Source organism: Patella vulgata, chromosome 6, assembly GCF_932274485.2.
Source record: "Patella vulgata chromosome 6, xgPatVulg1.2, whole genome shotgun sequence".
NCBI lineage: Eukaryota > Metazoa > Mollusca > Gastropoda > Patellidae > Patella > Patella vulgata.
Genome location: NC_065884.2, coordinates 64,539,949 through 64,612,037, shown reverse-complemented (window position 1 = coordinate 64,612,037; position 72,089 = coordinate 64,539,949). Strand labels below are relative to the sequence as shown.

Sequence of the window (72,089 nt, the reverse complement as noted above, 5' to 3'; positions counted from 1 at the left end):
GAATCCAATAAATATCGCAGCCTAGCGATGGCATCGAGAGTTGATTATGGTGTGGATAAGTTAATTAATGTCTAATTAATAGGCAGATTTAGCTCTTGCATAATATTTAATTAAATGGGTGTTCGATCCCTGCATTGGCCGAGAAAGTTCATCCAGATATTCAGGGATGCAGGATAGATGTCTAGTCTTTTGGATTGGACGAAAAACCGAGGCCCCGTGTACACATTGGCGTACACGTAAAAGATCCCTTGACAGTTGGAATTTGATATAAGAGTAGGCCGTAGTGCCGATGTCCGGGCAAAATGTCCCTCATAGCACATTGTATGGTGTATGCCCGTCTTCATTAATCCAATTCGGAGCAGAACAGTAGGACGTTAAATCCCAATTCATTTCATTTCATTTTATTAAATGTTAAATAATCAATTTGTGTAAAATAAGATAGACATAGATAACGATCAAAGGCTTTAAATTTGACTGTTTAAAGGGAGGAATGTCATCACAGTGTCATATGACTCTCTTTTGTTTCATCACGCGGTGACAGGTTAAAAGTTAAAAGTTAGCTGTCCATCAAACTGTGACATGTATTTTGTGACTTTAAAGCGAATCTAACGTATTCATCATGGTTCCCATTTTATTTCATCTTATCAAAATTATTACGCAAGAATTAAATATATATTATAATTAATATACAACTGCGAAGTGACGTCGTTAACGCTATCTTGGAATTGTGAAGTGTTATAAAAAAAAGATTCCGCCAATTGAAGACCGACAATCTATGTACAGTTGTCCAAAGAACTAAAATGTAAAGTTTCATGTATATCTTACTCGAATTGACAGCGCATTTGACGATATGTCTGATTACGAACGAATCGATATGAAACGAATTAAATATAGTGACGTCGTAACAGCCATCTTGGAATTGTGACGTGTTATTAAAAAAAATCCGCCAATTGAAGACGTCAATCTATGCACAGTTGTCCAAATAACTAGAATGTAAAGTTTCATCTATATCTGACAGCGAACTGACAGCGCATTTGACGATATGTCTGATTACGAACGAATCGATATGAAACGAATTAAATATACGACTGAGAAGTGACGTCGTAACAGCCATCTTGGAATCGTGACGTGTTAAAAAAAATCCGTCAATTGCAGACCGTCAATCGATGCGCAGTTGTCCAAAGCACTAAAATGTAAAGTTTCATGTAAACCCTACTCGAATTGACAGCGCATTTGGCGATTTGCTTGATTACGAACGATTCGATATGAAACGAAATAAATTGAAATCACGATTAGGCATATGAAGACATTCATACGCCATAGAGTACGCTAAATTTGTCCCGCACAGCACAGCAACACTATGATGTACCCGTATGGTACATCAGCACTATGGTCTACTCTTATTTCGAATTGGGGTTAGTAGGGAAAATGTTTGGGTAAGAGGTAAGTCATCTTAACCTTGACCTAGAAATCTCAATAAATTTGATTTTTCGTATGGGCATGACCTCTCCTGGCCCCACGTCCCCCACCCCCAACCTGCAAGGTCCCCTTCTCACTCAGTCTGAAAATAAACAATACCAGCTTCGTAAAAGAATTCTGGACAGTTGGAATTCGATGAAGAGTAGACCGATAAGCCACTACCCGGGCAAAATTACCTAAAATTACCTGAAACATAATGTTCTTAACCTTCACTAATTAGTAGGATCCACGGTGGTCAAGTGGGTAAGACGCTAGCTCGCTAGTCTGGAGGTCGGGTGTTCGATCCCTGCATTGGCCGAGAAAGTTCATCCAGATTTTCCGGCGTGGTTTCCCCTTGTCAGTGATGCAGGGCGGAGGGCCTGACAAGGACAGCTGTCTAGTCCTTCGGATGGGACGAAAAACCGAAGCCCCGTGTACATATTGGCGTGCACGTAAAAGATCCCTTGGCAGTTGGAATTCGATATAAGCGTAGGCCGTAGTGCCGCTGCTCGGGCAAAATTTCCCTCATAGCACACTGTATGGCGTATGCCCGTCTTCGTTAGCCCAGTTTAGGAGCAGAACAGTAGGACGTTAAACTCCATTTCATTTCATTTCATTTCAATACTTCCTGTAATGTTTATATGTGCATGTGCTGTGCTATGCAATGCGTGGTGGTGGTGGGGGGGGGGTCTGGCTGAATAGTTAACATTTCATTTCAGCAATTACCCTTTTCATTTAAATTCATATCTCCTTCGGTACAAACCGTCCTTAACCACCTATAAATAGCAATTACATATTTGACGTTTTGATTGGGTATTTTAACAACAATGATAGATTGTACATAACCCAACAAACGAAATCTTTAACAAAAATATTTTGAGAAAAAAATTCCCAGCAAGTGTAGCAAGTTAAACACAATTATCTACAAACAAAAACTGCCTGGGAAAATACAGTTTCATGCAATTAGAAATCGATCAGTACAAATTAACAGGGATTAAAATTTGAAATATTTACGATTTATCAAAATTATTTTTTTAAATTTGTATAATTATAGCTTTTAAAAACAGATATGACATTGTTTGTTTGTAATCAGCAGACATCATTTATCATGTCTTTCTATTTTAGTCTTTTTACGTAATATGTCATAAACTTTTTGTCTGCTTATATATCAGTTGGAAAAAAAAAAACGCCTCCAGAAATACAGCGTCTTTGTACTTCTAGCAATATTATTTATGGTAGCCGCGGTGGCTTGGTGACTACGGCGCTAGCTCGCTAACTGGGATAGCGTTAAATCTATTTGATAAGGCCAACTCCAAGTTTGGTCAAATGTCACGAAATGTAAACAGGGCTAATCCTAACCCTGAACCTAGCCCTAATGCTGAGCTGGCCTTAACAAATAGATTAAGCCGTCGTACACGAGTTCCTTGCAGTTTCCAGGCGTGGTTTCCCCTTGCCAAGGCGAGAGACAGCGTCTAGTCTTCCGGACCAAAATCTAAGGCACCGTGTACCCGGCGTGTACGTAAAAGAATCGTTGGCAGTTGGAATTGGGTGAAGAGTAAGCGGCGGAAACGCCCTCTGTCCGGGCAAAATGTTTTTCTCATAGCATACTTCATGACGTGTCCCCGTCGTCATTAGCCCAGTTGGTGCTAAAAGGTAGGGCGCGAGCACTATTTTATTTTCTTCACGTCAGCTTGTTTTGTGACAGGTGACCGTGAAAGTCATTATAACACTAATCTATTATAAATATATATGTTATTAAATATCACTACTGATTCATCATCACCTGCCTCAGGTATAAATAATTCACCATCATGTATCATCTTAAAAACTTATATTATATTATATACGCTCCAATATATGGCAGAATTAAATTCACGACGGGAAACGAAATGGGATTAAATGTCCTATTGTTCTGCTCCGACTGGGTTAATGAAGACGGGCATATGCCATACAACGTACTATGATGGAAATTTTGCCCGGGAAGCAGCGCTACAGCCTACTCTTTAAAGGTACATGCCAATGTGTACACGCGACCTCGGATATTCGTCCCATACGCACGACTATACACGATGTCCCTTTTCAGGCCCCTGTCCAGCACCACTGACAAGGGGGAACCACACCGGAAAACCCAGATTATTGGTTAAATGGCGTTTTATTTTCTAATGTTAGATATGATAGGTTTACGACTCGTCATCCCAATACGTAGGTCATTTCAGACTAACACACGATTACTTGTTTTATATGGTCAAGTGTGTAATGCATGGTTAGAGAATTGTCTCCGGTGTTTAGCCTTACTAAATTAATCGAATTCCAATTGTTAAAGGTTCAATGTGTACACGTGTGTACCTCGGCTTTTTAGCTTTTTGTGCTTGAGTCTAACCCTTTGTCCAGTGCAGTTAATGCATAAAAAAATGAGAAGTCCTACCTTGGCTTGTAATTGTCTCTTGACTGTCGTTGTCTTCTTCTGATGAACCCCCAGTGGTAACTGGTGGAAAACCTGCTTCAGTAGATTCTTGGGATTCGCCTGGTACTCGTGAAGCAGTCGGTGTTGAGGATTCAAAATACTGTTGATGACTATCAACACCTGTTGTTGGTGTGTGGACATGAATGGTTTGGGGATTGTCTGGTTGCATCGGAGTCTGTGGGTTGAAGGGTTGTTGGTAGGGTTTCTGAGTTGCAGTTGTTGGCACTGCTGCTGGTACTGCCGGAGCGTGGTATAGAATCTCATTACTGGCATCCGAATTTGGATTCTCTTCAGAACTACTTGCACTACTGCTATCACCACCAAAGTTATACAACTGGGATTGTGCAGTATTCGTTGTTGTAGTCGTAGGCTCAGTTGTTGTAGTTGTTGTTGGTTCCGTTGTAGTTGTTGTGGTCGTTGTTGGTTCTGTAGTTGTAGTTGTTGTTGGTTCCCTTGTAGTTGTTGTGGTCGTTGTTGATACTGTAGTTGTAGTTGTTGTTGGTTCCGCTGTAGTTCTTGTAGTTGTCGGCTCCGTTGTTGTAGTTGTTGTTGGTTTCGTTGTAGTGGTTGTTGTTGGTTCTGTTGTAGTTGTTGTGGTCGTTGTTGGTTCAGTTGTAGTTGTCGTGGTCGTTGTTGGTTCTGTTGTAGTTGTCGTGGTCGTTGTCGGTTCTGTTGTAGTTGTCGTGGTCGTTGTAGGTTCTGTTGTAGTTGTTGTGGTCGTTGTTGGTCCATTATCTTTAATGAATGAATGGATAAATGAGTTTATCGCCCTACTCGTCTGCACCACCCGGGATAATGAAGGCGGTAATTAAATGATTGAATTAATTGTAATGTTAAGCTTTGTGGTTCTGTGATCATAGTTCGTTCAACATATTTCTATTATGGAATTATGGATGAGAGAGAGAAGGGGGTTAGAGAGATGAGGGATGGGTTGAACGTTCACTCGACACAAACTAGGTCATTTCAGGACTAACATATGGCCATTTCTATAATTCGCTTGAACGTATGAGGCTTTAGCTGTAGGACCAACCCGAAGGACAGGCACCACTTGACGCAATGACAGACCTTATGATCTAACATACACGCGTTAAACCATTTGGCCACCCTACCCCCCTAACATAAAAGAAATCAAGATATATATACCTTCGCTGCTGGCTGATTCCTCCTCTTCTTCTTCTTCTTCCTCCTCCTCTTCCGCTGATTCATTCGAAGCTGCAGGTTCTTGGGGAGCAGATTCGCCCTGTGGTGCGTCTGTAGACCTAGAGGGGTGGTTTGAGCTTGGGTTGTTGGTAGCATAATTTGCCCAGTCCGATATAGGGATTTCTTCGTGAGGTGGATTTGTACTTGGGTTGTTGTGCATGTAGTGAGCCCAATCAGAAACGGGGATGGCTGCTTGTTGGGGATGTGTTGACTGGGGTGTGCCCGGGTAGTTGTTTATGTACTTAGCCCAGTCAGAAACTGGGACAGTCTCTCGAGACCCTTGTGCTTCTTCGGATGAACTGGATTCACTAGATAGATTCGGAGCTTCTGCGAGAGATGCCGGTTGAGCATGATTAAGCTGGGAATAACTTTCTGGGTTTCCAAATACAATTCCTGTAGCAACATTTGCACTTGGAGCAGGACCAGGAGCATAATATCCATTTTTGTCAATATGATACCCTGTACCCGAAACGGGTATTTGTTTTAGGTGCTGTCCTGTTAAGTTGACATTTTGTTGGGGGGTCAGTGAATGCGCACCGTGAGACACATGTGCCGCCGGGGAATTAACAAAAGTGTTTATTATAGACGGAAGCTCAGCAGAAGAAGCATCAGCTTGGTCTTGATTTAGCCAACTCTGTTGATGAAACGAGTCCGGGATCTCCAGTGAGCTCGCTAAGTTGTCTACGTTAGGCTGGTAGTGGGGTGAACCGTAGGACGGATAATTATACTCGTACCCGTAATCTCCCATGTATTCATGGCTGTCTCCTCCACCATACCCTGCAAATAAAAGAAGAAATCGTGGTAGTATATGCAAGAATATAATGTGTGCGCCAATAGACAGTACCCCAGATCCTAATTTTCATTCTTCAACTTCCATAACGTGGGATCTGGTGAGCACGACACTTTCTCCTGACGAGGATGTCACTGACCTGGTTTCCTCTTGCAAGTAGTACGGAGAAGGGGACTGACAAAAAAAATGTGTTTAGTCGTATGGATCGGACGAAAACTGAAGCTTCACTCATGCACTGATGTACACGTAAAAGGACCATTGCCACTCGGGCAGTTGGTATTCTAAGAACAGTAAACCGAAACGCCACTGTCCGATCAAATTTCCTCCATAGCACATTGCATGGTTAATATCCACCTCCATTATCCCGGTTGATCCATAAAAGTAGGACGCCAAACCCTATTTCATTTCACTTCTATAGATTGTAGTGAATTTACTTTAAAGAGAATCTCACAAAAAATGTATTGGTTCAAGAATTATTCAAATCGGGCGACCCCTGACCTAAGTGAATTTTTTCTTCATTTCAAGGTACCACTAACATCGAAGTAAAGATATTATCCGACGGGTTTTTACTTTATATTTTATTTGCTGGTTTCTGGTGATCGTCTGAAATTGTTATCTAAATCGGTGTGATCTATATTGAATTAAATTTTCAATACTTTTTGGGTTGGTTTCTGTAATTGTTTTTCAATTGAAGTAGTCAACCGCATCGCTCATTCCATGGTATAGTGATTAAATAGAAGAAAGGTATATATATATATATATATATATATTGTATTAAGGTATTTCACCTGAGGGGTAATTAGTTTGTTATGTTATATACACTGTACAGGTAATAGCCATACATCATATATATTCTAACGTGACTTTACTACATTACTCTCACCGCGCTAGCACATAGGGGCGTGTACAGGAATTTGAATATCGTCAAGTTGTTCGTAACGTCTGGGGGAATACCCGATGCTTGTTTAAAGTTACAATTTCATATTTTCTAAGAAAGTCAAAACATAATTATTTCTATGTCTTTTGCTCAATAGGTTGTCAACTCACTATTATACGATCATAGGTGTCATTCTCACACTTAAAACTCATTTACACCGGAACTAATAACACAATTACCTCCCAATTACCTCCCTTGTTTTCTATTCTCCACCATTGAGTAGTTATCTTCAAACGTTTGAATTTAAAGATGAAAATGATATTTTTGCCAATTTATCAACTGGCAATAGTGAATTATAGGATTAATAGGATTATTCTTTAACAAGTTAGACTGTTTATAGATACCATCTATTTTAAGGCTTTATTTTCAAAATATAACTTAAAAATATGAAATTGCAACTTTAAAATTCCTTCTCATTTAGTTTTATACATGTATAGCATTATACAGGAGTGAGGCGAAAATTGTGGCAATGCTTCGCGCGTCCGTTTGTTCCACACTTGAGGATCAACACTGTGGAATTGGTCACCGTTACTAATTTAGAAAAAAAAGAAACTTACCGTAATCAGCATACACTCCTCCAAAATCACAGGATATATACCGAAATGTTGTTACCAATACACATAATAATCCTAATATCTTATACACATTATTAAAAAACATGGCTCCTGAAAAAAAAAAAATAGAATACGCTTAGTTTTAATGCCTCGATGAGTTGACTTTCTCCAATTTCAAATTAACATGTGGTTTAAACATGGGGGGTTGGATGGCCGAATGGTTAGCGTGTGCGCGTTGTATCATAATGTGTGTCATTAAGTCATCTGACATTGTTTTAATTCCCCGGTTTTACGTGACAAAGTAGGGTCGCCTGGCCAACCTCGTGGATTTTCCCCGTGTCCTCCAGTTTCACCCCTACGCGCAAGCGAATTATTGAAATAAAATTGAACCATTATGTTAGTTCCGAAATGACCTAGTATGTGTCAAGTGTGCCCTATTCAAAAAAAATTAAAAAAATAAAAAATATTTAAAAGTACCATCGGTCAAATATGATGAATAAAATGTACCCAATTTTTCTTTTGGTTTTGTAAAAAAAGAGGAAATTCTGAATTTTAGATAGTTTCTGTTGTAATATGACGCCATGGCTGAATAAACAGAAATCATATTTGAAAAAATAATTTTAAGCAGTGATATTAAATTTCAAATTTTTATATTCAAAGTACTTTTGATATGCACATTACAGCTTAATAAATGTACCTTGTATTTTAAGTGACTATAAATGAAATGGGGTTTAACGTTCTGGATTTCTGTACCAACCGGGTTACGGCAGACGGGTATACACCATACAGTGTGTTTGGGGGACATTTTGCCCTGGCAGCGGCGTATGGTCTACTCTGTCAGGGGATCGTTAACACGCTAACAGGATATAGGTGTTTTCCTTGTTATGACCGTCGCCCTGCACAACTGACATACGGGGACCACGTCAGAAAATCCAGATGAAAACCTCGTGGAACATTCTTGACCAACACCGGGATCGAATCTGGGATTTAAATTGAAAATTAAATCTACCTCACAAGTGGGTTAAATTGAAAATTAAATCTACCTCACAAGGGTTAAATTCAAAATTAAATCTACCTCACAAGGGTTAAATTCAAACTTAAATCTACCTCACAGGGGTTAGATTCTGAATTAAATCTACCTCACAAGGGTAAAATTCAACATTAAATCTACCTCACAAGGGTTAAGTTCTAAATTAAATCTAACTCACAAGGCTTAAATTCAAAATTAAATCTACCTCACAGGGGTTAAATTCTAAATTAAATCTACCTCACAATGGTTAAATTCAAAATTAAATCTAACTCACAAGGGTTAAATTCAAAATAGGAGCTAAATAGATCCAGATATTCATTAATAATAAAAACCATAAGCCTACCTGAATTAATTTGTCAAAACTCTTTAAAACATTATTTTCAAATTTACAATGAGAATATAATATCGTATTTCCTTTAAAACAGTTCAAACACAACAGATTCGAAATATAGTTTTAGTTAGTTGCCAGTCCCCTATCGAAAACTAAACACACACACAGAGGAATAGAATACCGTATATCCTTTAAAACAGTTCAAACAGATTCGAAATATAAATTTAGTTAGTTGCCAGTCCCCGATCTAAAACTTTAACACGCACAGAGAGGAATAGAATACCGTATATCCTTTAAAACAGTTCAAACACAACAGATTCGAAATATAATTTTAGTAAGATGCCAGTCCTCGATCTAAAATTACTAACACACACACACACAGAGAAATATTGTCCTTTTTCGACTAATTATTTTCAGATACTAAATAAATATATGTGAGGAATTTACCTTGATGGTCAGCCTTTTACAAAATCTTTTTTTTCGACGGATATCGAACCTTTGCCAGTGGGGTCGAGTTATCAGAGGTCAAAGTGTGTGACCTTTCTGAAGGGTTAAACTATATATTTCCTTCTAGCTACACGATAGGTATCCTCATCAATTCGTCATCTGAATCAATCTGTCATGAACGACCATTGTTTTAAAATTTTAAACATCACTGAAACCATCGGAGGAACGCTTTGAAGATTTTTTTTGGTCTAGTTTTGCTTAATATATAAAGCTTGCATGATTAATGGCTACGAGTTTATTAATTACTGGGTGGTCTTCGGGTAAAGACAGGGCGAAAGGTATAGGACATCGAGTCCAAGATCACAGGTTTGTCAACTATGCAAAACGTGGGATCGATTCCACTTAACGTTCCCCCTCTCTGAATATGCCATGGGGGACGAAAGGTGTAGGACGGCGAGGCTAAAATTACAGGTTTGTCAACTATGCAAAACGTGGGTTCGATCCCACCCAACGTTCCCCCTCTCTCAATATGCCACAGGTTTGTCAACTATGCAAAACGTGTGTTCGATCTCCCTCTCTCAGTATGCCACGTATATGGTATTTGATGAAAGGCGGGGGCAAAAGCTGTAGGACGTCGAATCTAGTATCATAATCATAGGTTTATCAACTATACAAAACGTGAGTTCGATCCCCTCCTAGCATTTCCCATATCTCGTGCCCCCTCTCTTAATTTGTCATTCAAATAAAATGTTATAAGATTGCGCGCATAATTATTTTTGGCGGAAAAAGAAAAAAAAATAATAATAATATAATTCAGTTGATATCGCGCCTAAAATCCAGTGTGTAGGGCGTCTAAAATCCAGTGGGTAGTTCGTCTAAAATCCAGTGGGTAGTGCGTTTAAAATCCAGTGGGTAGTGCGTCTAAATCTAAAATCCTATTGGTAGTGCGTCTAACAAGGAAAACGTTAAAACAACTTTCACATTAATAACACTATTATTATATTTTTCAGCACTATAATATATTATTGCTTATCTTTTAAAATGTTTAATCAATCTATTTTAATCAATTACAAATATTCCCTGGACAGCATCGGTCTTTGTCTTAAAGCCACTGATCATGATTTGGGAGATTTGGAAACTACAATATTATGAAAGTTGAAAGATAATAGGAACATCAGTCTAAAAATGGTTTAATTCCGTGTTCATAAGGATATGATGAACTGAATAATTTGCATTATTCAGCATCCTGTGCAAAAGTTAGATTAAACGGGCCTCTTCTTAAACCGATTGAATCACATCCAGATTATCTACCGTGAATATTTTGTGAGGCTTGGGGTGGCCTGGTAGTCTAGAGTGTTGCGGTCCGAACTCTATACTAGCTGGCCGGTCACCTCTGGCTTGTGGTCCCTGGTGTTATCGTATGTGGCTTTTAGATAGCGGCGCCTTCTCAACCCTGTGAGTTAACTCCGAACTCCGGTTGCCGTGGAAAGATCCATGCGCGTGCGCTAATATAATAAAAAAAAATAAGACAATTTGTCTGCGATATCACCCTCGATGGAAGTGGATGTTAAACACTAATAGAAGAAGAAGGAGGATATTTTGTTCTTAATTAGATAATCAATGAAAGGAGGCTGGGGGACCGAGTAGGCTTACGTGCTAGCGTGGGTTAAGCCGTGATAAGCCGGCTTTAAATTACATATTACTCTCCCTTTTTTCAGCTTTAAAAAGGTAACATCCTATATTGACATCCATTGGCTGACTTTTAATTCCGGTTTTCAACCCGATTCTTAATCTCATAGTGTCATGAATCGAATGTCACCTTTTCCCGAACATTTTCATGAATCAAACGTCATCTTTTCTTAAACGTTATCCTGATACGAACGTTATCTTTCCCCGAATGGAACCATGAATCGAACATTATCATGAACTTTACCCTGAATCGAACATTATCATGAACGTTATCCTGAATCGAACGTTATCCTGAATTGAATGTTATCTTTTCCTAAACGTCATTATATAAATTGAACTTTATCCTTATTCAACTATAATAAAAATAACCCTCATAAATTATGTACGAAGATTCTAATGAAAGCTTCGAATTAACACGCTGTTATTTTGAATTCGACGTTATCCTAGTCCATCTAATAAAGATTGTACGGGCACACACGTAAAAGACGTTTTTCACATTTTTTCCGCTTTCGTGTCATATGTTCACTATAGTATTATTCCAGAATAAAGGCAACGTGCGCGCGCAGTAAAGGATGCTTAGATTTAATCCATAATAGTAATGAATCCCGATTTAGAAACTCGTAACTAAAATGGTTCCATTTCTAAAAGAAGAGATTTGTGATCTATCCAGACATTTCGGCTTCTAAAATCCAGTTACAAACTATTGTCGATGCAACGTATGTCGTATATAAGACCCCCCGACACCACTTCTCATTCGGTGATTTCACATAGTTCTAACATTCTCGCGCTGCACTTTTGTATTGCCTCTTCTACTGCCACTAACAACATCTGGTTATAACTATTGCGGGTGTCGTGTACTATACCACCCTATACCACTTCTCATTCGATGATTTCACATAGCTTTAACATTCTCGCGCTGCACTTTTGTGTTGTCTCTTCTACTGCCGCGAACCATACCTGATCACCGCCAGAAAACTTAGCGTAATATACCTCCATGTATATTCTATTCGACGCTAATCGTATTGTTGGCCTGTAAGCCGTCATTTCCTCCATGTCATGCCATGTTATGACGTAACGTATGACGAAATCGTCTGACATTTTTGACAACAGTTTGTCCATCGACAATAATTTAGTCCCTATCATTTAGACGAATAATCTACATTGAAGACTATGGGGTTCTGGATGACCGAGACTAAGTATGAGATGACGGATGTCAAGACATTTGGTTATGAAATTAATAATGTTTATTATAATATGAAAATAAATGGTAATTGTTGATTTAAAATGATATAGGCGACACTTGGATTATGGTGACCAGACTGTTTAATTCAAAGATAATCCTAAGTGACATTTTTGACACTAAATATTTTCCCATAAATTGAAATGAAATCGGGTACTCGACACAAATAGGTCATTTCGGGACTAACAAATGGTTCAATTTTATTGCAATAATTCGCTTGCGCGTAGGGGTATTTAGCAGTGGAAGGAAACCGGAGGACCCGGAGAAAACCCACGAGGTTGGACAGGCGACCCAAATCCTTGTCACGTACAACCGGGGTTTCGAAACCACGCCAGTTGGCTCAATGACAGACTTTATGATAAAGCACGCACGAGCTAACCATTCGGCCATCCACCCCCTCATCGAGAGAGAGAGAGGGGGGAGGGGGTGACATCCACTTAAACCAAATTAGATCTTTTCGAGACTTACATATTATGGTTCAGTTTTATTTAAATAATTCGCTTACGGAACCGGAGAAAACCCACGAGGTCGGACAGGTAACCATACTCACACACAAGCGGTGAATCGAACCAACGCGCATGATCTAACGCGCATGTGTTAAACCATTCGGCCAACCGAAGTTTGAGACTAAAAAACTGTATTTTACGTTACTGAATTTTATCTTTATATTAAAATACTATTAAAATACATTTTACAAATCTCATATGACAAATGTCTAATTTGTAAAACAAATATTGATTTTACGATACAAATGTTAATTTTAGTGTACAAATGTCGAAATACGACAAAAAATGAAAACAAATAAGATTTAAGGATTAGGAGTTAAGAACTACGAATTAAGAACAGTGAATAAAGAGCTGTTTGGTCTTCCATACATTAATCAGAGGTCCCGTGTTTGATCCCAATGTTAGCAGAGAAAGTTCATTTGGATTTTCCGGTGTGGCCTCCCCTTGTCAGTGGTGTAGGCCAGTGGGACTAAAAACCGAGGTTCCAAGTACAGATTTGCGTGCACGTAAAAGAACCATTGCGAGTTAAAATTCTTTGGAGTTGGGAGATGTCTGCGCATCGATGTCAAAATGGGGTCCTATTGTACCGGGACAGTTTTTATTTGCAAATTATTGGAACTAGTTTCGCAAACGGCCCAACAGCTGGCTGAACTGCCTACGGCCCTTCTGAGCGTTGATCTGCCTCTGATTATTTTTTAAATAATTGTCAACCTACTTATTCTGTATATAAAAGGGTATATAAATACTTAATAGCGCCTTTTAAAGACATTGACGAGGACAGTTATAATAATGATGATGAGGATAATTGCAATGTCACAATATTAATAGAACACAATTTTTATGGGAAACAATCACTGGTTTATTCTAAAAGCACGACGTTTCGACAAGTATCCTCTTATCGTTATCAATGTTTTCCATTTGTTGTTGATTGTCTAATTAACTACCCTACTTATCCTATGTCTAATTTGTTTAATCCCTTATCTTTATTGTTATTGTTATTTTATCTTATTATATGGTTTCACCATGTCCACTCTTATATATTCATCTGAAGTTTATGAAATGTCATTATGCTTGATAATGATAAGAGGATACTTGTCGAAACGTCGTGCTTTTAGAATAAACCAGTGATTGTTTCCCATAAAAATTGTGTTCTATTAATGTGTTTTCCAATCGCTAAATGCCACTTAAAGATAATGTCACAATATGTCAGTTTGTTTTTTCCACGCAAACATGCATGATTGATGTCTACTTCTTTCGTTTTTGATCTACGATACGATTAAAAATTGTAACTGGAAATGGGGTTTAACGTCCACTCGACACAAACTAGGTCATTTCGGGACTACCATATGGTTTAATTTTATTTCAATAAAAGGAAACCGGAAGACCCGAAGAAAACCCACGGGGTGGGACAGGCGATCCTATTCCTTGTCACGTACAACCGGAGACTCAAAATCACGCCAGTTGACTCAATGACAGACCTTATGATACAGCGCGCACATACTAACCATTCGCCCCCGCCCCCAATCTACACTACGATCAAACACTGTAACTGGAATATATTTACTTACAGAAAATGGACTGACAGCTAGTCTGGATAATTTGCCGATGGTTTTTATTTGTATGTATAATGAAGGATGGGCAGCCTTTGTGTTTTCTTAAATAATATTTTATTTAATATACATAATATATGTGTTTGTATTACTTTGACACCTCGCCCACTCCCCACCCCCGGACAAAAACACAATATACCATTTGTCATTTGAGAAGTTTACATAATAATATTATGCTTACTCTATCTGGAACACCTCATACCATTTCTAGTTCGAGCTGTTCATACAGTATGCTTACTCTATCTAGAACATCTCATACCACTTCTAGTTCGAGCTACTCATACAATATGTTTTCTCTATGTAGAACACCCCATACCATTTCTAGTTCGAGCTGTTGATACAATATGCTTACTCTATCTAGAACACCTCATACCATTTCTAGTTCGAGCTGTTGACACAATATGCTTACTCTATCTAGAACACCTCATACCATTTCTAGTTAGAGCTACTCATACAGTATGCTTTCTCTTTCTAGAACACCTGTACTACTTTTCGTCCGATTAGTAGTTCACATAAGTTACAAATTACCTACGGTGTTGAGAAAAATGACTTGGAAATTAATGCCTCAAAGGGTATTTTTACAGAATAAAGCAAAAATTGTTGAAATATTAATGTATTGTTGTAAAAGCAGTACTTTAGGTAAAAACTCCGTGCTATAAAGTACGGCTGTCAATCAGTGTACATCATATATTTGACAGCCATGTGTCAAATAGTGCGTCAAATTAATAAAAATGTTTCAATGTCATTGAGTAATTGACCCGGAAATACACAATATTGTACTTTGCATGAATATATTGAACCCAGCCCACATCCCACCCCAACACATCCGTACAACAGATATTGAATCGCGGAGTCTACAGCAGATGAGTCCATGGATCTACCAAGGACAAGATCTTACCTAATTTCAAATTGGCTCGTTCACGAAAAAATCCTCTGAGCTCTCATTCTAACACTTGAAGTATATTGAAAAAATCCGTACAGTGCGACTATGCAACAAAGCAAAAAGCTGTCCGGATTCCTTATCTCTAATAAATACGTAAAATTAATATGTAGGATCTGATCAAAGACTGCAATTTAAGAGAGGGGCATAACTTTGTCAATTATAAATAAAGTGCAAGTATGCAGAAATAAACATTTTCCCCATCTTAAACATACATTATGCAAGAGCTAAATCTGCCAATTGCAGGTCTTTCTTTAGACCTGAAACTGAAATATTATCTAATTAGACATTAATTAACTTATCCAGAACATAATCAACTCTCGATGTCGTATTTGCAATGTCGAAAACTGTTGATGATAATGAGTTAAAGATTTGCCTCCTGTAATGTAAGTTTTGTTTAATTTGGAAAAAATGGACCTTTATTTCGTGGTTTATTATTGTTTACATATTTTTGGGGGCACCAAAATCTTTTAAGTGCTTAGGTCTAAATATCTTAATCGGGCTAGGAGAACAGATCACGTTTGTCAAGTACAGTCCAAACTTTCAGGTTGCTGTCATTCCGTATGTAAGCTCATCCATGATTATTTATTTCGTCGGTAAGGGATGGTTGTGTGTATGGAATAACTTTATTTGACGCCCGCGTTCACCCATAAATGCTTGATAATGATGTCGCTCAGTAATGAACACTAATTATGACCTGTGGAGGTCATATTAAACGAATTATGACTGTGAAATTACAAGGAGTTAAATGGGAAAATCGTGTATTGTATATGAAATAAATAATATGTCATAGTTTGGTTCACTGATTTATTTGCATAAACAGTCGTTTACACAGTTTGTTTTACATAAAAAATTGTGTTCTGTTACATAATTTGTGGGGGGTTGGATGGCTGAATGGTTAGCGCTGTATCATGAAGTCTGTCATTGAATCAACTGGCGTAGTTTCGAATCCCCGGTTGTACGTGACAAGGAGTAGGGTCGCCTGTCCAACCTCGTGGGTTTTCTCCGGGTCCTCCTGTTTCCTCCCACTGCTAAAGACCCCTAAGCGCAAGCGAATTATTGAAATAAAATTAAACCATATGTTACTCCCGAAATGACCTAGTTTGGGTCGAGTGGACGTTAAACCCCATTTCTCTCTCTCTACAGAATTTGTATTTGTAAGGTGGTCTATGGTCTATGGTCTAGATCTTTAGTGAAATGAAATGTAATTTTGTAAGGTGGTCTATGGTCTAGCTCTTTAGTGAAATGAAATGAAATGGGGTTTAACGTCCTATTGTTCTGCTCCAGTTGGGTCATTCAAGACAGGTACGCCATGCAGTGTAGTATGAGGGAACTTTTGCCCAGACAGCGGCGCTGCGGCTATCGAATTCTAACTGGTGTGTAACGTCCATTCAACACAAACTAGGTCATTTCGGGACTAACATATGGTTCAATTTTATTTCAATCAAAGGGTTCTTTAGCAGTGGGTGGAAACCTGAGAACCCGGAGAAAACCCACGAGGTTCGACAGGCGACCCTACTCCTTGTTACGTACAACCGAGGAATCTAAACCACGCCAGTTGACTGAATGACAGACCTTATGATGCAGTGCGCACGCACTAACAATTCGGCCTTGCAACTTGTTTTTGGTATCCCATCCAAACGACTAAAAGAGCCAGCTAGACTTTTCATTTCAAAATTATATGCCACTCCTGTACTGTTTTTGTTTTAGCAATCAATCTCTCGATAAATCCAACGACAATCATCTCCTGTCATAGTTTAACATTTAAATCAATTTCTTCATAAATCCGGCCTGGCTTCCCTTTATCAATAGGGCGTGACCTAGACAGCTGTCTAGTCGTTCGGATGGGACCCAAAAACCGAGGTCCTGTGTACACATTGGCAGTTGGAATTCGATATAAGAGTAGGCCGTAGCGCCGCTGTCATAACACAGTGTATGGCGTATGCCCGTCGTCATTAGACCAGGTTAGGAGCAGAACAGTAGGACGTTAAACTCCATTTCATTTCATTTCAAAAATCACATTTTTTTTATATTTAATATTTTATAGGCTATATATTTTTATCAGTTTGTTGACGTAGGAAAGTCGTTATGTGTAGGATAAAGCACGATACTGAGGTTATGCTGGGGAAAGAAAGACTGAAGAAAATAACACGAGAAAAAAGAAAAACCGAGGCCAACAGGCCGAGGTATTTCTTTCGAGGGTTTTTTTTCTGGTTCAATTTTATTTCAATAATTCGCATGCGCGTAGGGGTCTTTCGATTCCCAGTTGTAGGGTCGCCTGTTCAACCTCATAGGTTTCTCCGGGTCTTCCGGTTTCTTCCCACTGCTAAAGACCCCTACGAGCAAGCGAATTATTGAAATAAAATTGAACGATATGTTAGTCCCGAAATGACCTAGGTTGTGTCGATTGGACGTTAAACCCCATTTCTCTCCCCGCTGTATAATATTATCGCGTATACTGAATTGTATATTGTACAACATTAAACAATTTTTTTATTTAATTGAAAAAGTAATGGAGCGCTGCACCCCTCTACCCCATCGCGGGTTTCTTTACGCCCTCAGTACACTAATGATAATATTTTGGGACCACGATAGCTCAGTGAATAAGTCGCCGATTGACCAACTGGGTTCGATCCTGGTATTGGCCGAGGACGGAGAGACAGGCAAGTCTCTAGTCGTTCGGATGGAACGAAAACCCTAGGCCCCATTGCCGTGCACGTAAAACGACCCTTGACAGATGGAATTCGAAAAACGAGTAGGTCGCAACGTGGGGTCACGGTGGCTACGTGGGTAAGACGCTGGCTCGCTAACCTGGAAGTCTCGTGTTCGTTCCTGCATTGGCCGAGAAAGTTCATCGGGATTTTCCGGCGTGGTTTCCACTTGTCAGTGTGGAGGACGTAATGCCTGGCAAGGACAGCTGTCTAGTCGTTCGGATGGGACGAAAAACCGAGGCCCCGTGTATACATTGGCGTGCACGTAAAAGATACCTTGGCAGTGGGAATTCGATATAAGAGTAGGCCATAGTACCGCTGCCCGGGCAAAATTTCCCTCATAGCACACTGTATGGCGTATGCCCGTCTTCATTAGCACAGTATAGAAGCAGAACAGTAGGACGTTAAACCCCATTTCATTTGTAAATTGGGTTGTTAAACCCCCATTTAATTTCATTTCTCTCTCTAAAAAAATTCAGGTTATACGAGCGTATTTTTCAGGTACGGCTATTGTATTAGATTTTTATCAATTTTCCTCATAAAGTTACAAAAGAAATTTGTCTTACCTGTAATAATGTCAATAAAGTTTAAACTCTACCTGTATAATAATATCTCGGATTGTGTATTGTTTTAGACAGGTGGAGCAGACGAATTAAAATACGAAGGTATTACAATACCTGTATATATTTATACTTTCGTGTTTAACCGGCCCTACATACAACACGTCACGTGATCTCATTATTCATTTTACTCCTATGCAAACTTCGTTTCGTTTAACAAAATATTAGCGCACCATCTTTAATGTGGGCGTGTCACATATACGTCAATCTTCGTCTAATATATTGATATAGACAGTATTATTATTTTTTTCATTTGTTCCTTCCTCTTTGTCATAATTTGTTTTTTGGGGTTTTTTATTAGCATTTGAAATTTTAATTCCGTTCGTTCCATACTTTTATTGGGTTCTCTCAAACTTTTATGACTGGGTCAGGAATGGATGAAATGAAATGGGGTTTAACGTCGTACTTTTCTTCACCGGTCAAGGTGGGATGGAGAGAGAGAGGGAGAGAGAGAGAGAGAGAGAGAGAGGTGTAAACGTATCAATCTTCTTGGTCTTGCAAGAAGTCCGTAGGCGGGTCTGGCTACTTCCGTTAAGAATGTCTCGGGACTCTTGGGATAATAATTAATAACAGAAGATCGTTTACGTGCTCTTAAAAAGTACACACGAGCTCTACGAACTTTCTCGGCCAAAACAGGGATCAAATCGGAGACATATATGCTGGTTTGCGAGTCAATATCTTACCCACTCAGCCACTTCAATCTGTAGATTATGATATATACTAGTAACGGATGTCTGATAATTCACGGGGGATTGGTTGGCCGAATGGTTTAACGCGTGTGCGTTAGATCAGAAGGTCTGTCGTTGAGTCATGCGGCGTCGTTTTGATTCAACGTTTGTGCTTGACAAGGAGTAGGATCGCCTCTCTAACCACGTGGGTTTTGTCCCGATCGACCGGTTTTCTCCCAATTCTAAAGACCCGTACGAATTATTTTTAGTCTCGAAATGACCTAGTTTGTGTCGAGTGGACGTTAAACTCTCTCTCTCTCTCTCTCTCTCTTTCTCTCTCTCTCCCTTATGATAAATCACAGGGGTGTTTGTCTGAAATTTTGTTTTTGGGGCGACAGCATCGAGTACGATGGACATGAAACGTGTCGGGGGGTTGGGTGGCTGAATGGTTAGCACGTGCGTGCTGTATCATAAAGTCTGTCATTGAGTCAACTGTTGAGGTTACGATTCCCCGGTTGTACGTAACAAGGAATAGGGTCGCCTGTCCAACCTCCGGGTTCCCCGGTTTCCTCCCACTGCTAAAGACCCCTACGCGCAAGCAAATTATGGAAATAAAATTGAACCATATGTTTCCCGAAATGACCTAGTTTGTGTCGAGTGGACGTTAAACTCTGTATGAAATTCATACAGAGTCTTCACTATTTTATCACTGATAATTTTGAGAAATAATATTGGTGACTATTTCTTATCTAGTTAGTTGCGTAGTTTTAGAGGGAGCAAATATATTAGCCAAGCAGGAACTGTTTAAATTTCTAAATTAATATACATATTCATTACCTAGTGTGATTAAACCGACTGGGGTAATGAAGCCAAGCAGGAACTGTTTAAAATTCTAAATTAAACATGCATTATGCAAGAGCTAAATCTGTCTATTGCAGGTCTTTCTTTAGGCCTGAAATGTTATTTAAATTATTAATTAGACATTAATTAACTTATCCAGACCATAATCAACTCTAGATGGCATCGCTAGCCTGCGATCTTCAGTGGATTGTGAGCAGATTTAAACGATTAAATGGATAATCGAGACTATGCTGTTTATCGTACTGACTTTAGTAATGATGACCGAGGCTAGGCAGAAATTTCATACGCTTAGTTTTCGGTTCATAGTGGATCAATTTGAATGTAATTTTCAGCAAATTGCCTTTACGTTATCTAGTTTCTAACTATTAGAGTGAGAACTGCCAACTCGTTATTGAATCTCCCATAATGTATCTTTAATATACATATTCATTACCTAGTATTCATTACTTTACAGCATGTCACAGATGCAGAGTGCTGTGACGGACATTTTACCCCGACAGCTGCACTACGGCCTACTCTTTTTTCGAATTTAAAGTCTGAAGAACGCTTATATGCGCACCACGCGGCGAACAGAGAGAGAGAGAGAGAGAGAGAGAGAGAGAGTTTAACCTCCACTCAACACAAACTAGGTCATTTCGGGACGAACACTTGGTTCAATTTTATTTCAATAATTCGCTTGCGCATAGGGGTCTTTAGTGTGCGAGGAAACCGGAGGACCCAGAGAAAACCCACGAGGTTAGACAGGCACCCGGCGAACGACTAGACACTGTCCTTGCCAGGTCCCCCGTTGGTAAATCACAACACAAGGAGCGAACCCGTGAGTCTGCGTCCTACTCATTGAGACACCGCGGCTCCCCGATTAATGAGTACGCCACATAATTCTGCCTTGTATTCACTTAATGTCGCTCTAAATAATCCACTCTTCGATTTTCATGTAATTTTGTGAACGTTGTTTGACTGTCATGTATTGTTTTTCTTGTCTATTTATCATTAAGCAGGTTTCCCGATTCTCACATTCCACATATTTTCCGCCGCACCCGTGGACAAAGTCCGCATGTTCACAAGACGATGCAGCCAGCAACAAATATTTTAACTCTATCTATTTGTTGAGCTGTCAACATTTTAATTATTAATTGTTTCCCATAAAGACATCACGTTTTAAACGAAGATTTTGGGGGCCTGTGGTTATGATTGTGTGTGTTGCCATTTGACATGAAGCAATATGATTGGCTAGTCGTAATTGACACTCCCACAAAACGTCATCGTTTGTGTGGCTCTGGTATTGATGACGAATTCAATGACAGAAAGAATTAAGCTGTTTTAGCACAAAACATGTCAGTTTTAGCGTGAATAGCCGTCACAGTTTTATGGCCTGTGTAACTAATTTATATTTTTATTACGGATAGGTCTTTTTATTAATGAAACATCATAATAAATTGCTATGCTGCACGAAAAACATATCTTGTTAAAGTTTTGCGTCAACAGTTTGTCATTAAATTAATTCATTTTGAGACACAATTAGGATCTTTTAGATGTTTGCAAAGAAGGAAGTGAAATGAAATGAAATGGGGTTTAACGTCCTATTGTTCTGCCCCGACTGGGCTAATGAAGACGAGCATACGCTATACAGTGTGCTATGGGGGAATTTTTGCCTTATATCGAATTCCAACTGCCAAGGGATCTTTTACGTGCAAGCCGATGTATACACGAGATCTTGGTTTTTTCTTCCATCCAAACGACTAGGAAAGAAGGATGTATGTTCAAAACCAATGTTGTTACAATATATAGACACCATTTAAGCCGACTTCTTTTCCCCTTAATCCGCCTACCCCCACCCTGAACCCTTGTTTTATTTTTCGGGTACTGTAATATTTTCATTTCCCACTCCGAAACAAATTAATGTTCGCGAAATTAATTTTAGATAATTTCCGGGGTTCCACAAGGACCATTGCCAGGCCCGCGTACTAAAGGCAGTACGTATTGATTTTTATTTTAATTTAAAAGCCCCATGAATGATCCTAATTTTTTATATTTTAGACATTTTAGAATTAAAATATAACATTCACTATTGATCTGTAGGGTATATTTATTGGTTTGTTTCTAATCTAGGGGGGGGGGGGGGTGGATGACTGAATGGTTAGCGTGCGCGCGCTGTATCATAAAGTCTGTCATTGAGTCGACTGGCGTGGTTTCGAATCCCCGGTTGTACGTGACAAGGAGTAGGGCCGCCTGTCCAACCTCGTGGGTTTTCTCCAGGTCCTCCGGTTTCCTCCCACTGCTAAAGACCCCTAGACTCAAGCGAATTATTGAAATATAATTAAACAATATGTTAGTCTCGAAATGACCTAGTTTGTGTCGAGTGGACGTTAAACCCCATTTCTCTCTCTCATTAACCCAGTTTGGAGCAAAACAGTAGGACGTTAAATCCCATTTCCTTTCCTTTCCTTTAAAGTTGCACCATTGCGTTCACATCACTTAGTCCACGAGGCCTACGTGAAACGTCAAATATCGCCATCCTGAAAATAACTTTAAAACACTCATAATTAATGGATTTCATATATTTTATCCTGTTTTGTTTATTTAAAAAATATTTTATTATGTCGAGGGGTCAAAACAGTGGGACATTTAAATTAATTGTTAGTCACGACGACATCTCCGTATTTTATAGAAGATGCGTAATAATTGTCACTCTTCGTCGATTGAGATAATAGGGACCTTTCGCATCGGTACGAAAACGAAAACGTCATCGATTCGTGTGTATTTGTGACGTCAGCCACGAGTGGAACCACGTCGGGAAACCCGATGAACTTTCTTTGCCAACTAGGGATCGAACAAGGGACCTCAAGGTTAGCGAGCCAACGTCCTAAACACTGATAGGTTGGTAGCTTTTAATGATATGCAATTCCAATTACAGAGATTATTCACTATACTATTAATAGATAATACAGTCAGCCATCGGATGAATATATCAGACGGCGAGATGATAGACATTAATATTTTTTTTAGAAAGAAGGAAAATATATCAAGGACATTTGAATATGACAGAAAATTACATGCGACATAAAAACCTTCCACAGAACTTTGCTAAAGAAAAACAAATGTTGAAGAAATTTAGAAAGTTCAAATCAAATGCGTTTTCGGAATGTCAATCGGGAGTTCTGGGGTGGGTATACTATTCATAAACAGAACTAGATTTGTTGATTGTTTACAAGTTTGGCAGTAACTCCTGCGCAATGGAAATAATGTCTTTATTATGTCCTCCCTAAGGTGTATACATTGTACAACAATGTTAGTACATGTCATTGCGGTATATGTGATCTTTGAGCTAAGTTAAATATTGTACCGCTCTAAGGTGTATAAAAGGGGAGCCACGGTGGCTAAGTGAGTAAGGCGCTGGCTCGCTAGTCTGGAGGTTGCGGCTTCGATCCCCGTGTTGGCCCAGAAAGTTTATCGGGATTTTCCGGCCTGACTTCCCTTTATCAATAGGGCGTGACCTAGACAGCTGTCTAGTCGTTCGGATGGGACCCAAAAACCGAGGTCCTGTGTACACATTGGCAGTCGGAATTCGATATAAGAGTAGGCCGTAGCGCCGCTGTCCCGCTGTCATAGCACACTGTATGGCGTATGCCCGTCTTCATTAGACCAGTCGGAACAGAACAGTAGAACGTTTAACCCCATTTCATTCCATTTCTATATAAGGAGCAAGATGGCTACTGTTTGGGTGGTAGTCTAATTTATTCTGTGTGAATACACCACAATCAGAGGATGTTATTATTATTCTAACTATTGTAGAGAGCACCTAACTACTCCCCGACACGCACCGCCCACTCGATTGAGAGTCTTCTCAAGCTATTGTTCAACGTTTGGTTAAATTTAGTGATGTTGTGTGGGAGTAATATATACGTTAAAGTGTTGATTAAAAAGTCTATTTTTGGATGTTTTATGTTGTTGGGATGCTTACAAATTATGATTATTACAAATTTGTCTAACTATTAATAAACTTTTTTATGGGTGCGTAATCGTGGTACTCATCCTATTGTCTGTCAATCTTTGACACAGTAAGCCAATAATGACATGTATAGGATTTGAATAGCATATCCAAGATTATAATCATCAAATGGACTGTTCACCGTGTACAAAATATACGATAAACAGTGGTAACAGATGTCCGGAAGAGTAGGCTTACCCTGCCTGGCGCCACGTCCGCCATAGCTGCATCCAAACCATTAGACGAAATCTCGGTAAAATAGCATAATTGGCCCATCCGTATGCAAAATGCACGTGATAAACAGTGTTAACAGATGTAGTATACAGACAGAAAGGTAGTATATGCGTCAATTAAATATATCTTGAATCTGAATATACTTGGACCCCCTCAAAATTTTCATAGTCGGCCCTAACTCCTATTTATTTACAACAATTATTAGGATTAGTTAAGATTCTATCTGTATAAAACCAGTACATATCCCAATATGGTTTACATTGCTAAAATAAAACACAAAGAGAATCATCCTGGAAACATGTGTGAAGTGAAAAGTAACTGTGTTCTATAAAATTGTGTCTGTCAGTAATATTTTGTTATTTTTTTGTCTGCCACTTATCAGAGTGAATCGCATGTAGGACCCAAAAACATTATCGCCTAAACCAAATATTTATCGCCCGCTCAGCCAGCCATGTTGGCGGTGTCTGGGCCAATCAGCAAACGAGTTGTGTAGACAGCATGGCCACATGGTGTTTGTTTATATTTTTTACGGGTTTTAAAAAAGGGTTAGGTTTAAGAATTTGGGGGAGAGGTTAAGTCTTCACATAAGCACTGACCTAGGATGATGAAAAATTAGTTCGTGATATTTCCTAGTTTTATTAAAAATACATACAATACATTATATTTATATACAAAGGCGATTTCACTGTTTATTGGTGTTGGTGGCTCTGATGGTCTTCCTTGGGTGGTGCTTCTGGTATTCTGGTATTATTGTTTCTGAAGAAAAAAGAAAATAAATTTGAGGCTCTCGGGAGAGAGCCACATTAGTGTGTTTCTTACTACGGATTGGATTTTTTAAATTTGAGATTATTAAGTGACATAACGTCATCGACAAAGGCATGCCCCTCGCCCTAATGCTGTCGTGCGATGCTTTACTATAAGATTGTCCCCATTGAGTCCACGATCTGGTAGGTGCAGAAATGTTGGGATACGTTTCGATACGATCAAAACGATTCCTACGACTGACCACAATATATTAAAGACCTGGGGCCTGTTTCACGAAATTTTAACTAAGATAAATTCCAAATTTTAGTAATTTGATTGGATAATATTAGATTGATTTTAGTGCTTAGCCACTCAAAATTGAAGTATCTACTAAAATTGGATTTTATCTTTAGTTAAAATTTCGAGAAACAGGGCCCTGATAGATTACTTCACGATTAAAACCACGATTTCAATCGTAGCGCGGATCGTGATGGTTGGAATCTAGCTTTAGTTCTTTCAAGTCCCAATAAATATTTCAAGTCGAGTCGGAAGTCGGGCCATTGATGCGACGCAGGTTGAACTCGAGTCCGAGTTCCCCCTCGAGTTCCCACCTCTGCCGCCCGGTTAGTGAGCCAGCGCCTTTCATATCAAGCCACCATAGCTCCAGATTCCGCGCGAATCTAGATAATTCGAAGCCTCTATTTAATGTGATAGGTTGTTACTCACACTGATCAGCAGTGAATATTCGCTAGGCCGCGACAATCACCGATAAGGATGACATCGATGCCACTTAATGAGTCACAAATATTAACTTTTTTTCCTCCGACAAATTAAATGTATTAGAAACATAAATAAAGACGTTTGACGTATTTGTAGGTAAAAATTATTTCCATTTTCTATTTAGTGTAAATGGGTATTAAAATGAGTAAAAGGTTCCATTCCGCCCGAACCAGTAAGGTCTTACGTAAACAATGCACGCGCCACTGAGCCAATGATTGACGCCGCGTGATGAAAAGTCACGTGTTGGAGGTAGTCATCTTTGACAGAGATATTAAAAGACTTTCGTTATTCTCTGTGAAACAGATTGACTATCACTGTGTCATGATGACAGGCTTTTATGCAGTTTGCATGGCTACTCAGACACAAAATGATACATAGCAATTGTGGTAGAAGAAAAAATAACACAGAATACATGTTATTAATAAATATAGGGTTTTTAAAGGGGAAGACCAACGATTTTCAACAAGGTTTCCATAAATCTTAAATATATATTGATAAATAATCCCCTCTGTAACACAAGCAAAAAAGTTTTTGTAAGCGAGAAATTAATTTTTATTAAACCGGAAGTGACATAGTTGGTTCAACACGCTGACTGGGCTCTATAGTAAGAATACAGATTTGGCAAAAGTTTACCGCTGTATTGTGTTCACGCGTCGTCCTTTGGCCAAATATCTGATCAAATAGGTTGTTTATTAGGATATTATAAACACGAATTTATGTTTTTTTTAAACGTTTAGTACACAAAGTCGTCGCGTAAGTTCACTCATACTGAACAGTACGATGTGCCTCAATTCACGCCACATGGCTAATTGTTTACATCACGTGTATTATTTATCAATACATATTTAAGATTTATTGAAACCTTGTTGAAAATCGTTGGTCTTCCCCTTTAATTTAATTGTTACGCAGCTGTGGTTATTGTTATATATTTTGTTATCTCACTTTTGATGACGCATCACGGCCATCCGGTAATTTTACTTTCAGAAGCAAATTAACTCTTATACAAATCATCCCTGAAACAGACAGACATATATAAATAAACTCTTATACAAATCATCTTTAAAACATACACAGATATAAATATAACATTATTATTAATATCCTACAATCTGGGGGAAGATTTAAATATAACACTTTAATTGGCTTGTTTGTATAAAATAAAGGTGTGTTGTCTTTACTGGTTAACTGTGACTCGAACGCCCACCAATAATAATAGGGTTAGCATCTACAAGAGACAATGACAGCATGATATCCAAATTCCAGTATAGAAAAATTTCCATGAAAAATACGACCACATTTTGTAAGAGATGGACAGAGAACAAGCTAAAAAAAATATCGATGTTTTGTACAATCAGTGACCATAATCCAAAACGTTAAAGTCAAAACAAAGTCAAAGTTCAATGTTTATTAAAATAACCGGTGGGCTCAATCCCATAATATGAAACACATTGAAATTCTAACATTCAACCGATATACATACTAAATGTAATTACAGTTTACCGAAAGGGTTTAGATGTCCGTATCTAACCGCACATTAACAAATTCATTTAACTCACTGAATTCACTGTTTTTCAAGTTGTTTGGGATCACATCAACAAACAAATACCGAAGAAACCGTCCACGCTTGGAAATGACAACCAGCCATAATTTATACCGGGAACTACCAAACTGAAGCGCGGATTAAGACCGCCAGTAAGAATTTCTGAAAACCAGTGAAGCCGAAAGTAGACACCAAACTGTACCCTTATACATTTTACAAATAACAATATTAAACATAACTAAAGGGGTATGGTAGCTACACCCAGATCTTTGGGATATAAACATATATTTTAAGTGTCATCATAATTGAATACAAATTGTGACCTCTAGAATGTCCACAAGCTAAAAACATGATTTTTCGTATACGGTCCGATACATGCCAATATCGACAGGAATCGAGATCTTTGGGATATGAACCTATATTTTAAGTTTCGTCAAAATCGAATAAAATATGGACGGACGGACAGACGGATGGATGGGTGGACAGGGGCGACGACAATATATGTCCACATGGAAATGTGGGCGTATAAAAGAGATCAAGAGTGCGATAAAGTAATTGATGAAGTGAATATCTGTATTGGGTCACACCTCTCACTGATAAAGCATCAATTTTTATACAGTATTAGTATTTCTATCCAAAAACCTATCACGAATAGCCCAGGTTGGGTAAATTTAAAACGACAATGAAAACAGAATCCAATATGGCGATTTTTGTTCTTTTGGATATCCCTTGAAAAATAAAGTTTTCAGGGTTCAAAAATTAAATTCCGATAAGATTGTCAGAGATAGAACTATAAAAACGAAACGAAATTGGATCTGTGTTTTAATCAGATTGGACATATTATCACAGAAAACATCAATTACAGTCATTTTTCCAAAAAATTTCGTGCCGGTAAGAAGAGAATCTCATTGGACCCCCATGGAGTGGTTACGCGTCGCGAGGCCAGGTCCAGGGACCTTGGGCCCCGGTCCGTCCGTGGTATCATCTAGACCGATAGTAACCACAGGTTCATTTCTGTCTGCTATTCATTTCACAAGTTCTTGTGATTGCCACAACAATACCATTTTCCATCAGCAATTGACACTAGACAAACAAACAGACAGAAATGAACCTGTGGTTAATGTCGGTCCTAATGATACCCCAGGGGCGGAGTGATCCGTGATCCGTGAGGGGTTCCCATTCTATTAGTAAGTGCAGGGGGACTGCACCACACATAATTTACACAAAAAACAACTACATGGACAAGACACAATACGCAGATATCACAAACAAACGAACAATTCAAATAAAGTGAATGGATCCGGGGGCTAGCCGTAAGCGTCCACTGGAATATAACCCAGAGAAACCATTCTGTAATCCCAGCATGAGTCATGATCGGCTATATGTTACAAGAAATATGAATGCAAGCTATTGTAGTAAAATTTAACTATACAAGTAACCACATCGGTGAAATGTATAAAGAAAACAGGTAGTCTTAAACTAAATGCTCTAAGTCAAATTAAGAAACGTTTTAGTAATCAATAGAACCGAGTCATGGGGCTCCGGTGAGGTTCTCTCCGAACAGGCGCAAAATTTCTTTAGAAACATTGGCTGTAAATTGTGCTTTATAGAGTATATTTTGGTGTTTCTAGCTTCTGCACATATTTAACTTTTGGCAACTATAGCAATTCATCAAACACGACGTAAAGTCATGATTAAAAGGAGACCCAAAACTACGCAAGAACATTAACTAGTTTTGGGACCCCTGAAATTACCATACTCCTGTTCAGCCCATCCCTAAAAAGGGAGGGAAAGATAGGATGTTAAAAGCGAATTGTGTAAATAAAATTAAACCATATGTTAGTCCCGAAATGACCTTGTTTGTGTCGAGTGGACGTTAAACCCCATTTCTCTCTCTCTCTCTCCTTCTCTCTCTCTCTCTCATACAAAATATGTAGAAGAGAGTTCATCAGGATTTTTCGGCCTGGTTCCCCTTGTGGTGATGGACTGACGGATTGGACAAAGAACCGATATTTCCCATCTTGATCTAACACTTAGAATTTGGCAACGTTATCGAAATGAAATAAAATGAAATGATGTTTAATGTCCTCTGTTCTGCTCCGAACTAAGCTAATGAAGACGGGCATACGCCATGCAGTGTTCTATGAGGGAAATTATGCCTGAACAGCGGCACTACGCCCTACTCTTAAAATATCGAATTCCAACTGTCAAGGGATCTTTTACGTGCACGCCAAAGTGTAAACTAGACCTCGTTTTTTCCTCCCATTCGAACGACTAGATGGCTGCCCTTGTCAGGCCCTTCGTCCTGCATCACTGACAAGAGGGAACCCCTGCCGGAAAATCTGGATGTACTTTCTCGGCCAATGCCGGGATCGAACACCCGACCTCCATGCTAGCAAGTCAACGGCTTACCCACTTAGCCACCTGTTGTACGTGACAAGGAGTAGGGTTTCCTGTCCATCCTCGTTGTTTTTCCCCGGGTCCTCAGCACCAACATAGGTCATTTTGGGACTATTTCAATAATTCGCTTGAGTGTATTGGTCTTTCATTGGGGTCGGAGGTCGGGACAGAGAGGAGCCCCACGGTAACCATCGTCACGTTCAAGCTTAGGGGACTGAAACGCCGCAACTGAACTCAATGACATACTTTATGATCTAAATCGCACGCGCCATTCGTCCCCCCGCCCCCCTGACCCCAACCTAATTTTCTAGAGCTGCTGGTATTTGATAATATTATTTTGCGAAAACTTTTCGGGACTGTGCGTATGACTCCTGTGGCCATAGGGGCCTGCCAACCCATAATTCCAACAACATAATTTGAAACAATGACTTGTAAATGGCATGAACAACATAATTGATAGAGAGAAGGATTTATTCAGAGTTAAACTACAGGTGTTCAACAGGTAGGTCTCTCGGCGTAAAAATGCTCGTGCATCATGTATATATCTATGTGCTGGTCGTCAACTACCCGAATTTTGTGAGATATTCTGTCATAGTTAAGAACTTATCATTGTCGGTATCCGCTTCGTTAAACATAACCAGAAAATTTTCTACTGGACAGCCAACATAGGCATTAGTGCAATAATCAGTTGAATTGACGTTACGAATGGGTCTGAAACCACTCAATTCTATGGTTGTAAGATTACCGTTCTTGTCGTAATCTGCCACACGAAATTCCGATCTGAATTCGTGTTCAGAGACTTTCAAATTATCATCGATATCCATGACCAAGTAATTATTTCTGGCTCTAACAAAAGCTTTAACCGTGATGCCACTTTCTTCTGATTCTATCTTGGAGAGGAAATATTCCAAATGTTCTCCCAGATCTATGTCGTTTCCATATTCTCGTCCAATCTCAAAACAGAAGAGTTCAGCGTCGGCCATTGTTATCTTCCCGTCACCATTGATATCATATACTTTACGAAGTGGTGATGGAACATCTTCACCAGCTGAATCACCGGCCATTTCCGCCTGACTTATCTCCCCATCACCATTGACATCGATTCTGACAAAGTTATCTCTATCTTCTGCAAATTCTACCACACCATCATCATCTAAATCAGCCAGATCAAAGGCTACAGTCATATCCATTAAAGTGGATATTTTGGCAAGATTAGGCGATGACGTGGCTGAAAGATATAAAACAAACCATTTGAGTATATACAGTTTTGAAATGAATGAAAATTTGTTAGGACAGCGACACCATTCGACAGTTCTTGTCGTAATCAGCCACGTGAATTTCCTGTTCACAGAATTTCTATCTGATCCAAATACAAATCTATATTGATCGTTTCGTTTTTTTTTTATACTTTCGATGGCCTGCACTACATGAAGATCTGACCGGTTGCAGCGATAGGTAGCGTCAGAGGTCATACGAGCGGCTTTTGAAATATGACGTCAGACATTTGTTTAACCAATCAGCATTGATGTTACCAATGGATTACCCACAATTCCGTGCAAAACACGCCTAAAGCTCGCCGTAACAGACCGTTTCATTGGCTAATCCCTCACACCATTCAGAACACGTCAATGATAACAACTCTTCCGGATCCTAGTGTAGTAAAGACAAGTAAAACGAAATTTTGAACTATAAAAACGAAACGAAATAGGATCTGTGTTTTAATCAGATTGCCGGATTTTGTAATTATAATCGATATCCATGATCAATAGTAAGTGCATGGGGACTGCACGACACTTAATTTACAAAAAACAAATCGACTGACAAGACACAATACGAAGAAATCTCAAACAAACGAACATATCAAATTAAAGAGGAACAAACTTTCTCAAGGATGCTAGCCACGCTGATCACCAGTGAATATTCGCTAGAAGACTTTCGTAATACACACGCCATACAGTGTGCTATGAGGGAAATGTTACCCGGACAGTGGCACTATCGCTTACTCTTATATGGAATTCCAACTGCCAAGGGATCTTTTACGTGCATTCCAATGTATACACGGGACCTCGGTTTTTTGTTTCATCCGAAGGACTAGACAGCTGTCCTTGTCAGGCCCCCCATTCTGCATCACTGACAAGGGGGAAACCACGTCGGAAAATCCAGATGAAATTTCTCGGCCAATGCAGGGATCGAACACCCGACCTCCAGGCTAGCGAGCCAACGTCTTAACCACCTAGCCACCGTGGCTCCCTAATATTCTGCGGAACAGATTGGGTGCTAGCCCTATGGCATGCTGCTCCAGGTGGGGGCTGCCCACTGGTGCTTAAATTTGATCTTTTAAGAACCAGATATAAAAAATTCGAGTAAATATAATAAATAATGATGATGAAAACTGTAGTAAGTAAACAGGAAATGAAATGAAATGGGGTTTAACGTCCTACTGTTCTGCTCCTAACCTGGGCTAATGAAGACGGGCATACGCCATACAGTGTGCTATGAGGGAAATTTTGCCCGGGCAGCGGCACTACGGCCTACTCTTATATCGAATTCCAACTGCCAAGGGATCTTTTACGTGCACGCCAATGTGTACACGGGACCTCGGTTTTTCGTCCCATCCGAACGACTAGACAGCTTTCCTTGTCAGCCCCTCCGTCCTGCATCACTGACAAGGGAGAACCACGCCGGAAAATCTGGATGAACTTTCTCGGCCAATGCAGGGATCGAACACCCGACCTCCAGGCTAGCGAGCTAGCGTCTTACCCACTTAGCCACGTGATCCCCAAGTAAACAGGAGCGAAACCCGACAACGAGAACATTCTATAGCAATCACGTGGGATTTCCATTGAAGCCCGACTTCAATTAACATTCCCAACGTTATTTTGTAAATGAAATGAAACTCTACATGAAACTGAAATAAAACGGACATGGATATGAAATGAGGCGATATGAGACCTATTCACTGAGCCACCGCATCTAACTCATTTTTCAAAGAATTAATACGGCTATATATCTAAATATATTTACCTGTTGATGCCGTGTCTATTAGAATAAACAATATCGAAACCATATAACCCTTCATGATCAACGTTTAATTGTATCTAACCACTGGTTGATGAAATAAGCGCAGTTCTATGAGCAGTTGAAGTCAAACTAAGATATGTCTATCAGTGTAAGGATTATATAGGCACTGCTGCTTATTACTTAAAAATATCAATTATTCTATTATTAATAAATGAACTATCTTTTTGCCATTGCCATACGCTTGCATAACGAATTTTCGTTATCAGTTTCCGTTCATCATGCATTCCAAATGAAATAAAATACTTGTTTTAATCAATAAATAATAAATATCAGTAGAAGAATTTATAAATTATAGTTGACATTTGCTATGATCTACCTGTATTTACATGGGTAGACAGGAGATGTGAGGGTGGGGGGGAGAACAAATTGATCCTAGTGATAATCTGAGCTACCACCTCTCCAGTCTGTAATAGTAAAGATGCACGAATAGAGGGGCTGTCTATCAAATAGTATAATAAATGATACTTGTTGGTTTAAGGAACAAGTTAATATCATCGAGTACAAAAATCTAAATTTTAAACCCCAAACTGGATTTCTTTAAAAAAGGGTTTCTTGTTTTCTATTTCATTAACCATGTAGACATCATTGAGAAACAAATTAGCAACGGATGACCATTATATACTATTCAAATAAAGGGATATTTGATTTTGGGGGCATAATACTAAAATATGCAAATGACTACGAAAAAAGTCACTATAGAACCTAAGAGAAGAAACATTTCCAGTTACATGTGACGCCCAAACGCACCAATAGCTACCGCATGGAATGCAGGTGATGCTTGGGATCATCATGGGGGTCCAACCCAAGATTTGCACGACTCTGACTTTGAATGTTACAGTCATTGTGGCATTGAATTCCAGGGTGGAAACATCAGTTTAATTGTTTTAGTGACCAGAAAACAAATTTTGATATGCGTCGGCTTACCCAAAATGAAAGGTTACGTGCCCTTGGCATGCTACAGATCGGCACAACACAGGCGGTTGTGGCGCGGACGATGAATGTTTCTCAGTCTGTCATAAGCAGGCTATGGTCCAGATACCGTGATACACAATCTGTACAGGACAGACCACGCTCAGGTCGACCAAGGGCGACAACTCAAGCCCAGGATCGATTTATCCGTACCTTGGCCTTGAGAAATCGTGTCATCACAGCAAATCAGATCAGCGCTCGTCTTCAAACAGACACTGGTGTGAGAGTGAGTGGCCAGACGATTCGGAATCGACTGCATAGGGGTCACCTTCGCGCCCGACGTCCTCGCGTGATCCCTTGTTTGAGAGATCATCACATTCAGGCAAGACGTCGTTGGTGTAGGGATCGTCAACACTGGGATAATCGACGCTGGAGCAATGTGATGTTTTCAGATGAGTCAAGGTTCACTGTTGATTTTTTGGACAGACGTAGGAGGGTGTGGCGTCGTCGAAACGAGCGCTTCCAAGACGTTAACGTCATCAGACATGATCGATTTGGGGGTGGTTCTGTTATGGTGTGGGGAGGCATCACTGTTGCTGGAAGAACGGCTTTATATGTTGTTGCAGGGCGTGTTACAGGCCAGTACTACCGGGACAACATCTTGGCAGTCCATGTTGTGCCGTTCGCACGACGTCATGGCCGCCGTTTCATTTTCCAGGATGACAACGCAAGATGTCACAGGGCCAGGATCGTTACAGGTTACCTCCAACAACAGAACATCACCACATTACCTTGGCCAGCACTGAGTCCCGACCTCTCCCCCATCGAGCATGTCTGGGACATGCTTGGACAGAGGTTACGTCAACGTCAACAACGTCCTGCCAATGTCCAAGAACTTGCTGCTGCGTTGCAACAGGAATGGGACAATCTGGACCAAAATGACCTTAGACGTCTCATTAGGAGTATGCCACGTCGGATCAATGCTTGTTTGGCAAACAGAGGAGGATTTACCCGTTACTGACTTGGTTGTGATGCTGTGGTAACTTTGCTGTTTGACCCCGGGTATCATTTTACCCTTATAATGGTCAGTCTGTGCCTTACTTAGTCTAACGATCATTTGGAATAAATCGATGAATGTGAACTTCATTTCATTTTGTCATTTGTTTCTTCGTCAGTTTCATTAGGTGACGTTAATAACACTTAAAAATCAAATATCTCCTACTTTTTTTGAATAGTATATTATGGTTGTAATTCTAGCATGATGGTTTTTTATGGGTTTGATATGTGAAGATGCTTATGCCAACTTAATTGTAAAGTCCACCTCGGGACAAGTTGTGCAATTTTCGAAGGGGAGTGTTGACAGAATTTACTCTGTTGATACAATGAGGAAAAGTCACATAAGAAAAAAAACATGGATGCATTTTGTTCAGCAAATCTAGGTTTATATGTGGAATACTGAATCGATACTGAGTCTATTTTACATATTAATATCCCGCACACCTATCGTAAATCCTTAATTTAAACATACATTATGCAAGGGCTACATCTGCCTATTGCAGGTTATTCGTTAGACCTGAAATTTTATATAAATTAATAATTAGACATTAATATTAACAAAACAAGACCATAATCAACTCTCGATGGCATCGGATACTCAAGATTTTAACTAGATTAGAACGGTTCGCCATTTAAGAATTTAATTTAAAAATGGGAAAACAAGGCTACGTCTCAAATATACCAGTGCCCTGGTTTACCACAATACGCACATCTTGTCAAAACTATAAGCAGTGATAACTTGGCTCAGAATGAAGTAATTTGAATAAAATTTTCAATATTTTCATTTTACTTTATTTATTATTATTATCTGTGAAACAGATTGACAATTCACGTGGCATATATTGATTATACAGGAATGTATTCCAGCAAAATATATACTTGTTTAATATATACTCTTCAAAAAAAGTAGGAGATATTGAAATGCAAATACCTATGCAGGTTGTTATATGATAAATAGTCATGGACATTTGACATGCTTTGAGAGTATGTTCACAGATGAAGAACTTATCGCCCCAACAGAACCACTGAGCTGCACATGCGACACGCAATAGCGCCATACACGTGGGAGGGCCGGGTCATTTTCAAATTTGTCACTTCAAGGAAGGGTTGATGAAAACTGCCGCGTGCTGGTTTATCTAGCCATGTTAGCATTCCTATCGGTTCTTGCATAAGATTTACTGTTTAGCGTACCTTTGCTTTAGTGTGTTACGTTAAATTTGATCGGGAGACGTGTTCGTCGACGTCAACGCCGACAACACTGCAATAATTGGCCGAGGCACTGCAAGAGGAGTGGGTCAGATTGTCCCAAATCGTCATTGGACGGTTGATTAGGAGCATGCCACGACGAATTGCTGAATGTCTGAGGATTAGTGGAGCAATTACTCATTATTAAGACACAAATCAAAAACGTCCATTTTCACTTTTGACGATGTATCGCTTTGCGAGTGAAATGGGGTCGTCAGATATGAACTGTTTGAGTTCATGTGTAGACATTTGGCCTGTTATTAACATACACTGGATACCTCTAATAAAAACAGCAGTGCATTTCCGCAGTTTCGTATTGTTTCTGAATATCCCATACTTTTTTTGAAGAGTATAATAATTAAATTTTGAAAAAATCATTCAATTTTAGAAATGCATTTGTAATCGATATACACCAACATTTACACGTCATCGTGTTTGGCAGGTTGCTACAAAAACATTTGTCTGTTTCTAAAAATATTTAAATTTTGTGATGGGAATATATATTTATAGAGGGTAGTAAGCCTTTTATCAAGTCTTATCAACATTAAGTGGGTAGTTATTTATATTATGTGCAGAGCTTCAGCAATGTTACCTCCGTTGCTAATAAAAATATTTTAACAGGATTATGCGAATCTATGGAGAGTAATGTACCTTTTAATCTTAATATGAAAAGCCCAAATGTGAATGATGCTAAACTCAATCTTAACATGAAAAGCTCAAATGTGAATGATGCTAAACTCAACCTTACTCAGCAATAAAATACGATAGAATTTATTTTCGACATTTTATCTGTGAATTGTTAAAAGGCTATTGGGTACGAGATCTAAAATCCGTGACCAATTTGCGGTGAAGTTTTTTTGAAGGTGGTTTCTATATGAAAAAAAAAACCTGCTGAAGCGATTAAGCTTAGGTGCCTCTCTCTAAAATGCTGGCGGAATCCGCTAGAGGGCTAGATTCAAAATGGAGACCAACTGAAATGAAATGAAATGGGGTTTAACGTCCTGCTGTTGTGCTCCGAACTAGGTTAATGAAGACGGGCATACGCCATACAGTGTGCTATGAGGGAAATGTTGCCCGGACAGCGGCACTACGGCCTACTCTTACATCGAATTCCAACTGCCAAGGGATCTTTCACGTGCACGCCAAGGTGTAACCTGGACCTCGGTTTTTCACCCCATCCGAACGACTAGACAGCTGCCCTTGTCAGGCCTTCCGTTCTGCATCGCTGACAAGGGGGAACCCCGCAGGAAAATCTGAATGAACTGTCTCGGCCAATACAGGGATCGAACACCCGACCTCCAGGCTAGCGTGCCAACGTCTTACCATTTAGCCACCGGTTGTACGTGACAATTAGTAGGGTCGCATGTCCATCCTCGTGGGTTTTCCCCGGGTCCTCAGCACAAACTAGGTCATTTTTGGGACTATTTCAATAATTCGCTCGAGTGTATTGGTCTTTAGCATTGGGGGTGAGGGCGGGGGTCGGGACGGAGAAAAGCCCCACGGAGTTAGGCAGGTAACCATCCGTCACGTTCAAGCTTAGGGGACTGAAACGCCGCAACTGAACTCAATGACAAGCTTTATGATCTAAATCGCACGCGCCATTCCCCCACCCCACCCCCAATCTAATTTTCTAGAGCTGCTGGTAATTGATAATATAATTTTGCGAAAACTTTTCGGACTGTGCGTATGACTCCTGTGGCCATAGGGGCCTGGCAACCCATAATTCCAACAACATAATTTGAAATAATGACTTGTAAATGGCATGAACAACATAACTGAGAGAGAAGGATTTATTCAGAGTTAAACTACAGGTGTTCAACAGGTAGGCCTCTCAGCGTATAAATGCTCGTGCATGTATATATCTATGTGCTGGTCGTCAACTCCCCGAATTTTGTAAGATATTCTTTCATAGTTAAGAACTTATCATTGTCGGTATCCGCTTCGTTAAACATAACCAGAAAATTTTCTACTGGACAGCCAACATCGGCATTAGTGCAATAATCAGTTACATTGACGTTACGAATGGGTCTGAAACCACTCAATTCTATGGTTGTAAGATTACCGTTCTTGTCGTAATCTGCCACACGAAATTCCGATCTGAATTCTTGTTCAGAGACTTTCAAATTATCATCGATATCCATGACCAAGTAATTATTTCTGGCTCTAACAAAAGCTTTAACCGTGATGCCACTTTCTGATGATTCTATCTTGGAGAGGAAATATTCCAAATGTTCTCCCAGATCTATGTCGTTTCCATATCCTCGTCCAAGCTCAAAATAGAAGAGTTCGCTGTCGGCCATTGTTAACTTCCCGTCACCATTGATATCATACATGTTACGAAGCGGTGATGGAATATCTTCCCCAGCTGGATCACCGACCATTTCCGCCTGACTTACCTCCCCATCACCATTGAAGTCTGCTCTGACAATGTGATCTCTATCTTCTGCAAATTCTCTTACACCATCATCATCTAAATCAGCAATATCAAAGGCTACAGTTAAATCCATCAAAGTGGATATTTTGGCAAGTTTAGGCGATGACGTGGCTGGAAGATATAAAACAAACCTTGTGAGTATATACAGTTTTGAAATGAATGAAAATTTGTTCAGACAGCGACACCATTCGACAGTTCTTGTCGTAATCAGCCACGTGAATTTCCTGTTCACAGAATTTCAATCTGATTCAAATACAAATCTATATTTCGTTTGTTTTTTTTATACTTTTATGGCCTACACTACTCGAAGATCTGACCGGTTGTAGCGATAGGTCGCGTCAGAGGTCATACGAGCGACTTTTGACCTCTGACGTCAGACATTTGATTAACCTTTCATCAGTGATTTTACTAATGGATTACCGACAGTTCCGTGCAAGACACGCCTAAAGCTAGTTGTAACAGACCGTTTCATTGGCTAATCCCCCACATCAACTAGTTAAAAACTAGATAATCTAAAGGGAATTTGCGGGAAATTTCAGTCAAATTGATCCACTCTGAACCGAGAATTTAGCGATTGAATTTTAGGCCTAGCATCGATCATCATTACTAAAGTCGGTACGATAAAAATCATAGTCTCGATTATCCATTTTTTATTTAATCATCAATGAGCGCTGAGCGATGTCATCGAGGGTTGATTATGGTCTGGATAAGTTAAGTAATGTCTAATTAATAATTTAGATAACATGTCAGGCCTAAAGAAAGACCTGCAATAGGCAGATTTAGCTCTTGCATAATGTATTTTTAAGTGAATGGATCCGGGTCTAGCCGTAAGCGTCCACTGCGCTGTACAGTCCTGGGTCTGTGGTGATACAGACTTCACTCAAAATTGAAAACAATCAGGAATATAACCCAGAGAAAACCACTGTGTACTACCAGCATGAGTCATGATCTGCTATATGCCACATGAAATATGAATGTAAGCATATTGAAGTAAAAGTTACCTATACAAGTAACCATACCGGTGAAATGTATAAAAAAAACCAGGTAGTCTAAAAATAAATGTTCATTGTTAAGTAAGAAACATTTTAAAGTAGCTAAGTCTCTAACTCAATATCATCCAAAATCTTTGACATTGAAAACACGAATTATTTGTCAATTTAAATCAACATTGATGCTATGATCTTACCGGAAAAAGATGGACTTCTGATATCCAATATTTAAGACAAAATAAACATTTTACGATTGGTACACGAATCGTGTACCATAATGCGTTTCAGCGCTATTTGTCATAAGGGACTCGAAAAACGAGGTTAGGCATATTCCACAAGTCATGTCAAACGGTGACGCCATATTCTTATATGGAGAGCATGCGCAATAAATATTATCGGTGTATCGGTGCCATTCGATTGAGACTTCTGACATATTTCGGCGGACTGTTTAGAAACTACAGTAAAAACAGTAACGGTTGAATGTAATTCTGTTTAAATACATTCATATTACATTATTATATGCGTTGCGACCCATTTGTGTCAATTTTTAGGTCCCAAATATTAGCGATTGAGCCCCTTTAAGTATTCAATAGAGAGAGAGAGAGAGAGAGAGAGAGATGGGGTTTAGCGTCGACTCGACACAAACTATGTCATTTCGGGAATAACGCATGGTTCAATTATATTTCAATCATTCGCTTGCGCGTAGGGGTCTTTAGCAGTGGGAGGAAACCGGAGGACCCGGAGAAAACCCACGAGGTTGGACAGGCGACCCTACTCCTTGTCACGTACATCCGGGGAATCGAAACCCCGCCAGTTGACTCAATGGCAGACGGTATGATACAGCGCGGGCGTGCTAACTATTCGGCCATCCAACCCCCCGTATTCAATAGAATTGAGGTATATTGTTGCATTTATCACGAAAAAAAACAGAGGAAAAAAACAAAAGAATACTGAATACAAAGAGGCAAACTGAAAAATGTAAAACCCTCTCGAAAGACAGTCGTCTGCTGCCTGAATGACGTGAGGTAAAAGGCGGTAGGTTGCCAAATCATTCAAAGGTTGACATGTAATAAAAACCACAATAAAAGGGTTGATAATCCAGATAAGATGATGGCAAAAGTGTTTTTTTTATCGATTTAGGAGCTAATCGGAATTATGCAGATTTCAAGGTTCGACCTGGTATTTTATCATTCAGATATTGTAAACTCCCTGTATATCTAACGGCATTCCTTTAATTCCGATTGGTATTTCGGGATATAATCCAGCATCTGATTATGGTTCTGTAGGGAGAAATTTTTTGAAGAAATGTTTAGTGGGTGCCGAAGTAAGTATTTTGAACTTGGGTGGACACTCACCACGTGGTAGGTTATTCCACAATGACGTCATCAAATATGGCCGCCGACTTTATATCAATTTTATCCTACCCGCTCTAGTTTTCAGCCAATTTCTATGAAATAACGGCCAGAATGAAGCTGTTTATTTGAACTTATTTGAAGAGCATATTTTTGGTAATTTTTTTATTCATTTTCAAGAAAACACATACCACATTTTTAAGCGAAAACGTGAAAAAGTTCAAAAATATAACAATAAGAATACTTTAATAACACTCAAAAAAGAAGTTTTGTCTTTTTATATAAAGAACTGTGCATACTAATTAATGAGGTCAAGCATAGTTGTGATGTCACAATACATAGTTACCACAAGATGGAGTGTCTTTTGACTGTGAAGCAATACATCGAGCGGAATCTCACATGAATTCAAAATGAAATTAGCAAACATATACCTAGCGTCAATAAAACCTATATATATATTTATATGTATCACGATAATAATTGTTAACTTTATAATAGAAGCATTTTAAGACATGTTATTACCGTAAACATACTAAAATATCGCAAATTGGGCACGCAGAAAAGGGTACGTTCACTTTGCATCAAACAGTATTCAAACCAGCTTTGGTGGCTTAATGTTTTTTATTTCTCAGAATCAAGGGATGAATAAACTACTAGACTGCAAAATTTCATAAGCCGCCTATGTTGTATTGTATTCAGGACGCCTATTTCACACAAAATATCATTTTGTATCCAAGTGGACCTTCCATATAAACATCTATCTGCATAATAAGTTTATGAAAATATGCATTTAAACAACATTTAAATATTATCTACCACCTGCAGCACTTTCCCCTCAAACTAACAATAAATTGTTTATTGGCATTTTCTATTAAACCGAAACGTTCTTGTTGCTGTAAAATACTGTATCAATATACCAACTTAACCAAGTGTTAATTTATATGATAATTTAAAGTTACAATTTCATATTTTCTAAGAAAGTCAAAACATAATTATTTCTATGTCTTTTGCTCAATAGGTTGCCAACTCACTATTATACGATCATAGGTGTCATTCTCACACTTAAAACTCATTTACACCGAAAATAATAACACAATTACCTCCCAATTACCTCCCTTGCTTTCTATTCTCCACCATGGATTAGCTTTTTTCAAACGTTTGAATTTTAAGAGGAAAATGATATTTTTGCCAATTTCTTAACTGGCAATAGTGAATTATAGGATTAATAGGATTATTCTTTAACAAGGTAGGACTGTTTATAGATACCATCTATTTTAAGGCTTTATTTTAATAAATTTTAAAAATATAACTTAAAAATACGAAATTGCAACTTTAAGGCATACCCGATTTAACACCATATCTTTCTGCAGGAAATGACAATAAATTGCTTTTTGGATAAAACGGAAACATATTTTTCTTTCGCTATTGTAGCTGTAAAATAATATAAGAATTATTATTTTATATAGCGTATTTCTACTGATGATTAAAGTAATCAAGTACTGCAGAAATTTGCAACATCCCATCTTTCCCCTCCCTTTTTAGGGATGGGCTGAACAGGAGTATGGTAGTTCCAGGGCTCCCAAAGCTAGTTAATGTTCTTGCGTAATTTGGTGTCCCCTTTTAATCGTGAATTTATGTCGTTTTTTGATGAATTGCTAAGGTTGCCGCAAGTTAGATGTGCAAAAGCTAGAAACACCAAGATATACCCCATAAAGCCCAATTTACAATCAGTTTTTCTAAAGAAATTTGGCGCCTATTCGAAGAGAACACTACTAACACTATCATTAGCCACAGGTTCATCATTTCTGCCTGTTTTTTGTCTAGCTTCCAATATGGTTGTGGCAATTACAAGAACTTGGGAAATGAATAACAGACAGAAATGAACCTGTGGTTACTATCGATTTAGATGATAATACCACGGACGGATCGGGGCCCAAGGTCCATGGGGTCCGATGGGATTCTCTTCTCACAGGCGCAAAATTTCTTTCGAAAAACGGACTGAAAATAATGCTTACTATGACATGTCGTGATGTTTTCAGTCTATGCACAAATTCTATGTCTGACAATCTTATCGGAAATTAATTTTTTAACCCCGTATTGAACCCAGTAACTCTGGCAACTTTATTTTCAAGGGATATCCAAAAGAACAAAAATCGCCATATGCATAAGTAGTTTTATGGATAGAAATTGAACTCTGTACCCTTAAAACCTTTAGCCTATAGGCTATAAGACATATTCCGACGTTTGGGATTTTATTTCTGCCATCATGGATTCTTGAATTTTATTTTTGAGATCAGAATTGCAACCAGCGACACCGAAAACCATATAAATGACATATCCAATAGGAAAAAATGACGATTAGGCCTAACTTAAAATCCGCCATTTTTGCTGCCATTTTGAATTGCTGCTGTATTGGATTTTCAGAATTTATCTTTAAATTCAGAGACATCGAAAACCTTATAGCTAAAAGTCATCTTACGAAATAGCTGTCATGAAAATGCATTTTTTTTTTAGGGGGTTTGTGTTTGAATAATTTAAAAAAGAGTTAATCTCCCACCACTAAAACACACTGAACCTTGTTGAAGATCGCCATATTGAATTATGTTATTACGTCATTTCGCCATGGCCGAATTTGAGTATGAACCAAATTTTATTGGTTTCTTTTGCAATTTGTTTGGGGTAAAACGCTATCCCTCCATCCTACGCATACAGGACAAAAATATAAGGCTTTTCCTAATCGGAAACCCGACGATTAGGGAGGTCTGCCCGTCATAGGATGCACGCGATGGTGACGCGTCAGCTAAGTCACGTGACACAAACTGACAAACATGACTTCTTTTAATACATTTTTATTGCGTGGGGTATTTCCTCGCGAATACAATGTTTTGAGAAGGATTTGAAAAAAAAATTAGTTTGAATATGCTTTTAGTCCAAATATATCATCAGATCACCCAGTTTGTACCGTGGAAGGTATCTTTAATGTGTCTTAAAATGTTATTTTCTAATATAAAGGTAATAATTATTATCGTGATAAATATAATACATGTAGAGGATTTTATTGGCGCTAGGAATATGTTTGCTAACTTCATTTCGAATATGGGTGAGAGATACCGCTCGGTTGTTAAGATCATATTTTTATACTAACTATCAACATGTACATCATTGTCTTGATAATGTAATCATTCATTTAGAACCATGTCAGTTTGGCTTTGAAATATCCCAAAATGGTCTGGCTCCGCAATTCAATGTACAAAAGTATCCCGATGACTTTATTGGTGCTTGTGTCTCTGTAGGTTAATATATGCAAAGTCGTTCTGTATTTGCAGAGCCAATGAGTTATCATGCTGTTCATTTTATAAATGTATGATTGTCAAAGACTCTGATGGAACTTGTAAAAATTCCTTTTGAATGCTGTCAACGAATTTCTTATTGTTATACCATTGTAATTAATTTTGAAGTGTTATTTGTTTTTTACATTTTAGAGATTTTTTCGTGTTGTCACTTAAAAATTGAAAAAATAATAAAAGTTTAATAAGTATATTTTTCACTTTAGTTCACACAGACAGCTTCATCCTGGCTTTTATTTCATAGATATTGAAAGAAAACTATAGCGGGTAGGATAATATTGAAATAACGTCGGTGGCCATCTTTGATGACGTCATAGGGGAATAACCTACAACATGGTGAGTGTCCACCCAAGTCCAAAATACTAAGCCACCTACTAAACAGTTCTTCAAATAAATTCTCCCTACTCAAACTTTCCTAGAGAACCATAGTCAGATCCAGGACTATATGTAATAAACACAAAAACATAATATGGAACACAATTACTATTTTAATTAAAGCTACGTTTCGTTCAGGGTTCTCTCAACGTTTTCAAGCAAATGTAATACACCTACAAGATATGCAAAACAGGTATGTTGAAGAAATCGTACCACGAATGTGTATTTATATAAAGGCATAAAATATGGACGATGATCTAGATATTGTTTTAGAATTAAGTTTTTGATTGATTTTATCTAAAGTTTCTACGATGGGTTTATTTTTATCAATTATGAAAAAACTACTAATGCCAGTGTAACTGCGAGGTGTTCTGCACCAAATGGCATGTTGTGTTTGGCATAATTTAAGTCCTTTGGTTATTGTTTTAGCCAATGGTTTTATTTGGCAGTTGCTGAAGATGTATTGTTGTTTAGGACCTCGGGTTTTGTTTTATATACTTGATTCTCTTTGACAAGAGATCATAAACCGTGTTTTTCCATTCTCCAAATGATTCTAGAGGTGCACGAAATTTATCAGACCAAGCTACTATACATTTCCTAATTTGAGATTTTAGATTATTACGTAACTTTTTGAAATTAGCTTTACTTGGTTGTTCTCGAAATTGTGGTCCAAAGCTGAAAAGGTACTTAAGATTTATATCTTCAACAATTCCTGTCAGTATGTGGTCATGAAACTTATCTTTGAAAGGAGAGTTGGCGCATTGACATGTTGTATTATCGTAATTGTCAAAAAAAATTTGTACGTTAAGGTTTTCAATAGTTTTATGGTAGTTAAATATTTTATTACGAATTGGAGGTGAAAATTTGTATACGACTGTAGGTGAAATTTTAGGAATAATATCTGGTATAGATTTTACTGATAGGTCTCTAAAGATTCTATTCAATCCAATGTCTTGTATATATTTATCTGTAAAAAGGATTTAACAAAACACATCGGTTTCTTTCTTTCGTACTTTATGAGGTTGTATTTAATGCATAGGTGATTTATCAAATCGATTATAACATCGTAATTAATATTGAGGAAGAAAAGGTTCATTAAGTTGATTAGAATAGATGATATCTTGTATGACACCAAATTCTTTTTAGCAATCTGTTTCACAGAGAATTACGAGTGTCGTATAATATCTCTGTCATAGATGACTGCCTTAACACGTGCTGTCACAGCACGCGGTGTGAATCATTGGCTGAATGGCGCGTGCATTGTTTACATAAGACATAACTGCTTCGGAGAGAATGCTTCATTTTAGTCAATTTAATACCCATTTACACTAAATCGGAAATAATTTTTACCTACAAATACGTCAAACGCCTTTATTTATTTTTCCAATATATACAAAAAATGTTTTAGAATTTAATTTGTCGCATGAAAAAAGTTAATATTTCTAGCTTATTAAGCCGCATCAATGTCATCCTTATCAGTGATTGTCGCGGCCAAGCAAATATTCACTGCGGATCAGTGTGCTTTTTTAGCTGTTGATTTTATTAAAGAGTGTACAATTTGTCGGGCTAGGTTGAGAGCACAAGCTGCACGGGACACTTTGTCATGGTTTATAGTTTTTACGTCGCCTTGACTTTTTGCGCCCCCTCGCAAATGGCAAAAATCAAGCGGTTTCGATCATAATGCTCAACCAGTGTCAAACCTATACCGTGGGTCAGATATGCTAAAAATCGGTTATACCATGTTCTATACAGCCCAATATTACTCGGCGGCACTGGAAGGGACCCTCTCCCTTCCCCGCACATAAATACATATTGCTTTTTGGGGGCCGAACCGAATGTTGTTCCTCATGCAAAATCATGAATCACCATTGCCCCTGGCCTCCTCAACGTCGTAGGTTTTCTTCGCTTCGTCTGGTTTCCGCCAACCGCGAAATAAAATTCAAGCATATTTTTCCTGAAGTGACCTAATCTGTTGCGAGTCAAATAATTCATAGACAGCAATCATTTCGGAACTCCATTGATGCCGGAAGGCTTCGATAAACATTCCCTGCGTTATTTTGTAAATGAAATGAGGCGATATGAAACTGAAATAAAACGGACATGGATATAACTCAGTGCTTTATTCACTGAGCCACCGCATCTCCATCATTTTTTCAAATAATTCACACGATAATATAAATATATATATATATTTGAAAAAAGAACTACGCCTAAGAGTTATCTTTATAATATATCTAAATATATTTACCTGTTGATGCCGTGTCTATTAGAATAAACAATATCGAAACTATATAACCCTTCATGATCAACGTTTTGATAGATCTTAACACTGGTTGATGAAATAAACGCAGTTCTATGAGCAGTTGAAGTCGAACTAAGATAAGAAACTGCTGGTTATCACTTGAAAATATCATTTATACTATTATTAATAGGTGAACGACCCTTTTGCCATTTCCGTACGCATGCATAACGAATTTTTGTTATCAGTTTCCGTTCATCATGCATTCCAAATGAAATAAAATACTTGTTTTAATCAATAAATAATAAATATCAGTAGAAGAATTTATAAATTATAGTTGACATTTGCTATGATCTACCTGTATTTACATGGGTAGACAGGAGATGTGAGGGTGGGGGGGAGAACAAATTGATCCTAGTGATAATCTGAGCTACCACCTCTCCAGTCTGTAATAGTAAAGATGCACGAATAGAGGGGCTATCTATAAAATAGTATAATAAATGATAAGGAACAAGTTAATATCATCGAGTACAAAAATCTAAATTTTAAACCCCAAACTGGATTTCTTTAAAAAAGGGTTTCTTGTTTTCTATTTCATTAACCATGTAGACATCATTGAGAAACAAATTAGCAGCGGATGACCATTATATTATGGTTGTAATTCTAGCATGATCGTTTTTTATGGGTTTGATATGTGAAGATGCTTATGCTAACTTAATTGTAAAGTTCACCTCGGGACAAGTTGTGCAATTTTCGAAGGGGCGTGTTGACAGAATTTACTCTGTTGATACAATGAGGAAAAGTGACATAAGAAAAAAAACATGGATGCATTTTGTTCAGCAAATCTAGGTTTATATGTGGAATACTGAATCGATACTGAGTCTATTTTACATATGCCATCATTTTTATTTTATTTCTTTTAAAGATTTTCTAGGAAAAATAAAATCGTGTCATACGTCTTGTATCGTTCTTCCGCTACTGAGTGTAAGTTCATTTGATATAATGTTATATTTTATTGGGACGATAGCCTAAAGTCTAACGCGTGCGTTTTAGATCATACGGGTTGACATTTAGACAAGAGGTAGAGTTGTCTGTCCAACCTCGTAGGTTTTCTCCGCGTCATCCGGTTTCCTCCAACTGCTAAAGACCTCTACGCGCGAAATAAAATTTCACAATGTTTATCCTGAAATGATCTAGTCTGTGGCGAGTGAAGTAATCCATAAACAGCAAACCTTTGGGACTAAACAGGAAATTTTTTTTTTCATCCAGATATAATTCAAACACCTTTATTTATTTTTTTTCTATTACTTCCAAAAATGTTCTAGAAATAATTTTGCAGAAGGAAAAAAAGTTAATATTGCGAGCTCATTAACCTGCACCGATATGATTCATCTCAGTGAGTTTAGTCACCTAACGAATATTCACTGCTTATCAGTGTGGAAACGTATATAAAAAGGAAATGAAGCGATATGATAATGTTAATAATAATAATAATAATACTAGTACATTCTTTCATAGCGCATTCTAAAACAGAACAATTTACACCGTGAAAAGGATGGCATATTTTTAACGCGCTTTATTAAATATAAAAAATAAATTAAAATTGTTATAGATAATAAAACTACATAGGCGGAAAACTTCAGTAAAACTGCAAAAAGATACGCGCTTTATAAAATATAAAAAATTTAAAGATACATTATGTAAGATTTTTACAGATAATAAAACTACATAAGAAGAAAACTTCAGTAAAATTGTAATAAGATATGTAAAAGAGTAACTATAAAAACAATAAAAACATGATGACAAAACGGTTTAACATCCCAAATTGGGGCGGAAAAGGCGGGTTTTGATGAGTTTTTTGAAAGTTTCAATGTTCATCACGGCTATAATTTCGCATGGTAGTCCATTCCATAAGATAGGGGCGTATCATGAGAATTTATTGTTAGCTCGACCTTTGGGGTAGGCAAGTGGTGGTGCTTGGCTAGAACGGGTGACTTTTTGCGAGCACTTGACGTCGACGAGTTTGCAGAGATATGCCGGTGCCATATCGTTCACAATCTTAAATATAGTAAGTAACACTTACTGGAAGCCTGTGTGTGTAATCTTTATTAAATAAACTTTTTTAAGGTAATTCAATATCACTTAACTAAAATACATTTTATATGAAAAAAGACATAAAGCAACAATGGACATTCTAGTGTCCACAAAGAAGGTGTGAAAATGTAGGCGTATAAAAACGTATCATCGATCTAGTGCCGAACGTACTATTAAACAGACAAGTCGTGACATATAACGGACGGATTAAAGTGGAATTCTTTATGTAGACAAACACGTGAAATCAACATTCGGTCATGTGACATTTCGGTAACTATGATCGATGTTTTAAAGTAATTTCATGTTCTGTATTTTAATTTTTTCAGAGAATTAATTATCTCAAAATACATGTTCATTTTTCAGAGATACGTGTCTATTATTTATTAAAAAAGCGTACATTCTCCTATATACTGGTTAAAAACATCAAAGGGTGACGTCATATCTATGTTTTAATATCTGTGAAACAGATTGACAATTCACGTGGCATATATTGCTTATACAGGAATGTATTCCTGCAAAATCTATAATAATAGTTTAATATAATAATTAAATTTTGAAAAAAATCATTCAATTTTAGAAATGCTTTTGTAATCGATATACACCAACATTTTACACGTCATCGTGTTTGGCAGGTTGCTCCAATAACATTTGTCAGTTGCTAAAAATATTTAAAATTTGTAATGGGAATGATGCTAAACTCAATCTTACTCTGCAATAAAATACGATAGAATCTATTATCGATATTTACCTGTTTGTTAACAGCATTTGGCACCAATGTGTAGAATATTGAGAGAGAGAGAGAGAGAGAGAGAGAGAGAGATGGGGTTTAACGTCCACTCGACAAAAACTAGGTCATTTCGGGACTAACACACGGTTCATTTTTGTTTCAATAATTCACTTGCGTGTAGGGGTCTTTAGCAGTGGGAAGAAACCGGAGGACCCGGAGAAAACCCACGAGGTTGGAATGTTGACAGAACTTACTCTGTTGATACAATGAGGAAAAGTCACATAAGAAAAAAAACATTGATGCATTTTGTTCAGGAAATCTAGGTTTATATGTGGAATACTGAATCGATAATGAGTCTAATTTACATATTAATATCCCACACACCTATCGTAAATCCTTAATTTAAACATACATTATGCAAGAGCTAAATCTGCATATTGCAGGCCTTTCTTCAGGCCTGAAATTTTATATAAATTAATAATTAGACATTTATATGTATTAACAAAACAAGATCATGATCAACTATCGATGGCATCGGATACTCGAGATTTTAACTAGATTAGAACGGTTCGCCATTTAAGAATTTAATTTAAAAATGGGAAAACGAGGCTAAGTCTTAAATATACCAGTTCCCTGGTTACCACAATGCGCACATCTTGTCAAAACTATAAGCAATGAAAACTTGGCTCAGAATGAAGTAATTTGAATGAAATTTTCAATATTTTCATTTTACTTTATCTATTATGTGATGGATAATGGCCGAAGACTGTCCATTTCTTTGTATTTACATAATAGACAGTCTGAGGCTATTATCAGACTTAAAACATAGCACCATAGAGATACAAATAATGGATAGTTTTCTAAAACAACAAGCCATAAAATAATGGATTTATTCTTAAAACAACACGCACATGCTCATGAATGCATGTGAAAAAACACTCCAGTCATACAATGCAAGCATACACAGACAATCAAAAATATTCGACATGGAGACATGTTTATAACACAGTCGAAAACAAATATTAATAATGAGAATATATGTGATAAGCATTTGGATACTGATTACATTGGTAATGTACTCGATATGGAAGATAATAGCCGTAAAAATTGTGATGTTCTTGATAGCCGTCAAAGTTGTGATGGAAAGGTTGCTCACGAGAATGATTTAGATATTGATAATATTCTTAGTACTGTGGTTAATATGGAGGGTACTAGCCGTCCAAATTTCGATTTAAAATTTAATATATACTCTGATATAAGTGACAGGACACAGAATCAAAGGCACAAACCAATTCACGTAATTCAAAATCAACTGTGATTATGGTGTAACGGTGATATATTTGAACGTTTTTTATAAAGGGATACAAATTGTGACCTGTATAGGTTCCACAGGCTCAAAAGACTTTTTTTTTGTTCATTCAGATCCGCAACCTCATTAAAATCACAACAGACATGCTAATCCCACCATGGACAACTAGACACATGCACCCTCAAACTTTCCAAATTCCACCTGCCAGGAATGACACCAAGAAATTCCCCTTCTTCCCAAGAACAATAGGAGAGTGGAATGATTTACCACCAGACATGCCATCCTCCGACACTCTCGAGATCTTCAAGTCCATGTTGTCTGGGGCTCTGTGAGCTTCGACACCGCGTCATTTTTATCCTGGTTTTTTTTAACTTTTAATCCCGTTTTTAACTTTTCGTCGTCATGCCGGCCATGCGCAACCCACGTCGTGTCAAAATGATCAACCATGATTGTGGACACTACCGGGTAGAAGTAGAAGAAGTAGAAAATCAGGGGCCATAATCCAGGAAGTTAAGGTCCGATATGCGCCAATATCGCAAGGAATCGAAATCTTTGGGTTATAAACACACATGTTCAGTTTCATCAAAATGGGCTAATAATTGTGACCTCTGGTGTGTACAGTCAGGGGCCATAATCCATGAAATTACGGTCCAATACAAAACAATATCGAAAGGAACCGAGATCTTTGGGATATAACCTATATTTCAAGTTATGACCCGTAGAGTGTCCACAAAGAAGGTGTGAAAATGTAGGCGTATAAAAACGTATCATCGATCTAGTGCCGAACGTACTATTAAACGGACAAGTGACATATAACGGACAGATTTAAGTGGAATTCTTTATGAAGACAAACACGTGAAATCAACATTCGGTCATGTGACATTTCGGTAACTATGATCGAGGTTTTAAAGTAATTTCATGTTCTGTAATTTAATTTGTTCAGAGAATAAATTATCTCAAAATACATGTTCATTTTTCAGAGATTCGTGTCTATTATTGGTATTTTCTTAGACGATCGTCTATTATTTATAAAACTGTCCATTATTTATTAAAAAAGCGTACATTCTCCTATATACTGGTTAAAAACATCAAAGGGTGACGTCATATCTATGTTTTAATATCTGTGAAACAGATTGACAATTCACGTGGCATATATTGATTATACAGGAATGTATTCCAGCAAAATCTGTAATAATTTAATATAATTAAATTTTGAAAAAATCATTCAATTTTAGAAATGATTTTGTAATCGATATACACCAACATTTACACGTCATCGTGTTTGGCAGGTTGCTCCAAAACCATTTGTCAGTTGCTAAAAATATTTTAATTTTGTGATGGGAATAGAGGGTAGTAAGCCTTTTATCAAGTCTTATCAACATTAGTATAAATTTTTTAATAGGATTATGCGAATCTATGGAGAGTAATATACCTTTTAATCGTAACATGAAAAGCCCAAATGTGAATGATGCTAAACTCAATCGTAACAGCATTAGGCACCAGTGTGTTTGATATATTCAAATACGTCGTCATCAATGACGTCATTGGTCGTCATGGACAACGCCATTGTAATCCGGGAACTTGAAAGTAGTTCTAATGGCGGACTTTGTCATACATCCGAGATTAGATGTAGGGTACTGGAATCTGTTGAGGTTTGCCGAGTGGAACAGTCAGTGGTGCTACCGTTTACTCGCTTTTCGATTTCTAAATGTCAGGTGTTCTTTAACTGTAATGAAATGAAATGGGGTTCAACGTCCTACTGTTCTGCTCCTATATTGGGCTAATTATGAGGGAAATTGTGCCCGGACAACGGTGCTAAGGCCTACTCTTAAATCGAATTCCACCTGCCAAGGGACCTATTATGTGCATCCAAAGGACTAGACAGCTGTCCTTGTCACCCCCTCCCCCACCCCCGTTCTGCACCACTGACAAGAGGTTTGTCGTCACTTCCCGTTTCTTCACATGCTTGTTACACATCTCCCGTAGCAATGATCTCTGTGTTAAAGTTATATTTGGGATGTATTTAACCAGTTCTATCACATATTTTATAATGACTGACACCAATATTGTCCTTTAAGCTGAAATATGAAACTACTGTTAATACCGGTCTACCCTTAACTATGTTGGAGGCCTGTTTTGTTTGATTAGAGCTAATCCCACTAAACACTGCTTTAATGGAAGCAAATTTCTGTTCCAAATTATGACTGGTCAACAGTCTGATTAACAACTAATAGCTAACTGCGTAACAATGTCATCACGCGTTAAACAAAGCTCCAAATTGGACCAAATATGTTTACATAATGTTACGTCATGACTCACGATTTTATTATGCCCAATTAACCAGTACATAGCACCATATTGCAGAAAAACTAATTGCGTGACAATTGAGGCTATCAACACGTAAACAATGTAAACAAGACTGTATGGAGATGAACAAGACTTTCACCATTTTTAATACCTTAAATCACTGTCAAAAGTTTTAGGGAAGACCCCAGATTAAATGAAGGGCTGTCAATGTTGCTGTACTCGGATACATTGAACGGGAAGAATAGACACACTCCCTCAAAAGCTCAAGTATCAGAATCCAATCCAGCAATGGCCAGAGAGGGATTTCTCGGGCCATTGCTTCAGGAATATGTTAGAAACGATGCCTTTTGGTAAACAAAGAAATACGGTGAAAAATAGAAGGTAAAGGCTCCAAAATAGCCTTAGAACCGTTTGATTATTGTGATAGATTGTTACTATCACTATGCCTTCATGACAGACTTTCAATCAATTTCCGAGGCGACTCGAATAATGCTGCATGGCAATTAGGTAGAAAAAAAAAGAAAAAACACAAAATACAGGTTTTTAAGAAATATTTTAAATATTTTATTTTTTACACGTTTTTTTTAATTATTATTTTATTATTATTATTATATATTTAGAGTTATCTTCCCTTCGATGACTCATCACTGCCTTCTGGTAATTTAACTTTCTGACCAAATAAACTCTTATACAAATCATCCCTGAAACAGACAGATATAACTGAACTCTTATATAAATTATCCCGGAAACAGACAGATATAACTAAACTCTTATATAAATCATCTCTGAAACATACACAGATATAAATATAACATTATTGTTAATATCCTACACTCTGGGGAAAGATTTAAATATAACACTTTAATTGGCTTGTATAAAGGTGTATTGTCTTTACTGGTTAATTGTGACCTTAGAAGGGGGAGACCAGAGCGAATGGGGTATCATGTCCACCACACGCAAACTAGGTCATTTCAGGATTAATATATACATTCTTATTTCAATAATTCGCTTGCGCGGGGAGGTCTTTAGTAGTGGGAGGAAACTGACAAGGCTGATCAGGCCACCATACTCCTGCAAGCTTAGAAACGAAACCAGCCAGCTGATCCAATAACAGAGAGAGAGAGAGAGAGAGAAATGGGGTTTAACGTCCACTTGACACAAACTAGGTCATTTCGGGACTAACATATGGTTCAATTTTATTTCAATGATTCGCTTGCGCGTAGGGGTCTTTAGCAGTGGGAGGACCCGGAGAAAACCCACGAGGTTGGACAGGCGACCCTACTCCTTGTCACGTACAACCAGGGATTCGAAACCATGCCAGTTGACTCAATTACAGGCTTTATGATACAGTGCGCACGTGTTAACCATTCAGCCATCCAACCCCCCGATCCAATAACAGATCTTACTATGTTGTTAATCATATGGACTGTAGACTGTTTTAGATAACCACATGTCATAAACTATAACTGGTATGGACTATAGACTGTTTCAGATAAAGACAGGACAGTATAAAAGATATTGCAGTGCTTGTAGATAAAATCAGAATAGCTCCCCCCCACCCCACCCTACCCACACACACAATGCAAACTCAGTCATTTTGGACTGTTATTGCTAGGGATCTGAAATTTAAAAACAAATTGAACAGGATCTGCCTCTTGTGTCTTATTTCAATCAGAGAGTGAGAGAAATGGGTTTTAACATCCACTTGACACAAACTAGGTTATTTCGGGACTAACATATGGTTCAATTTTTTATTTTAATAATTCACTTGCGCATAGGGGTCATTAGCGGTGGGAGGAAACCGGAGGACCCAGAGAAAACCCACGAGGTTGGACAGGCAACCCTACTCCTTGTCACGTACAACCCGTGAATCAAAACCATGGCAGTTGACTCAATGATTGGCCTTATGATACAGCGTGAACCCGCTAACTACCCCCACCCGCTAACTACCCCCACCCTTATTTCAATCAAATATTACATATTTAATATTGAATATAATAATGTGTATATTTACCTGGCTTCGTCTGTCCAAGGTGAGTTATCTACAGGTGCCATAAAATTGATTAGTTTACTGTGTACATTATACCTATATATAAATAAACATAATACATTCATGAGAGAAAGAGAGAGAGAAATGGGGTTTAAGTCCACTCGATACAAACTAGGTCCTTTCGGGACTAACACATGGTTCAATTTTATTTCAATAATTCGCTTGCGCGTAGGGGTCTTTAGCAGACGTTGGACAGGCGACTCTACTCCTTGTCACGTACAACCGGGGAATCGAAAAACACTGCCAGTTAACACAATGACAGACCATATGATACAGCGCGCACATGCTAATGTGCTAACCATTCGGCCACCCAAACCCCTATTTAAAATAAACTGATACTGCAACTTACCGTAATTTTCTACCTTTACTAGCTTTAGTATCAACATGTCGTTTAACTTTTGTTCGACTTTTCTGTACCTCTAACCACTGTCTGTTGAAAACATTTATTTTAATATTTAGTTTTGATCGTTATAGTGCAATGACATCATACAATCAATTGAAATAAAATAGGTTGCCAGGCAACGAAACATACGCCCACAGCAGCTAAATCGTCCGAGTGGTCGACAAGATTTGTCGCATATTTATTCCTTTGGGATGTTATACAATTCAGAGGGCTATGAGGGGGGGGGGGGCCATACAAGAGGCTTTTGACCATATGACATCAGACATTTGATTAACCAATCAGGCTTGATGTTTCTAGTAGGATACCCACAGTTTTGTGCATCGCACGCCAAGAACTCGCTGCAACAGACCATTTCATTGGCTTATCCCTCACAATCCAGAACACAGGTTATATAACAACTCTTCCAGATCCTAGTATAGTAAAGACAAGTAAAACCAAATTTTGAACTATAAAAAACAAACCGAATTAGGGTCTGTGTTTTAATCTGATTGACTCACAAGCAAACAACCCGTGTGGAACATTTTAGCCTAAACACAAGATATTAATTTACCTTCCTAAAGCCAATGGATCATCAATCTCCGATGATTTTCTATCAATAAATTCCCGTAACATGTGATGGTAGAAATCGCTATCATCAAATATTTCTACATCGTAATCGTTGACAGGTGCTGCCACCGGTCTGTCCATCTCCACATCTTCGGGAGGTAACTCTTGTTCTTCAGGTCGGTTTTCTTCTGTCGTTCCCAACACCCGATAATCTGATCTCTTCAACTGCGTTCTTCTGATTAATCTTTCCTTATCACTCATAATCTGGAGAAAATATACAAATATGTATTTAGTCATTGAACTGGATAAACACCATTCACAATTTTAGTGAATACATTTACCGTTTATTACTTAGCTACATTCTAACTAGGCTTCTTTACTCTTTAACAAGCGATAACTGTTTATTACTGAGCGACGTTTTAACTAGGCTACTTTACTTTTTATCAAGTAATTACTCATTATAACTGATCAACGTTTCAACTAGGCTTCCCTAGTTTTAACAAGCGATAACTGTTTATCACTGAGCGACGTTTCAACTAGGCTACTTTACTTTATATCAAGTAATTACTCATTATTACTGATCAACATTTCAACTAGGCTTCCCTAGTTTTAACAAGCGATAACTGTTTATCACTGAGCAACGTTTCAACTAGGCTACTGTACTTTTTATCAAGCAATTACTCATTATTGTTTTCACTAGGCTTATCTAGTCCTTTATCAAGTAATTACTATTTATTACTTATCGTCTTTTTAACTAGGCTTCTTTTATCTTTATCAAGTAACTACTGTTTATCACTGAGTGAAATGAAATGAAATGAAATGGGGTTTAACGTCCTACTGTTCTGCTCCGAACTGGGCTAATGAAGACGGGCATACACCATACAGTTTGCTATGAGGGAAATTTTGCCCGAACAGCGGCACTACGGCCTACTCTTATATCGAATTCCAACTGCCAGGGGATCTTTTATGTGCACGCCAATGTGTACACAGGACCTCGGTTTTTCGTCCCATCCAAACGACTAGACAGCTGTCCTTGTCAGGCCCTTCGTCCTGCATCACTGACAAGGGGGAACCACGCCGGAAAATCTGGATGAACTTTCTCGGCCAATGCAGGGATCGAACACCCGACCCAGCGTCTTACCCACTTAACCACGTGATCCCCCTATCACTGAGCGACGTTTCAACCTGGCTTACCTACTCTTTATTAAGCAACTGCTGATCAGTTTGTCTTCGCTAGTCTTTACCACAAAACTACTGTTTATTACTGAGTGATGTTTCTATAGGTTTCTCTTATCCAGTGATTCTCAACCAGTGAGATCTACCTAGTGTGCCGTAAAATTTTGAACGGCACACTGAGAAAATGTGAAAAACCAGTGATCCCAATTGAGTATTCACTGGTGTCTGCTGATAAGATCATAGCTGTTTTTTCTTTATTTAGTTCGAGTCATTCAATATGTCTATAATTAGTCTCTGTCTATGGTTGTATTCCGTCTGACTTACCATGGTTTTAATTTGCAAAATTTTAGTATTTTTCATATATATTTAGCCAGGTGTGCCGCTATTCTTTTCATGTGTTCCAAGGTGCGCCGTTGGCAAAAAAGGGTTTAGAACCACTGTTCTAGTCTGAATACATATACTGTTTATTACTGATAAACTTTTCAACTAGGCTTATCTCGTCTTTATCAAGTGACAATTGTTGAGCGATGTTTCAACTAGGCTTCCGTAATAAAAACTGACCCATGTATCATCTCTGTACACATTGCTGTCAAAAATGTCAATATATATTTTATCTAGACGAATTACATACCTGTTGTATTTGTTTTAAAACTGACTGATTAAAGGCACCAAAACCCTTCCCTTTTATCTTTCCAGATACCAACTGAGTTTTACTGTTCCATTTAGTGATAGTATCATTTCTGAAATAAACCAGGATATTCATGTTATTATCTCAAATAACCAAAGTTTAAAACTGATTTAGTACAAATACTTGATGAGAGGGAGAGAGAGAAATGGGGTTTAACATCCACTTGACACAAACTAGGTCATTTCGGAACTAACACATGGTTTAATTCTATTTCAATAATTCGTTTGCACATAGGGGTCTTTAGCAGTGGGAGGAAACCGGAGGACCCGGAGAAAACCCACGAGGTTGGACAGGCGACCCTATTCCTTGTCACATACAACCAGGGAATCGAAACCCCGCCAGTTGACTCAATGTGCTAACCATTCGGCCCAAATACTTGATGAACCTGTAACATGGAAATATCTATTCAAGAAATGTTGAAATCATGAATTTAGCTCCTTTAAAGGCTCAATACCACTCTTGTTGTAACTGAATAAATATGTCCCAATCTTTATTCTGGTCAACAAATTGTACTATTTTACAATATTCCAATTAATTAATGATACAAATTTCATCTTAACACACCTAATTTAAAAAATTAGAAAAATTCAACTAAATGATTTGAAAAGCCTGACGTAAACCTTTTCAAATGTGACTTGGATTTAAAAATATTTTTGAACCCTCTGGACAAGTAAAATAGGATTTAATGGATAATTTACACAACAGGTAGGACACTTAAACATCTAATACTTAGAATAAGGCTAATATTTATTTACTGGAGCTGTCAAGCCAGCAAGAGTGTTATTGTCCCTTTAATCACAGGTCCTGACATCTGACCAATAAGAGAAATGAAATGGGGTTTAATGTCCTATTTTTTTGTACTATGTCTGGACTCTTTATTTGGAATTCCAATAGTCAAGGGGTCTTTTACGTGCTATTCAATGTGTACACAGGACATATGACCGACTAGACACAGTGGTTTACTAGGCTCTCCGTTCTGCACCACTCACACACGGGGGAAACTACATCGGAATATTTGGTGGAGATTTCCCAGGCAGCGCAGTGATTGAGAGAGACAAACCAGGTTATTTCGCTTGCACATAGTAGTCTTTAACAGTGGGAGGAAATCAGAGGACCCAGAGAAAACCTACGAGGTTGACAGGCACGAACAACCGGGGAATCAAAACCATGCCAGTTGACTCAATGACAGACTTTATGATACAACGGACATGCGTTAACCATATACCCCTTGCCATGATTGAACCCAGGGTTTCATGGTTAGTGGCTTTCATGTCCGATCAGACTATGCCATAGAAATATAAAAACTAACTAACAATGGTGTTTTTAATGACAGTTGTTATCAATTATTGTCTTGATGCGCACCTGGACAAAAGTTAAAATGTCATGTTCAACCCAAAGATATTAGAATCCTAAAATTTGATGATTAATCAATCGAATCTGGAAGAGTTGTGTCTATTACCCGCATGCCATGCACGGAACTGTGGGTAAACCACTAGAAACGCCAACGCAGGTTGATTAATCAATGTCTGACGTCATAGGGTCAAAAGCAGCTCGTATGACCCCTGACACAACCTTTGAGTACAACTTGTCAGATCTTCATGTAGTGTTGGCCATAGAAAGTATAAAAAACCAAAACGAAATATAGATCTGAATTTTAATAAGATTGATAATTAGTTAACTGATAATCGCATCGTTTAGTGAATACACTACCTGTATGTTTGGAAGTCTGTATGTCGTTTCGCTAGGAATTCAGGATATTCATCTAAAGGTATTTTTCTCTTTGTACCTGTGACAAGTAGCGGAGTGGGCTTCTTAGACGCTGATTTATTCGCTTGACCATCTTCTTCCTCGCTAGTTATCTCCTCGTCGTCTTCAATACTCATTTTAATATCATCTTCATCACCATCATCATCTTCTTCTCGTGTACTGAAAAATACTTCCATAATCAACAACAGAACATCTGATGGACAAAACACAGGATTCTCCGTATCTTAAACATGCATTATGCAAGAGCTAAATCTGCCTATTGCAGGTCTTTCTTTAGGCCTGAAATGTTTTCTAAAGTATTAATTAGACATTCATTAACTGATCCAAGCCTTAATCAACTCTCGATGGCATCAGAATTCTCCGATATTAAATAGATTAGAATGGTTCAGCGATAATTTGATTTAATCAAATATGGAGGACCGAGGCTTAGCTTCGGTCAAACCTTCAAAGGCTAATATCTTCGTTTGCAATAGAGTAATTTGAATGAAATTTTCAAATTATTCATTTTACATCATCTACTTTCGAACTATAATAGCAAGAATGGCTAGTTCTTTATCTAAATCTTACATAATGTATCTTTAATATATGTTAATTATTGAAATGAAATTGGGTTTAACATTTTAATGACTGAGCTACTCCTGCTCCCCTGTTAAACCTAGCAGGAAAGAGAGGGACCAAATGGATTAATGAAGATGACATATTCCATGAAGTGTACTATCAATGAAAGTTTGCCCAGACGACAGTTTCTGGTTTGAGACCTGAATTATTCATCAAGTTTTTGTGTCCTTGAAGAAGACAGGTCATCCCTGTTTTCCAGTCTACCCAGCCGTATATGGAAACCGGTAGGATGGCGTACGCACCAAAAGTGCTCAGTAGTAAAGGGAGGTAATTAGGCTTTACCTGTATCTTAGAGACGAGACAATAATTGTATCTCGCATTTCTGCCTTTATCGAATTCAAAGTATTTTGTACTCAGTTTCACATTGTCGTGCAGGACAGAGGGCGTGGCAAGAAACAGCAACTTGTTGTTTGGTTGGTTTGAAAAACAGGAGTTTCTGTCTACATATTGGAGAGAACTAAAAGAAATTTCTGATCCATGTAATTGAGCTGTTGATTATATAATGAACAAATCTTACTGTTGTTGTTGTTGATTTTTGTCGGAAACTATTTGTTTAGTTGCTGGATTCTGTAGAAGTAATAACGTCTGTAGTTGAACCAGTTTCTCCAACAGAGTTCGTAGTTCACATTGCGCTGAAAAGGTACAAGTTATCTATACTAATATTTGTGACTGCCGTTTGTTTGTCCGTCTATTCAGGTTTGGCTATCCCAAGGGGCTGAAATTTGGTTTATAGGGGTAGCTCGGACATGGGAGTAATATAGGCGTGGTGGCGATGCATACCGCTTCTGGAGTGATACTACTTTCGGTTCCTGGGAACAACCAATGCAGTGTTGTTTCTTCCGCTAGTTATGTAATACAATGAAATGAATTGAGGTTTAATGTCATACATTCCCATACCAACTGGGCTAATGATAGTGGTATTTCAGCCTATTCTTTATTGAATTCCAACTCCCAAGGGTTCTTTTACATGTATGCCAACTTGTACATAATTTTTTACCCCATCCAAATGACTAGATTTTATTACTTGACATTCTAAGAATAATAATTTGATTTGAAAGTATTTTCGTGGTTTATTACTTTCAACAATGTCTTTGTGTTGTGTGTTTGTCTTAGTGTTGTGTGTTTGTCTTAGTGGCTTTTGTTTGTACAGGTACCGTGCGATTCTCTTACTCTTACTATTCAAGGGGCCATAGTTCATTTACTATACATGGGGCCACAGAGCATTTACTATACAAGGGGCCACAGAGCATTTACTATACAAGGGGCCACAGAGCATTTACTATACAGGGGGATACAGTGTATTTACTATCCAAGGGAATACAGTGTATTTACTATACAAGGAGCCACAGAGCATTTACTATACAAGGGGATACAGAGCATTTACTATACAAGGGGATACAGCGTATTTACTATACAAGGGGCCACAGAGCATTTACTATACAAGGCGATACAGTGTATTTACTATACAAGGGGCCAAGGAGCATTTACTTTACAAAGGGAAACAGTGTATTTAAACAATATGTTATCTGGTAGAATACAGTCTATGTTACCTTCAGTAGCAAGATTATCAAAGTTTTCTCCACCCAGTTTATTAAAGAGTGACCAGATAGAAGGCTGTGGTAGTTGATTTATAGATGATACAGTCTTCTGTAGTTTTATACGAGTCTCTAGTAAACCATCCCATATACCTACAATAAATAAATAAAATAAGAGTTTAACGTCCTACTTTTCCAACTGTCAAAAGTTCCTTTAGTGTTCTCCAATATGTAGACAGCCTCGTTTTTTTTAACCCATCCAAACAACTAGTTGTTGTTCCTTGCCAAAATACAGGACAGAACACCAAGGGACCGCATGACTCGATTGTAAAGGACAGAGAGGTACCACACGACCTAATGGTAAAGGACAAAACACCAAGGTGTGCAGCTTTACTAATAATACAGTAATTATAGAAGAGCCATTGTTCCAAATTTCAAGCATCATGTACAACTATTGATTTGATGTAGAAGTGGTCGAGATTAAAAATATTTACAAGATCTTGTTAATTAGGTAGAGATGATAGATTTAAAGTTATTAAAGAAAAGGGCAGGAAACAGAAGCAAAGGGTAAAATATTTAACAAAAACAAACCTAATTGATTTTTAGCATGTTTGCCCTTTTCCACTTCTTCACTGGCAGCCGCTGGCGTAGAAAACTGTTTTATACCGGACTCTTTACCATCTTTATCTGAAATAATCATAACACTACTGTTAGTAAAATTAGAACCCACAGAATAAAATAGGGCTTAATATATTGTCAGTACAAGAATGGTCGTTTCTATGGTTACGTATGCACTACAAGATGGCAGAATTACCATCTACTTACCTTAGAATCCCAACTGTCAAGGGATATGTCACATACACTACCAATTTGTACACAAGACCTTGGCTTTTGGCCCTATACAAACAATGACAACCAGGATCTTTTTCTTCTCTGTCCATATCATGAAATTATTGTTATCTTTTAGCCTTACAGTTTGTTTCGTATTGCAGTGATATGTCACTTACTAATTTTCTTTTCTTCTTGAACATCATCATCATCCTCCTCATCACTCATTTCTTCATCATCATCATCATCTCCTTCGTCATCATCATCTTCTTCCTCATCACCTTCTTCGCCGTATTTGCCATAATCGCCATCACCTTCAAAACTAAAGTATAAGAACATACATGTAGCACTATGACAACCAGTGAGAAATGAGATTTAACATCCACTTGACACAAACTAGGTCATTTCGATTGCACATAGGGGTCATTAGCAGTGGGAGGAAACCGGAGAACGAGGAGAAAACCCACAAGGTTGGACAGGCGACCCCTACTTCTTGTTACAGAGTGGCTATTGTTACGACAAGTTTAGAATGAATTCCAAAATGGCTGCCAATCTCCCCAACACCAGCTTTGAAAAAGGAGCAGTATTTTCAACGTTTTCAGAACTAAAGGCAGCAATTAAGAGATGGGAAGGGTTATGGTTAGGGTTAGGACTATTTATACAACTATTCAGTTTTTAACTTCGCCGATGGAGGGCTGTGAAAGCATCGTCGTAACAATAGCCTGAGAACTATTTTTACGACTCGTCATAACAATAGCCACTGCCTTCTTGTTATGCGCAAGTTGGGAATGAAATTTAGCCAGTTAATTCAATAACAGATCTTATGATCTAAAGCCTAAAGCGCATATATTAGAACATTCAGCCCCCACCACTCCACCATAGACAGACATAACAACAATCATTTCAGATGTGGAACATAAACCTTTTAAACTTATCTAATTTCTTTGTAATATTTTTGAAAATAGATCCTTTATATACATGTAACTTTGTTTATTTACAAAATGTAGGACTTGAGGAAAAAGAGGGTTGTTATACCAAGTCCTTTATGCTAACCATAAACACCCTAATCGAGTAAATTAATAAAATGAAATTGTAACATATAGTTAGTGGTCATAAAAAAGTCTGCCATACATATAAAAAATTTTTTTTCTTATCTTGAAGTTATGAGGACCGGAATATTATACAATGCAGTGTGCTATGAGTACTGGGATATTATACAATGCAATGTGCTATTTTTAAATTACCTAAATTCCTTTTTCGCTTGTTGTATTTTTGTCTTAAAATTTTCTACTGCTTCTTTATCATCACCACTATCAATGTCAATTTCGTCGTCATCATCCTCCTCCTCCTCATCATCATCGACTGACTGGCCACTATCATCTGAATCAATAGCTTCTCTCAGAGCGTCTAATGCTAGGCTATCAATTTCTTCATCTGTTATAAAACAAACAAAATAATGAAGATCTCTGGAGATCAGATGAATGAATAGAAAAAACAATTGAAGTCCTTTAAACTCAATACTTTAGTTAAAGTAGCTAAGTCTCTTAACTCAATATCATCAAAAATCTTTGACATTGAAAACACGAATTATTTGTCAATTCAAATCAACATTGGTCTTGTGATCTTACAGGGAAAAGATTGGCTTCTGATATCCAATATTCAAGACAAAATAAACATTTTACCATTGGTACACAAATCCTTTACCATAATGCGTTTCAGCGCCATTTGGAACAAGAAACTCAAAGAACGTGGCTAAACATATTCAACAAGTCATGTCAAATGGTGACGCTATATTCTTAACTGGAGAGCATGCGCAATAAATACCATCGGTGTAGACTGGAATAACCAGCAGCTAAAGATTGTCATTTAATTGAGACTTTGGCGCATTTCGCCGAACATAACTGATTAGAAATTACAGTAAAAACAGAAACGATTGAATGTAAATCAGTTTATATACATTCATATTACATTATTATATGCGTTGCGACCCATTTGTGTCAATTTCTAGGTCCCAAATATTAGCGATTTACCTCCTTTAAGTCATTTTGAAACTAACATAACATCCTACTGTTCTGCACTGACTTTTCTAATGAGGATGGGCATACATCATACAGTATGCCCAGACCATAGTACTACAGTCTACTCTTATTCCACATTCTAACTGTCAAGGATTCTTTTACATGGGACCTCAAATTTTTCATCCCATTTGAACAAATATAAGTTGTTCTTTGTCGGGCCCTCCATGGGGGAATCATGGCGGAAAATCCTGATGAACTTTTTCAGCCAACACATAGATCGAAGACGGGACCCCAATTAGCCACCACATTCTATTTACTATGGTCAAGTGTGCAATGCATGGAAGGAAATGAAATGAAATGGGGTTTAACATCCTACTGTTCTGCTCCTATACTGGGCTAATGAAGATGGCATACGCCATGCAGTGTGCTATAAGGGAAATTTTGCCTACTCTTATATCGAATTCCAACTGCCAAGGGATCTTTTACGTGCATTCCAATGTATACACGGGACCTTGGTTTTTCGTAACATCCAAAGGACAAGACAGCTGTCCTCGTCAGGCCCTCCGTTCTGCACCACTGAAAAGGGGGAACCACGCCGGAACTTTCTCGGCCAATGCAGGGATCAAACACCCGACCTCCAGGATGCAGTGAAAACCCACGAGGTTGGACGGTCGACCCTACTCCTTTTCAAATACAAGCGGGGAATCGACACCATGCCACTTGACTCAATGACAGACCTTATGATGTTAATGATTTATCAACTACCCAAGCCCCCTGTGTCCAATGAACAAGCATGTCAAGTTTCATGTCAGTTGTACTTGGCAGCCTTAGTAAAGGCTTTCTTGAAAAGCATCACTCGCACCCGCCAACCAAGAAGAACAATAAGGTGAGCAGCAATTGAGGCCCAGTTCCTAGTCCAGTGATTCTCAACCACTGTGCCGCGAGATCTTCCTAAGTGTGCCGCGAAATTCCGAATGGGCACACTAAGAAAATATCTAACTAAAGAAGCCAGCTAAGTTCATAGCTGTGCTTTTCTTTATTTAGCTGGAGTCATTCTATAAATATATTCTGTGTCTATGGTTGTATGCCGTCTATGACTTGCCATGTTTTTATTTTGCAAAATTCAAATATTTTTCATATATATTTAGCCAGGTGTGCCGCTATTTTTTTATGTGTTCCAAGGTGTGCCATTGGCATAAAAAGGTTGAAACCACTGTCCTAGTCTAATAATATCAACAAGTCATCTCACCTGAAAACTCATCATTTCGGAGCTTTTTGCGAGAAGTTCTTTTGCCTGAATATTTAGAATCATCTTCATCTAATAGAGCTGTTGATTTGGTTCTAAGACTACTTCTTGTAGAAATATTGAGGCTATCATCTTTCTCATCCTTTTCAGCTAACTTTGCTACAGTTACTGAAATATAATGGTAATGATCAAAATTTATATATTATTACACTTTTAAGTTTTACTATAACTTTATATTCTCATTTTATGGAGTGTTCTAACTATTGGTCTCTGATCGAAATGAAGTATGAAGTTGGGTTAATGTCTTACTTTCTGCATCAACTGGGCTAATGACATGCAGTGTGCTATGAGGTAAATTTTTGCCCAGACAGTGGTGCCAATGTCTACCCTTATTTCAATTACCAAATGTTGAGGGATCTTGAATGTGCTGCATATGGTATAAGCTTATGCAGGACCTCAAATTTTCTTCACATCTGAATGACTAGCCACTTTTCCTTGCCAGGCCATTCAGTCTGCACCTTTGACAAGGGGGGGGGGGGGGAACCTGGCTGTAAAATCCTGAGGACCAAAAAGCTTGGCCAACATCGAGATTGAACCTAGGAACTCCTGAACCTGGTTAATGTGCTGTCAACATGCTGCAGGACCTCTGGTTTTCATCACATTCGAGCGAATAGACGCAGCAGTGAAAAGGGGAATGTTTTTTAGCCAACACTGAGAATGAACACAGGACCTTCTGGTTAGTGAGCCAGTGCTTTCTCACTAAGTCACAGTGGCCCCCCAGGTCTTAACAGATGTCCAGTGTGTGAATAACACAGAATGTAGGCCTATCCTCCCTGGCAGCCCTTGGTTATAAATTTTTCCTACGACTAGCAATTTGACATATGGATCCGATGTCAGACGAATTATACTGTGACTAGCGTCTAGTATTTTAACTTTTTATGGGGTCCATAAATCTCTTTGACAATGAGTGAATGACAGAATTTTATTATTACATGTATGTTGGAAAAAAAACCCCAAGAAAATGACAATTTATTTTAAAAAAAAAGACACGTCTGTATTGTTGTTGAAGAGCAGCAACAAAATTTAAATTTTTAATAAATTTGGCGAAGACGGTATATTAAAAATTATGACGAAATAAACAAATGCAGTGATCACAGCTGATTATAAACAAAACCACGTGTTTGCAAAATAACTTGAAATTGACGTTCACGTGTGACCATGGACCAATAACTTGGCTATGGTTTGATTTCCCTGGCAACATAATTTCATACAGAACAATATTTTCAAATGAAAATTCTCACTTACAATCTAACGTGTCCTGTTCAGGATCATGGAAAACTGGAGTTGTATCGGCTAACTTGGCTAATTTCTCACTCAGGGAAGCCATCTTGGCCAAAATACGAGAATAAAATTGTTATCTAATGATTTTAGCTTTAGAAAACACAGATGCAGTCTATAAATTAGGCAATAATGTAATTTTGTCTTCATATTTCATTATCTAATATCAAATTTCGTGGTAATTGAATTAGATGAGTCTAAAAGAGAATTTGAAACAAATTCGAAACTAATTCTTTTAAAGTTGTCTCCCTTTGAGGCGGTTCTGTATTGAGGATTCAGGGAGTCAATAGCCCTTTTGTTCATATTATTAATAAACAGAGAGAGAAATGGTGTTTAACGTCCACTCGCCACAGATTAGGTCATTTCGGGACTAACTTATGGTAAAATTAAATTTCAGATAATTCCTTTGCAAGCATTGGGGTAAGTAGCAGTGCCAATGGGAGAAAACTGGAAGACCCAGAGAAAACCCACGAGGTTTGGACAGTCGACCCTACTCCTTGTCACGAACAAGCTGGGGATCGAAACCTTGAGATTGGGGCTTTGGTCTCGGATGAGAAATTACTGGTAGCCTAAGTGCATGCTGACTATAACCAGGTGGTCCCAGGCGCGGATCCAGGAATTTTTGCAGGAGGGGGTTTGCCAGGTTCCTGAGAAAATGTATATCCCTCCACCACCCCCCACCCCCCCTTGGCTTGAAATTTTTTGAGAAATACATGGTCTCTATTGTCATTTTGTCGTATATACATACACATTGAGCTTTTTAAACAGAGAAATTCAACATCCTGTTTGACGTCAAGTTTTATTATGAATTAATACGATGACATTGTGATTCAATTTAATTATTGATGCAAAGCATTAATTTTGATATCACATATATCATTATCTCGCGCTTTGAGTGCCCATCCTGTCGCACCATCTGACGATATAGGATAAAGCACAATTATGACACTTTTCTCACCAAAAAAGTTGTTTTACAAAAAAATTTTTTATCTAGCTGAGCACCCCCCAGGGGGGACCCCCCAAACCCCCCTTCTGAATCTGCCCCTGGGTCCTGTTTTCGATCCCTCCCTGTGTTAGCCAAGAAATGGTGGCTCAATTAGAAAGATGCAGACACAATAACCAGAAGGTCCAGGATTCAAACCCGGTGTTGGCTGAGAAACTTTCTCAGGACTTTCTCCGTCTAAGAGATGTAAGATGGAGGGCGTGTCTAATTTCAGAAACTAGGCACATCGTAGTTAGTACTCCCAAAGGACAATTGGGCTTCCCAGATCGTATTCGAACTATATCGCAATTTTGCGGGGGAGTAATTACCACCGTTTGCAAACTTTCATTTGTGAGATGGTGAATCTAAAGTGACCAGTGATGAATGAGATGAGAACATACATCAAAAAGATCGCTCGAAAAATGTGGGTTGACAAAATATAGGCTAGCTTTTGCTGACCAACGGTTTCTTGTGCCACTGTGCAGGAGTTACTGACAAACTAGTGAAAATTCCATAAAACTTCTGTTTATAAATCAGAACCCCCCCCCCCCTGACATTCTGAAAACACCTCTGATTTAGCTCACTAGGATCTTGGTGCAAAATATAAATTTTAATGATGGTAATTAGTGAGTAAGAGGCTGGCTCGCTAACTCAGAGGCCTCGGGTTCGCTCCCGGTGTTGGCCGAGAAAGTTTCTTAAGATTTTCCAGCGTATCTTCCGTTTGTTAGTTGTTGAGGACGGAGAGGTTGACAAGGAGCAGTGTCTAGTCATTAGGATGGAACGGAAAAAAAAGGTCCTGCGTACTTATTGGAGTACACGTAAAAAAAACTTTGACCGATGGAATTCGAAAAAAGTGTAGACTGTAGTGCTGTTGCTGTCTGGGAAAATTATCCCCCATAGCACACTGTATGACCTATGCCCGTCTTCCTTAGCCCAGATGGTGAAGCAAAGTAGGCCCTTTAACAGTTAAACCCCATTTCAAGTGGCACATGAGTATATGTACTTGTGCACTCCCTGTATGCACGTCTTCATTAGCCCAACTGGTGCATAATAGTAGGACGTTAAACCCCATTTCAAGTTGTGGTACAAAACATCAAGTGACACATGATCGAGTACATGTACCTGCAAACTGCCTGTAAACCACACCCATACCAAAATTTAATAAAATTTAAAGCAAATATTTGGTATTTTTGATAAATTTATTTGGTCATAAATTATACTGATTTACAATGATACACAAAGAAATGATTAAAATAAACAAAATGAAATAAACAAATAGAGAATATTGTGGTGAGAGAACATCTATCGCATATAATCATACATATATATATTATACAATTTTACCATGGTGTTGTCATCATTAAATATCATCGCTTTAATGTACTTTTATACTATATGTTCACAATACTATCTTTGTAATAAAATGTTGAACGTAATTCAGAAATTTTTTAAGCAATTTTAAAAGCTTGTTAACAATTCAAATTAATTCACAAGATTTAAACTGTTTATACGTAAGTCAAAACCTGTTTAAGACATGTCAAAACTGTTCAAGACAAGTCAAAACCTGTTTAAACAAGTCAAAACTATATATTATACACGAGTCAAAACTTGTTTAACACAAATCAAAACCATATATACAGGAGTCAAAACCTGTTTAAGACAAGTCAAAACGATATGAGTTAAAACCTGTTTAAGACAAGTCAAAGCCATATACATGTATATACATGAGTCAAAACTAGTTTCAAAGATTCAAAACTGTTTGTGAAAGTTAAAAGTGTTTACATGCTTGACATTTAAAAATACTCATTTATGCTTCATTTGTGGTAGCATGTTGTTATTAACTTGTTAGAAACCCATCCTTTCGATCACCTGCACACCTAGCTAGGTAATCATTACTAATGCTGAGAATGGGTGTTAGGATATATATGATAGGAACATTATAGGGCATCGGTAAAGCTTCATAAATTTCTTAAATAATGGAAGGAATTTTGTCAATATATCTTTCCCATAAGCATAACACAAACCCGAATGTCAATATTACCTGCAACAGGTAAATTTCAGAATTAGCGATTTCCACCGTTCTCCATGGGTAGTCGTAACTTCCGTCAATAAACAACCTGTGATGTCATTTTGGTCCTTCTGCTCATAGAAATATAGACTATAATATGAGAAGGACTAAAACGACGTCACGATTTGTTTATTGACGGAAAGTTACAACTACTCACGGAGAACGGTGGAAATAACTAACGTTGAAATTTACCTATTGCAGGTAATATTGACATTCGGGTTCGGGTTATATTTATGGAAAGGATATCTTGACATAATTACTTGCATTATTCAAAAAATATTTGATCCTTTCCAGTGACCTTTAAGTTTCTTAATGACCTTGCTTTTTATTTAAGAGATTTTCTATTTTTTTTTTCAAGAAACAAAAAAAATGATATGTGGTGATAAAAACAATAAAATTAACAGAAATTTAATTCTGTCAAAACAACTAATCTACTATCATTATTAAACAATAAATACTGGTTAATCATGTCATTATTATAATCAGTCTTGGATATCAAGTAATAATTATCATTGGGGTTGTTAATGCAGGTATTATGAGTGATATAAATTAATTGAACATTATACACATGTTCTCAAATAACTACACAGCTAGGCGGGTGTGGTCCGGTGGTCGAGTTTTCTAACACATGGTTTCAACTTGACAAGGACTAGGGTCACCTTCCTAACCTCGTGGGTTTATTCCCAGTTCCTCCGATTTCCTGCCACTGCTCAAGACCCCTACGCATAAGCGAAATATTGAAATAAATTTAAACATTATGTTAGTGCCAAAATGATTTTTTGTTTGTGAGATATGGACTTAAACCCCATTTCTCTCTGCCTCTCTCTTTAAAAATAGGACAGCATTTTCTCACTCTTAAACAAACTAATATTGTATTTAATGAATAGAACCACTAAATATTATATTATACGTATGTGGGTATTTTATACATGTAAGTTGATTGTAAATTCATATTTTTAGTGCATTTGTTAAAATTATAACTTGATTATGCGTATTTTATATTATTGAAATGATTGATTCAGATTCAATTCATTGATCCAGATGAATATTTAAAGAGGTAATAAATAACTAATTGTCTATTTGACTTGAATAGATTATCAGGTTACCCAAATCGGATTGTGTGAAATATTTGAGACCTATCAGTCAACCCATCATTGAATTATACAATTCTTAACTTTCAACTTATGAATCGTACAAATTCTTAAGTGGTTTTCAAAGAGTTTAACGAATGCTTGCCAAAAGTGTCCCAATGCCAAATCATTCTGTGTTTGGATTTTTGAGGAATAAGGCAAGTCTACAGTTATTTTGAATATAATTATTAAAGTTTATATTATTTATTTTCTTTTCAAGAGTGGTAATACCACTTGAATTTATAGGTGAGTTTCAAGGTTTATTTTGAATACAATATTAGAAGTTATACTATTTATTTTATTTTCAAGAGTGGTAATATCACTTGAATATAATATTAAAAGTTTATACTATTTATTTTCTTTTACGGTAATGATAATGCCACTTGAATTTATAGGCAAGTTGTAAGGTTATTTTGAATATACATGTAATATTAAAAATTTATACTATTTATTTTCTTTTTGAGAATGATAATGCCACTTGAATTTATAG

General features: G+C 37.9%; 1 protein-coding gene and 1 long non-coding RNA gene across 2 annotated transcripts; both read right to left on the bottom strand.

Moving 5' to 3' along the window:
• Positions 1-37,809: 37,809 nt before the first annotated feature.
• Positions 37,810-47,032, bottom strand: LOC126823350 (uncharacterized). The gene is made up of 2 exons (XR_007681133.1): positions 46,779-47,032; positions 37,810-38,578 (listed from the first exon to the last, which is right to left on the bottom strand). It is a non-coding gene; the product is annotated as an uncharacterized LOC126823350 (long non-coding RNA).
• Positions 47,033-53,752: 6,720 nt separating this feature from the next.
• On the bottom strand, positions 53,753-67,974 carry LOC126823330 (protein AATF). The gene is made up of 13 exons (XM_050552105.2): positions 67,387-67,974; positions 66,085-66,249; positions 64,062-64,251; positions 62,997-63,139; positions 62,581-62,676; positions 62,005-62,142; positions 60,972-61,086; positions 59,780-59,995; positions 58,013-58,121; positions 56,210-56,469; positions 55,606-55,686; positions 55,221-55,292; positions 53,753-53,907 (listed from the first exon to the last, which is right to left on the bottom strand). The coding sequence occupies exons 1-13, from the start codon at positions 67,466-67,468 to the stop codon at positions 53,829-53,831; spliced, it is 1,746 nt and encodes a 581-aa protein (XP_050408062.1). The 5' UTR covers positions 67,469-67,974; the 3' UTR covers positions 53,753-53,828.
• Between the last annotated feature and the right edge of the window lie 4,115 nt (positions 67,975-72,089).

What these genes read in the sequence shown, in the direction of transcription:
- LOC126823330 (XM_050552105.2), bottom strand. Translation starts at nt 67,468, where the DNA reads ATGGCTTCCCTGAGTGAGAAATTAGCCAAGTTAGCCGATACAACTCCA. An exon ending in TGAACAGGACACGTTAGATT is followed by an intron (nt 66,250 to 67,386) that starts GTAAGTGAGAAT and finishes ATTATATTTCAG; the next exon opens with TAACTGTAGCAAAGTTAGCT. An exon ending in CCGAAATGATGAGTTTTCAG is followed by an intron (nt 64,252 to 66,084) that starts GTGAGATGACTT and finishes GTTTTATAACAG; the next exon opens with ATGAAGAAATTGATAGCCTA.